The sequence below is a fragment of the Strongylocentrotus purpuratus genome, unplaced genomic scaffold, assembly GCF_000002235.5.
Source record: "Strongylocentrotus purpuratus isolate Spur 01 unplaced genomic scaffold, Spur_5.0 spur5_scaffold_6, whole genome shotgun sequence".
NCBI lineage: Eukaryota > Metazoa > Echinodermata > Echinoidea > Camarodonta > Strongylocentrotidae > Strongylocentrotus > Strongylocentrotus purpuratus.
The window spans coordinates 50,226,863-50,287,810 of NW_022145612.1; the positions used below are offsets into that span (position 1 = coordinate 50,226,863).

At 37.3% G+C, this 60,948-nt stretch overlaps 2 protein-coding genes across 3 annotated transcripts; both read left to right on the forward strand.

Annotated features, from left to right (window-relative positions):
• The first annotated feature begins 731 nt into the window (after positions 1-731).
• On the forward strand, positions 732-42,854 carry LOC581503 (dystroglycan). 2 transcript variants are annotated; one of them, XM_781496.5, is made up of 3 exons: positions 732-1,253; positions 27,075-27,943; positions 35,985-42,854. In XM_781496.5, the coding sequence occupies exons 2-3, from the start codon at positions 27,644-27,646 to the stop codon at positions 38,358-38,360; spliced, it is 2,676 nt and encodes an 891-aa protein (XP_786589.3). In that variant the 5' UTR covers positions 732-1,253; positions 27,075-27,643; the 3' UTR covers positions 38,361-42,854. The 2 variants fall into 2 exon arrangements, with proteins under 2 accessions (XP_786589.3, XP_003725845.2); XM_003725797.3 differs by lacking the exon at positions 732-1,253 and adding an exon at positions 26,696-26,917.
• A 2,226-nt stretch (positions 42,855-45,080) lies between these two features.
• Positions 45,081-59,897, forward strand: LOC581609 (inner nuclear membrane protein Man1). The gene is made up of 14 exons (XM_011675522.2): positions 45,081-46,639; positions 47,729-47,757; positions 48,316-48,385; positions 49,073-49,155; positions 49,475-49,569; positions 50,272-50,423; positions 51,247-51,348; positions 51,544-51,646; positions 52,316-52,484; positions 52,957-52,996; positions 53,468-53,555; positions 54,665-54,770; positions 55,609-55,687; positions 56,307-59,897. The coding sequence occupies exons 1-14, from the start codon at positions 45,124-45,126 to the stop codon at positions 56,456-56,458; spliced, it is 2,784 nt and encodes a 927-aa protein (XP_011673824.2). The 5' UTR covers positions 45,081-45,123; the 3' UTR covers positions 56,459-59,897.
• Positions 59,898-60,948: the final 1,051 nt, after the last annotated feature.

Below are 60,948 nucleotides of genomic sequence, written 5' to 3' on the forward strand. Positions count from 1 at the left end.
CATTATTATCAGCCTAACCTTTCTAACCAGCATGCATTGAAAGTGCGGAAGGAGGCACTTTCCATTAACATTTCAGCTTGATTTAAAGTGGATATTGATTAACTGGTGATGTTTTTCATAGAATGTTGTCTGTCTAAATGCCACCCTCTCTGAAACTTTTACATGACATCGATTTAACAACATGTAGGCCTATAGTGTGGGCAACTTCAATATTTATGGCTTGACTGTTTGGGTATCTGTTGGTTTTGATGACAATAAGGTATCGAGTTATCACGTTAGTCTCCACAAGATGTTTTATAAACCCTGGTAACACCTTGATATACCAGGAGATGTTGGCTACAAGCTCTTGTTGCACTCAAATGTGAAAACTTATATTACTCATCCGTGTTACACTTGATTATTACTTGAAGAGCTAATGTTGTAAACACTTCATTTGTATGCCACCAAAATCAAGGACATTTGCCCTAAATGTAAATGCAGGTACTGGTAGTCTGAAAAAAGAAAAAGTAAAGATCGAAAGATAAAGGCCTAATAATGCATTGATTTCTATTTTCTTTGTAGGTTACTACTGCTCTACTTCTGCCATACAGGTGCTTTTATCCCACATATATACCAAGCCCCACCCCTCCTACTCTCCCCTGCCCCCATAATACCACTCATGCAATCCATCAGCCAATACCCCTCCAGATAAGAGAGAGAGATAGAGCGAGAGAGAGCAGGGTCACACATACCTGCCATGCAGTAAAGCATAGAGGGGTTTGTGTGTGTCGAGTCGATCAAGCCAGCCGTGTGCATGCATTCCCATTCATTTGTGGTTTAGAGACGGGGGACGAGTGTGTAGGTACCAAGCTAGGCTCTCTCTCATAACCCAATGTAAACTCACATCTTTCTCCTCACTCATTCTCATTCGGAGTGGAGTGGAGTCGAGTTGATTTGCGCTTGTTATTTGCGGGATTTGCAATTGTACATTCCCATTCACGCTCATTTTCGGAGGATACTTGTATGTCAGGAATATCATCAGGAACCTGAAGGTTGTCCGAGGCTATCTCTGCAGTGGCAGATTTGGTTGAGGGAAGGTTCATCCATCTAGAAAATGAGAATAGCATTATCACCACTGTACTGCAGCATCTGATGTGACAGCAACAAGCATAGACTGATTCCTGAGCGGAGGTTGACTTGCAATCAAAGGATAGTTACATGTGGATTACGTTTTACCTGATTTCAGGTTGGTGCTGAATGAAGCAGAGTGCAACGTGAGTATTGCTGGTATTCCTCAGTTTCAGATGGAGAATGTTATCAATCATTATGATTTATGAATAGATGATCAATTAATCAGTGGAATGAATCTGCCATTGCCATGGAAGCATGGCATGTACCATCATCTCTGATATCTTCCATTATTCATGGTCTTCCTGGAGGTCTCACAGCCCGGTACTGTAACTTGAATCCTGGCTTTCGTTTCCTCTTTTCAACCCTCATTCCCAACATGGTACCGGTCTTCATAATTTATTAATGGAAGCCACTGGTATCATCCGGTCTATTGAGACTCAGAAGGGCTTTAACTGCATGTAAGACGATATGAGTTCATGCCCTTTTGGCCCTCACTGTCCCAGCAGATGATAAGATATGATTGATGTGTGTCTATTGCATGTGGCCATCTGGTATTACATGAGTTAACACGGTCCTTCAGAGTTCAGTGGTTTTTATATAGAAAGCTGGTAATATATAGATCTGTATTTTTTATAATGCAGGTATGCACAGCCACAAATGCTAGTCAATGGGGATGGGCAGAAAGCCAGAAAGAAAAAAATATAAATAGCGTGGGTTGGGTTGGAAGGGGTTGGAAAAAGAGAGGTATTGTATTCTCAGTGTCCATTTCAGCATATCAAGTGTGTAGAATATGATTATGAATTGCCAGAGGTGTTGGTGAGAACAGAAGAGAGAAGATCAATCAGAGAGTGATGTGTTGTTCCTTGAAGTTGGCTTTGCATGAAAATTGAAGGAATATTTCAAATGTTTAATCATTGCATGCACCTAAAACTAATTGATGTGTCACTGATTTGTATATAATATTTTTTTTAAATAGCAAGATTTATAGGCATGATAAAACTAGAAAAATTAATGTATATTGGAAATTGCTTATTATGTACATTTACATGTTAGCTTTTGAACATGAATTAGAATTTCATATGTTCAAATCATCAAACTTCTGTTTGATCTGGGAGTTTTAAAGAGATGTAAATCCTGGACAAATCAATACTGCTCCTTCCTGTCTGGACTGCAGGTAGTAGTATAATTACTTTTTTCAAACCTTAATCTCTTAAATGATTGTCATGTTCTTGTTAACTTCATCCAAGGCAACCCTTAACTCAAGTGTCATTGTTAAGAGAATACTCTTAAAATGGGAAGCTTCTGCTTCTACCATGGTTGTGTGGGTCACTAAAGAATGCCAGTAGTCAATGTGGATTAGGATGACAATAAACTTAGTCCCATTTAATCATGCTTAATCAAGCATACAATCGGAACAATATATCAAAAAGGGGGAGGGGGCTGTCATGGTTTATAGACCATGAACCTACATGGTTAGACAGTTTTTTTTTAATTCAATGATCCTTCCTTGGCTTGGGAGCCGACACTTTGTGATGTGGAAGAGTCTAGAGGCTGGTACAGCTGGGTTTTCTCACCAATTCCTGGGGCAGCATCTTGACCAATTAATTCCAAGCTGTGAAACTAATGCATGATAATGACTTTAAACAAAATAATTCATTTTGATAAGAGACCTACTTTTTTGCATCATGTTATTAAAGAGGCTGATGGGTAATTAATGGCATTTTAAGTTCATTGTGTTCTAGCAATCTAAGGATTACAGATAGGAGGCCTGTAGCAAAGGAAAAAAAGAGATTAAAATGATACAGAAGAGGATCTGAACTGTTTAGGTAAATTTGTGTTTTTTAATCAGAATTAATTGGATTATTGAAGCTTTTCTGATTATAAGTAACCCAGTTCAAGTACAGTCAGTGTTCTATAAGCACTGAATAATCAATTCAAGCCAAAATTATTTCTGTTCACTTTTTCAATGTAGGGTAAATTTTTACTCTTGATTTTGTGATAACAATGACCATCAGTATTGTGAAGACTCAAAAGTGAAACTCCATGCTCTTGTGGGCATTTTTTTTATAGGTGAATCTGTCATTGATTTCATCAATAATTTGGGTTACCCAATTTCCTTAACCCTCTTTGGATTCTCGTTGAAATTCAACATTTAATGTGATTTCAGTTTGGCTTTGTTTCATCTGCATTGTCCCGTTTCAATCAACAATCATCGTTATTCATCTGCATTCTCATCCCAACAGTATAAGAATTCAATGACTAACGGTTGATAAAGTGAAACCTAACACTCTCTCCACTGCTGTTATTCACCCATTTCTATACGCAATAATGAGTCATGGCACATAACACTTGATACTACACCGTCCGCTCGTCAGAACCCATGCTGGGACATGGCTACCACAACCTTTAACACCGAACGAAATGAGATAATTCCTCAGAAATAACTTCAACTTGCCGTGGGCTTTTCCACCAAATATCACTCGTTAGTCATTACCCTCCCCCTGCCTTCATGATACAACATCCTCATACATCTTCTTGGTGACAGTGTCGGGTGCTATCAGGAAAGAAAGAATTGAGAACTAGGAATTATTTGAGAAAACAGTAGATAAGGTGCAGTGTACTATGTTGAAATCTACCAGAATTTTGAAATTGACTTTGGTTTGACCTCTGAAGAAACCATAAAATGACCTCAGAAGGCAAGCAGCATTCCACAGCTTTGGTGCAGACATGTCTTGTGGTTTTTTTCAAGCATTTACATTATGGATTTAGGGTCATGGAGGTTTCATGCACCTCCCCCACACACACACACCTCTTTCTCCTCTTGAGTCCATTCTCGCTCACAGTGCTCCTTTGAAGCTGCGTTAAATCTCATGCTAGGGCATAATCAAGAAAGGATGACATTCACATGTCAATGTTGCTTCATCCTCTCATCCTTCTCCTCATCTTCCAGTGATGCAGTCCCTCCCAGTTGACCTCCCATCATTTCCCTCCATAATGGAGGGATGGATGATTCATACTGGAGTCCATGGAGAGTAAATTGTTTTCTTCTAAACCTCAGCTGGGTTTATACAGTATGCCTGTATATAACTCGGGTCACTAGCCCAGTAGCTGCAATTATTTACGACGTCTTTCATTCTGGTTGACTTTCATTTTCATATTTTCCAACCTCAAGGTTAGGTTAAAGCTAAAGACCAGTTGTGGTCATGTGATTGCATTGTGAAAGAAACGTTGTGAAATCGATCAGAAAAGGTTGATCATCTAGCATAGATGTACTGCAAGGTTCTGGAATCATCAAAATGATCGGAAATTTGGCCAAGTCTTCATAAAGTTAGAAGCACTGTACACAGAAAGATGTATATGGGACTACACACACGTGCGCGACACGTGCATTTGATATCTCTCAACAGGCAAGAGATACACTAATTTACCAAATATATCAATTAGTAGGCGGTTTCCCGTCAAAATTTGTATCATCATGTAATATTCAAAACATATTCTTTCACATGATTGGTAGTAAGAGCTTCCATTTCATTTTTTGAAATTATGGCGTTTCCAATACTGGTCTTTACCTTTAATACACAGTAAATGGATTTTGATTATGATATTTTATAAGGGCTGGTTTTGTTGACTATGGCAATACAGAATTTACAACAATGCAGTAACCTTGCTGTGGAGCTGGCCAGTTTCGCAGTTATGGACTATATATAAAATTGTCAAGGTTATAAGTTTTCTTTCTTGGGACGTTATCACACTCATGTACATGTACTTCATTCCTTACTGTAGAATCATGACATCATAGTAATTTTAAGTGGTATAGAATAATTTCTGTAGATACACATACCAATAATAGTGCATAAAATATACATGTACTCTATACTCTTATCACATCAGAGAGAATGATACATAGGGCATGGTCTCAACGCTAGCATTTCATGTACACTAAACAAAGTGGTGTTTCACATTTTAGTTAATAAGCTCCGCCATTGTAATTGTCCTCCAGCTAATCACTGAAGCTTAAGTGATAGGCAAGGAAAGCTCTCACCAATATTTCCCTGTGTCACAATATGAGCTCATTGAGGCTAATTGGAAAACTACTTGCTAACAAGGTTACCATAAACCCTCAAGAACAACGAGTGACTCATCAAAGATTGTTTGTGTTGTTGTATGGCTTTGGGAGAAATTTGCATCTCATTTGCATACATGTGTACTGTTATGTCATATGACGTGAGATGACAAGTCTCCTTTCTGTCTGTATCTCAAGATGTTAGGTTTATGATAATGGGAAGAGTTTGCTACTGTATGGCAGTCATTACCAGAAGAGTTATTCAAGTCAACATTAGTATCTGAATGTTTCATCTTGGTAGAGTCTTCAAAACCCAAGGTTTGACTGGGATAGATCCAGTACAGCCGTTGCTGAGAATGAATGATATATTTAGGCGAAGATGAAAATGATGATATTTTAAATACTATGATGAATGAAATAATGACACAAGCTGATTTCTTTTCGACCGAGGCAAAATCCACAGAAAATATTTAGTTTTAAAAGGTTATTTACAGATCTCTGGAAGAGAATATATCATGGCAGGTCATAGTCAAGTATGGTCTTAGAGGGTCATATATTTCAAATTAGGCCTGAGTCATGTCGGGATTTTCATAAACCGGGTCCCGACGGCCTTGCACCGGTCGGGACCCGGTGTCCCGAAATCAGTTCGCAGGATTTGTCTCTTGCCTCTATAAAAAGCGCATATCATCAGTATGTCCCTTAAAAGTGACATTTTTATCAGTCAAATAAATCAACACATGCATACCTCGGCACAGATTGGTATATTCTTCCATTTGACATTATATTCATCCATGATTGGCGATGTTTAGTGCCATTATCGTGCCTCTAAAAGTAAAAAAACTCGAGCAAAAATATAAAGACTACAATCGAGCCGCCATTTTGATTTATGCAGGTTGAATAAATCTGGTCAAAAAATATGAATGTTAGAATAATAAAACGGCTTTCTAAAAAATTCTTCTGTACAATATACCGATCATATAATATTTTAAAGACAAAAATAAATATTTATCTCTTATTTTAAACATCGCATGCTTTTTTTAAAAAGCTGAAAATTACTTGGTAATCACAAGAAGTTTCGATACGAATAGCTGTTGCAAGGCAAGTTCAGACTAGTCTCGGAAAAATGCGCAGTGCTCCTCGTTATCTGTAATGCGTGCCAGAACGAACCCAAACAAAGACGTGATTGTAACGAGAAAAAAAATCATTAAAAACTACGAGAGTACAATTGGAAAGATATACTGCTCAAAATTACCATAATCAGATACATAACTTGGACAAAGAATTCAATAATCGCCCAAGAAATGCCACAGAAATTGTGATAATCGAGGAGTAACTGGGTACATTTTTATCGCAAGGGGCCTGCTGCGAATCCTTTGTTATACTGCTTTTTACCGTAGAGGGCGGTATTCGCCTCGTGTTCAATTTAAACACGTTAGATATATTGCAGCAGGCCCTTCCGATAATGATTGTACCTATAGTAACTCATTAAATATCACTATTTATGTGGCTTTTCTTGGACAACTATTGTATTCTTCCTCCAAGTTATGTATCTGCTTACGATAATTTTGAGTAGTTGTCTTTCCAATTGTGCTCTCGTAGTTTTTAATGATTTTTTTCTCGTTACGATCACGTCTTTGTTTGGGTTCGTTCTGGCACGCATTATAGCTAACAAGGAGCACTGCGCATATTTCCGAGACTAGTCTGAACTTGCATTGCAACAGCTATCCGTATCGAAACTTCTTGTGATTACCAAGTCATTTTCAGCTTTTAAAAGAAGCATGCGGTGTTCAAAATCAAAGAAAAAAATATATATTTTGTCTTTTAAAAATTATTCGATCGGTATGTTGTAAAGAAGTACTTTTTAGAAAGTCGTTTTATTATTCAAACATTAATGTTTCTTTCAACCTGATTTATTAATTCTGCCGAGAGACCCGGCCAGTACAGTAGCTAGCTAGCAGCTGGCAACAACAACCCCATGGGGCGAACTGCTTTGCAACCCATATTTATATCAGCAGTTCGGATTGATTCTGGATGAGCTAGAATACGATTGGTAACAATTAAATACTTAAGTTTTAGGGTGGATTGATTTTTAGTGGTGTGCAAAACTGCAATTTCTTACATATTTCATTATTTTTTTCGGAGCGCCGGTTCTCAAAAAACGAAACCGGGACCCGACGGCAACGGTCGGGTCCCGGTGTGATCGACCGTACCGACTCAAGCCTATTTCAAATCAGTGTGTTTCTTTTCGGTTCAATACTATCTTGACTCGAGAGTGACATTCCATGAAACTAACTTTTGTCATGCCATATTAGGGGTGTCGCGTTGATTAGCTTAGCCATTTTATGCACGGCTCAACTCTGAGCTACCCACGTCGGCGGTAGAAAGATGGAGAGCATTAGCTATGTTGATTGTGCATGTGATGCATGACCCGCATCCATTATAAGAGGTTGCTTATTGCCTCGCCAATTCATAATTTGGTGGGGCTCCCTCTCTCTATCTCTCTCTCTCTTTCCCTCTCGTCGATATATTTGTTAATCAGGTCCTTTTGTTTGTGTTACTAGCTGCAGCTTAGCTTGATGAATATGAAGCTGGGTAGGAAATGAAATCAATTATGTGTGGAGAAAAGAGACGTTCTGTTTTTCTTAGTTGTTTATTTTTCGAATACTCTGCTGCTATAGAAATACATCCTTTTGTCCTTTGTTGCCGTGTTGACTGGTGCATTTTGCAATTAATATGCAATTACATTGCTTTTGTGAATCATCTTGGATTAAATATATTCTTGAATAAAATATGATTGATCCAATTTCCAAGATAATTGCAAAAATTTCTGTGCTGTACAAATAATTGTTTGAGGCAAAACAGAAAGTGGCAGTGCTTGGTAATTTGAATTGTGAGAATTTTGCAAGAAGTCTGACAAGAATTGCTAATTTCACAGTAATTTGGATTTAAAAAGCAATTAATGTAGAGTCTACTGTTTCATCGTAAACATGAAATTAGTACTGTACTCTTCTGAAGTTCTGAAACATGGATATCTTTTCTGTATTTAAAAAAAGGGAAATTATTTGATGGAACTTTGTGCTCCTGGAAGCGATATTGATAATTAGAAATCCTGTTTTCCTCCTTCTGCACCTGCACAATTACAAGGTATTCTTGAACCTAATGATAACCGTGATCTTGCAACTACATCATGCTTTTCCCCAGCTAAAAGGGTAAAGTAATATTGAATAGTCCCAGGCTTGCATTATTGTGTAGCCTTGACTCAGAAATGGATTGATTTTTGTTAGTGTTGTAACAGTGCTGCGGGCTGAGCGTTCGTATTTCCATCGACCTGTTCCCGCATGCGGCCAACACGTAGCTAGGGGGCACACCTTACAATGAAGTGGAGTTACTGTTTCCTTTGCTTTTGAAACTTAAAAATGCACTTCTTTCTTTCATTTTCTCTCCTTTCTTCGCCTGTCTTGGCAGATTTGAAATAAGTGTGCTTCAAAAATTCCATTTCTGAAAGCATTGCTGATTCACTTGTCAAATGTGGGAACCACCCTTTAGAAGACTGACATGGTTCTAATCCTATCGATTCATATTGCAAAACACTTTGGTTTGCTAAATTGTAGACATTAAAGCATCTTGGAAATCCAATTCCTGGTAAATTTTATATAATTGTAACAAAATTATGATTTAAAAAAAAAAGAAGTCATAACTTGAGGCTTGAGGCAAATACCAAATAAGTGTTAATTTCCTTGAAGTATATTGTACCGGTATATGACAAGAACTGGATATTGTAAAATGGGTTAAAACCTTTAAGTATTCTGAGAAAGTATTAACCATCAGTCGTAGGATCACTTTGCTGGACCTCTTGTTGCTATGGTCTTCTCTTCTCTTCAAAGAGTCTTCTTGTCGCTGGTAATGATTATCTTAGGAGATACCTTGAGTATTCTGAGAAAGTATTAACCATCAGTCGTAGGATCATTTCTTGCATGTCTTCACATTTCGATATCTTTCCATAGAACAGGATTTCATTCTCATTGATCACTTTGCTGGGCCTCTCGTTGCTATGGTCTTCTCTTCTCTTTATAAAGTCTTCTCGTCTCCGGTAATGATTATCTTAGGAGATACCTTGAGTGAGTGAGTGAGGCCATGGTCCCATCCTAGGTAACCTCTTGACTCTCATCCCTTCCATTAGACGAAAGAGATGGGTAAGATATGTAGTCTAGGGACTCCAGACCTTTCTTTAATAATATTTATCTTGCTCTGTTTGTTCATTTAAGCCTCGATCACAAATGTCATTACGAACGCCGTACAAATGATTTTCAGACAATGGAAATTCGGGAAGACAATGGAAATTCGGGAAGACAATGGAAAAACAGATTCGTACGAAGATATCGTTTGTACGAACTACGAACCATTGTGACTGTAGCATTAGGTGAAAGAGATGTGTAAGGTGTAGTCTCTTGATTACAGACTTTTTGTTTTGTTACTTGCTGTCTCATGAGAAAAAAAAACCCAGAATAATCAAGCACTGATGGTTTCTTATGGGTTTTCTTAGTAGTGTAATTGGCAGCCCCCAAAATGATTGTTTTGTTTGGCTGTGTTAATGGGAGAGATAGAGAGAGAGAGGGAGCACTTCCGAATCGCTTGTTTGCATGCTTCATTGTAGTAAAATAATTGACTTTGATTGCTACCCTATTAGTATTACATGAACAAATAGATTGTGCCATGAGGAGGATAAAATTTAGCAATTAACTGTTAAAAAGGTGACGCTGGTAACAAATTCCATCCATGAAATATAAACATTGGGGAAAAAAGTGTCAAATACAGGAGCAGCATGTGGAAACAACTCAAGTGTAAAACAGAAACTATTTTCCAGCTCATTAAAATGATTCAAGGATGAAATAATTGACTTTGATTGCTACTATATTACATGAGCAAATAGATTGTGACATGACCTAGTTTACTCTCACATGACATTGACAATGAGCGTATGTTGAAAACAACCTTTTTCTGAACATTAAAACTGAGAAATCTGGTTTAGGTATTCTCTCGTTTGGAGAAGCATTTTTAAACATTATTTCTAGTGCCTTTCTCTATGTCAACATCAGCCAAAGTTCAAATTTCATTGATGTAATGTTTTTGTACGAAAAAGAGCATTTTTTTTCAATTCATAAAAGTTCACGAATTGCAAAATTGGATGTAATAGAAGTATAGAACACACTGCTTTAATAATAATAATAATAATGAACATTTGTATAGCGCCTTTTAAAGTCAACTTACAATTTTGTTTTCTTTATATTTTTGGGGGAAACTTTTAGCATAGAACCAAATTGTTGCTGACAAAATTCAAGTTTTCTTCCTCTCTGGAAGTGATTAAATTCATCATTAAAAAAAAATAAAGATGAGGAAAGACAGGGAGCTTGTAGTTTTATTACTTGAAGAAAAGGAAAATGATGTAATTTTTAAAGCTTGCACACATGAAATAAGTACAGTAGCAGGTTGTTGTCTGCTTTAAACATTTTGGACAAAGAGTCTTGAGAGGAAACTATGATTGGCCTGAGGTCGTAGGATGTGGGGAGCCAGACATACATCATTGGCATAAATATTTCAAAACGATGATGGATTCTAGCATGAATAAAACTAGAAATCACAAGTAACTGAGAGATGACGAGGTTTATAAACCTCCCAGTGGAACAGTCCAATTCATATCTCGTCTCTCTATGGCAGTGAAAAATAGAGGAATGGAAATGAATTAAATTAGAATAATTGGAGGATGAGTGCAGACAAAGGGTGACGATTATTGCATTGGTTTTAGGTCCCATGCCGGGATGGGGAACGAGGTTAGAAAATGAATAATGACAGGCCGAAAGCATGCAGACAAAGCAAGAATATTTTCACAATTTTTTTAAAAATCATAAGGAGATGAGGTTGGCGAGATTCCTGAAATTCATGAAGCTAGACATTGAATAGCACAATTTTTTAATTCATGAGTTGTATGATGTAAACCCAAGGGTATGCTGCTTGATATAGCTGCTTGATATTGATTTATACAAAAAATAACAGGTACCATCTGTATTTCCTCATCAAGAACCTTTATCACGTTCTTTTTCACCTAGACACTTAAATTACATAAATCTGAACCAAGAATATTAAAAAACTTTCTACACCCCCAGATTGGCAGTCTTCCATCTTTACTTGATAAAAGTGTTCCAATCGCCAGTATCACCTTTTTATGAAAGTTTATAGAAAAGCAGTGTGCATTCTTTTTTGGCTCGGTTCCAAAGATGAAAATGAGGCATGAAAGCCCTGGATTATGGACATGCTCATATTTCACTATTGACATTCATGTCATATATTCCAGTGTTGACCTTGCCTGTACACTTGTTTTGATTTTGCAGGCATTTTGATCAATCCATGATAGGAATAGGACAATGCACTATCGAATGTTCCCCCGGAACTAATTTTGGCTGGATAGTGGCAAGTTTATGATTGGAAATTGTAAGTGGGTGGTCAATAGTTCAGGTTCATATTTGTGTTTTGTGACTGTCAAGTGATACTTCGGAAAGAAAATGCGATTAGGACCATCATATATTGAAAATCCCTCTTCAGGGTTATTGCTGGCTGACCCTCTCTGTACCTCTTACCCTTAGGACGGTCCATTTCGGTCCATTTCGTAAACATCTCAAGTTGGTTGATGTGATGCCTGATGGGCCTTGGTGCCATGGATGTGGATCGTGAGTGGGATGATACTGATGATCATGATGATATAGAGATGGGTTATTAGGCCAAGATGAAGAAAGATTAGTATGGACTAATGGAGGTGAGGGGAGCGGGGAGGGGGAGTATGGAAATAGAGAAGGAGGGAGGGAGAGAGAAAGAGAGAGAAAGATAAGGGATCAATATTGATTTTTATATAAAGAGAGGAAGAAAAGAAGAGTATCAAAAGTCGGGAGAGAATGGAGTAGGAGGACGGATGATTGGGATAGAGAGAGAAAGTGGCAATAAAGACAGAAAGGGAACTGAGAGACCAGAGAGGGAAAGTGAGAGGAAAGTATTTTTATAAAAGGGAATGAAGAAGAAGAAGAGATTCAGTGAGATGGAGAGAGGAAATTTATAAGCACTAATTGGTCCAGGTGAGCCCATACATGAGATGATGAAGTATGTATTCAGAGAAAAAGGAATTTCATGGGAAACTGATAAGAGATGGTTAATTTTGCACCAGAATGGCTTGAAGATTGATTTCATGGAAAGCGAGGATGAACCTCATGAATATCATTCCCTAATCACGGATAAAGTCCTGTTCAGCATGCATATCCATTTTCCATGGACGGAAAATGCGAACTTATAGGAATACCTAAATTAAAGATATGCTGTGATGAAGGCATCAAACAGTATACTTAGTGGCTAAGAGCATGCCATGTATTTTAACCTGAAGATATTAACTTTCTATCAGTACGTGCACATTCAAGCGAGAATCCAAAACAAAATCGAAGTGAGATAAATCGCCGTCTCAGTTACCCCCAATTTGTCTCTTCGAATCTAGTTGATGATCAACCTTATATGCACACTCACTCCATCTCTTGATGTCTGACCAAAGAGCTGTAGTTGTGGCTAATGATTGCCTTTTTAGAAGATTTGGTTTCCTTGCCCAGAGAAGCATCCCATCTCGCCTCCTCTCGTTACGTCAGCAAGATGGCTGCGGTTTGGCCTTTCAAGTTGCTCGAGTGTTCCTTCGGCTTTCACATGATGATAAACGATAAAGGATATGCAATATTATTGGAAGCGAATCCAGTGAGCATCTAATGGGTATACTGACCTGTTCGCTTGGCTCTAATGGCGGCCATCTTCACACTCTCACTTGCTGGAGGCTTCACATTTTCCTTCTATTTTTGGAATTCATAAACCCATTCTTTGAGATCTTGAAAACTTTAATGCAAAGTCCTTTGATGACCACATGCTTTCTTCTCCCTCACAGAAACTTCTCCCTTACAGAAACTTACTTCTCCCTTTCAGAAACTTCCGGAGAAAAAAAAGATATGCCTAGTCAATCTGCATTTTAGCTTGATAGTATGTCACATGATATTTGATTCACATCATTATTGTTACCATCCTTACATGCACTCCATCAGCATTGCATGTAACCCGAGGGAATGTTTTTCGGATGCACATCAGGGGAGTGTTTGATCGGAGAAATGTTGATCTGTATTCAGGCCCACTCGTTTCCCTGGGTAACGGTGCTACTGCATCATCAACATCCTCCTACCCATCTTTCTTTTCTTTTTGGTGGTCTGGGGCCGCTGTTGCTGAAGAGGAGGATGATGATGAGTGAGTTGGGAAGATGGAGGAGGGGGACTTTATAATTTTATGCACACAAGCTATTTCCAAACATGTTGTTTGTCCAGTTTGCACTTACGTAGATGTTGTGCAGTGTGAAAAATATATGTGGGGGCCCCGTGAGTGATTTCGCTCTGGAAAGTTCCAAAGGGGCTCTCATATTAAAGATACTATGTCCCTTTTGCAGCCAACCTCAAATTCTGTAGAACTTTGCAGGAATCATGAATATGTCATGTATGTCCCATCTGTGAAATTTAAACGTTAGCAGTGTCCTTATATTCAAATTATGCAAGGTAACCCGTTTACTTGCTAGACTTCGCTGTCAGACACTATAGTCAGTATTGAGTGACTGACTGGCTTTTTCTTCTTCTTTGGTAATAACATACATAAAATGAGCCGTAAAGGATTTGTCTACATCAATAACCCATCGCCAAAATTAAACTGATTGAATCTTTGCGCAGCATAAAACGTACGACCATGCGGTACAATGGTCTGAAAATCAAGACTATTACTTATTGGCTCCATAGCTCCTAAGTCGATTTGACAACTAATAGTCGTTATTTTCCCACATTTTCAAGCCCCCCTTTTTTAAGGGGACTTCTAAATTAGTATTATCTTTCAAATGCCATTGGAATTTAACCTTTTAGTTTTTTGGGCTTGCAAAAGGGACATAGTACCTTTAAGGAAGAGCTCTGGTAAAATATTAAAATAATAAAGAAATATGTTATTAATCATTTAATCACTTCGAGAAATTCACACTTTGATATCTTGTTTTTATACCTGATGATGCGTTTCAATGACTAATTCATAGAAAGGATTACTATTGCATAGTTCTAGGAATCCGTAAGCCTGCGGAACAAGTTACTTGTAATCAGAGCCCATCTCATTTGATGAGGAGATACATCCTAATGTAAAATATCTTCATAAACTTGACAGGGCAAATATTGATTGATGAGAAGCTCATGATGACTTTTATCTCCCATTTCTCTTCATTCACAACTACCGGTAGTGATGGCCCATGAGAGTATATTCACAGAGATGATCAGGGGCACCAGTTCCAGTTAGAGGGTATAGAAAACAGTAAACACTAAGCGCAAATGCACTAAAGAAAAACAACACATTGTCTGTTTGATACCAGAAGCGTGTAAACTCATGAACATAAACACAGAGTTAACACAATTCTGGCTCTCAACAGACAATAAACGAATGAATGGTATGTTTCTCCTTGTAGGCCTTTGTTCTTTCAGTCTTCATTTGGACATCGATGTGCAAACATAAACAAAAAATAACGGAAAGTCATCACTTGTGAGACTTTGATAAGTATGTCCAGTCCACTTGCTCAAAGCAATTTTTAAATCTGCATCTTGACATTAAATGAACGCATAGAATCTGTCATTTAATTGCTTCCTATCAGGTTTGTTGAAGTTAAATTAGTGTTCAGATAACCAAATTAAAAACTAAATTCCCCTGCACCCTGCGGGGCAAGTGAAGATAAGTGCAGCTTAATTCTTCCCTTTGACAAGTTAATCATTTCAAATTTGCTGTGTAATGAGATACTACTAATTCAGTTAAATCCGTTGCTGGGACTAAAACGTTTAACAAAGGGAAAACTTACACATCTTGATCTTAGACCTTCCTTTGGTAAACTCGTCTTTAGATTAAGCTTTAATCTACCATCAGGTTTAAATCTTAGAAGAATACAGGCATTAGAGTTTTAGTTTCTTTTCTATATTTGAATATGGGTCTACTTATTCAAGTTGTAAATGAGATATAGCCAATGGGCACTGCCTTCATGTAAATCATGATTGTACGAAAGAGTATCTCTAGAGGGCCTCGATCTTTTCATCGTCGCTTCTTATCAACATTTCGCTCCCAACTGGGACCATTACCCTTCTCCCATCATCCATTCTGTATCTATCTTGAAGATGCTCCTTCCAAGAACGAGATGATTGAGGAAAGAATTGAAAGAGAGAGTAAGCCAGTGAATGAGACTCGCTCTCGATCAATAATTCATCATCATATTGAAGGAGCCAGGCCAGGCTCCATCCATATGGGATATGCATCATATCACTGGCAGGTCAGCCAGTTATATCACTCACCTCCTCAGATCATTCTCAATACTGCCGCTAATTTTTCACTGCCAAAACAAATTTGCTTGGTAGAATATTTTGATTATAATTCAGTGGTCACCTAAGTAAGCTATATGTCAGTTGTAGTTGCCGAGAACCTAAATCATATGAAATGGTGGTGATCTTTTATTTGTTTAGGTATCTTAATAATTATGAACGGCACATCTCTGGAGTGACAAGGTATTTTTTTTTTTTAAATTGAAAGAAAAAAAAAATGGGTGGCCATTAAGAAGAAGAGGAATTGGAATGAGACATTTACAGTATGAAATTTTATATCGTCTTTTAGCGCAGATGATAAAAGTCATCAAATGATTATTGCTTTCTTGGGACAATTGACTATAAAAGTTATTCTTGGAAATAATGTTATGAAGATATTCCATAGAGACATTTACAAAGTGACTCCAGAATTGACAACTCTCGTCGTCGTTTAATCTCTCTTCGTTTAATCTTAACATTTGTTGAAGGCCATCTTAGCATCGCAAATTGTGAACCCAACCTGCATTGTTTTGAGCTGATATGAATATGATGAATGGGTATTACATGCCCTTTGTGCTTCAGATATTGGTTCATTTTGACGTTGTCGATAACCGATTTGGAATTTGAAATATTTGAAGAGCATTTGTATTAAAGGTCAGTCTTATCGATGGGTCTGGCAATGTTTACTGACTCTATGTACTCAATCTACCACTTCTCATGCAGTAGTCAAAAACTTCTCTCTTTATTTCCTTTATTTTTCTGCATTTGGATGCGATAAGAAATGCAAATTGTCCTGTGGTGACGAAAAGTCAATGTTTAAAGTTGCCTTGACGCCACTGAACGTACTTATCCCTCTGAATGATAATGATTCTGTGAGTCATTTGCCAAATCTGACTAGATTAAATTATAAACATTTCTAGTGATTTCTAGTGATTAATTGCCCCTTTGTTTTAGAGGTTGCGAGGCATTTACAATATCAAATCCTCAGGAAACTGGCAGAAGAGATACCAGGAGATTAAAATAACATACACCCAAATCTCTGTGCTCTACAAATGAAAAAAAATAACATTGATTAATCGGATCATGCCTATGTGTTGTTTGATGGGAGAATTTTAAAATGAAGTGGTATGAGACTCTTATCCTTACTTCCATAGGCTTTCTTAATTGCATTTTTAAATTTGTGATTCAGTTGATTGTAATTTGAATCCATCTTTGTAACCCTTTATCTTGTACTTTTCTCAAATATTCTCTACCACCTGGTCCCTGATTAATCACTATCCCTGATACACATTTACATAGCTCTAAACTGTCCCTTAGTTTTCGAGGAATGATTTACTTTTGGCCTTCAAACTAATATGAACCTTACTGAGGACTCCTGTGTAAAAAAGAATAAAAAAGAAACAAGAAAGACACAAAGTGCACTGTATTGATAACTTCTTTTTAAGACATTTCATTACAAGCATAAATAAGTAGACATTTCACCTTGAGATATTCCTCGTTTTGGCGAGATTTCTCTTTCCCTTCATCCTTGCTTCACCCTGGCTGTAAAACAGATCACTTTCAGGTCTAAGGTCTTCTTCAAAGATGATGTTTATGACATCTATAATAAAGTGCAAACCTGTGACAAGAGACATGTTTATTGCCAAGATTCATCTTTGTTTATTGTTCTGATAAAGGCCTTTGCCAAACGAGAGTGACCTGTATGTAACAATAACGATGGTTGTGGATATCAGAATCCATACATCCAGTCTCTCTCTACCAGCATCCAGTTCTCCATGAGGGCCTCTGGAAGAGGGAAATAGATTTTAAGGAAAATTACACCTTATTTATGCTTGAACTACAATTCAGAAAGATATATATTTGCTGGAGAAAGTAGGTCAAATAATTGAAACAGTGATGAATTTAACTACAAAAAGTTCTCAAGTGATGTGGAAAAATTATCAAATTAAAAATTGTGTACAAGCAGTAAACAAAATGAGATGACCAATGGAGATTTGCTTATACTATAGCCACTTTTGAAACAGCTATAGTGTAGAAAAACAATTGTATTTGCATTGATTGTACCAGTTGACTGGGCAGATTGTGATAACTTTGTGTTTACTTTAGTTTAGAATAATTATCTCTGTATAGTGGGGGCTGGTCCTACCTTGCGTTGCAGGGGAGTGCACAGTGTTCCAAATGTCAACATCCCTGCCCCCTCACAAACACACCCACAAACACAAAGACCTGCATAAGTCTAAGAGGTTATTTTAAACCTCAAAGCAAAGGAAATCATCATGTAGGCTTACTCTCCATGTCTCTTTGCTTTTTTACAAAGAGGATTTGTGAGAGGTGACATTTCTAAGTTGGAAAGATTATGCAGAGAGATCTCCCCTTAGCTGGGGTAGAAAAGAAAGCAGCTTTGGGTTGGTAAACAGACATCATGACTCAATGGATGAGAAAACATAGGATTGGATTGCGCAAGGGATTAAGTGAGGTGAAGTACTTCAGATTTAGGTGAGCACACCAAAGGCAAGATATACACAACTCTATTAGACAAAATTAGAATTGGTTTAAAACTCACACCAATGGCAAACATGTAGACCTACAGCCTACAGGTAGTACTGTATTTGAGATAAGTTCATTATATATCAGCCGGAACAACCTTTGAAATCAGGGGTACAATATGAAGCATATATTTTTTAAGACATTTTTTCAGAAAACATGACATGCTGTAGCTGTTGGTTGAGAATTATTATCGCCAGACAGTGGTCGGTGACTATAAACTCCTTGGTTCTGACTGCAAGGATCATATCAATCATTTTCTGAGACAGCCTGAGAGCCAGCCTGAGAGCCAGAAGGGCATTAGCTCCCATCATCCAACATGGAGTTAACATCCCTCTAGCTCTCAACGGACGATACCCTGCCCTTTCATTCCTCCCCTGATCTCTCTCTTGATCGGCTTCTCCATTTTCCTCCAAATCATATCACTTTCCGATAATATGCAGAGTAAACATCGTGGTACCTTGACATGTACATGGTAGGCATAGAATCTGGTAAACCATTCTATTACGTCTGACAGCCTTTTCACACACAGCTAAAATTCATCGTATCTAGTGATGATTAGAATCATCGTAAAATTTTAAACATGTTTATAGACAAAATTTCCCAGTGTGAACATCGTTTATACGATGTTGGGATAGATACGAAGTCGCGATCCATACGCCCCTAAAAGCAGGCTGCAGATACGAAGTTCGTATCTAGAGAGCTTGACATTTTGTGTGTGAAAGGAAATTCTTGTTTAAACGTGTTTAAACTGGATGGAGCGTGCGCTTTGATTGACATGACATGACCTTCAATGCGCAATGGCACTACTGCGCATTTTACGAGCAGTAGTTAATCACGAAACAATTAACGATCGCACCGAAATTTCTGTGTGTGAAAGGCTCGTGATTAGTTTAAACACGTTCGAAACACGTTTATACTAGTCATGTTTATAGAATTTTAGCTGTGTGTGAAAAGGCTGTATGGGTAAACCAAGGAGTGCATGCACTATCCTAATGATTGGTTGAGGCCGCCTGTATCAGGGGTAGGGCCTGTATATGTCCATTCTGTAAGCCATGCTGTAAGTCATCTCAGGTGTATTGTGCAGCTGTAATGGATTTATGAATAATATATAAACCATGCAACAGAGAGAGAGAGATCATGTTCAGAGAGCAAAATTTGTATTTTGTAAAAAGTTTGGCTTTAACCCTTTGGCTACTCAGTGTCTCATTCCCATTGTGTTAACCCATAGGAGGATGCCAGGATCCAATAGACTGCAGGGTTCTCATATTATTTCCATAGCTGACAGACCTGTAGCAGAGCTGTTCATCAAGTATTATGATTCGGTTACACTAAAATTAAGAGAATATGGTTACTGAGCTTGAAGATTTTTCAGAGTAATGGAGAAGAACTGGTCTGCTGGTGGCATATTGGGCATTTTAACATTTATATTAGAATCATCACCCTTCTGTTTCCCAGTAGACAAGATTTGATTTTGATCATGATCCCAGACTAGACAAACTTGAAAGTGATCTTCTTCATGACTTTGAGCATTTTCCCTGTATTTTGTTTTTAGAAGAAAATATTCCAATCCTTTAGAGGTCATAGTGTTCAGAGCGAAGCAGCTACAATGTCTGAATTTGTGGCTATCAGTTTACCCATCCATCCTATTTACTGCACTATTTCCATTTTAGGAAGTTGATATGAATGTGATGATTACCAAGATCTTTCAAAATGGTTCTTTTTTCCTCAAGAATGTACTTCACAGCTTGTGTTTGTTGAAGTGATGATAGAATAGTCTACCAGGCCTTGTGTATCTGATGGTGGACTTGGGACAGCTAGGTACTACCGTAGTCTTTATTTCAAGTTGAGTCAAACAGCAGAACGTAATATGTTGAAGACCTTTAGGTGGTATTCTAGACACTGTCTCTGTGGCAGCAGACACTGGGATTGGTTATTTCAGATGAGATTTTTTTCTGGATCAAAATATTCCTAAACACTGTATTTTATCCAGTTCCTTTCTGTAGGAGAAAGAGTCTATAGAAGACTGATTATAATATTCATACACAACTGAGTAGATGTTAGGGCATACATTACACACACTTCTGGTGTGAGGAGGGGGAAAGTTAGTGGAAGTCATTGAACTCGGTGGGCCTGTTATGTTTTCATTGCTCATGCATTTCTTCTGAGATTATAACTGTAAGCTATTCTCTTGATATATTTTTGAAAGGGATTAAATGGCTAAGAAGCAGGGGTGGATTGTGGAGGGTCGTTGCTCGCTTACAGGCATAACTTTATGAAGTCTTTGTTTGCCATGAAATTTGAGAGGTTTAGCTGGTGAATTTAATTCTCCAAAAGCTGAATCAGTGAAATCATAAACCTCTTGAATTATGCACAAAGCTAAAAAGTCATCTGTTCTAAATTTATGAGGGATTTGGGCAAAAAATTTTCAATTAAAAATTAAATTCCTGTATCAGTCCAGAATTTCAGGGATAAGGTTTGCAGAGGAGTTATTTGAAGAAAGTTTGAAATATCTTTAGAATAAATATATTATGATAATATTAACTAAAGATGTTCAAAGAGTTGGAAAGAGAGATTTGTTTGGATATTACAAAAACTATGAGAATAAAGTATGAATTGAGAGTGCGGTCAACTAGTATGTGATTAAAGCATAAAATCATTACATTACCATAGATTACTTGACCTAAACCAATGATTCATTGATGCGTGTCTTCATAGTAGATCATAGAGTGTTTCTAATGAATTCTGATCACTGGTCTCTGCAATGCTCACTCATCTCAGTGATGCCCACTCAGGTATCAGATCAGGGGGTGTTTCAGCCAAGGTGGTGTTTCTGTCAAGGTATTCTTAAAGGGCCACATCAAGTTCATTGGGGTGTTTCAGTCAAGGTGGTGTTTCTGTCAAGGTATTCTTAAAGGGACACATCAAGTTCATCCACAAAAGTAGGTCACTTATATGACCTATGATTAAGACCAGTGTTATTATTGCCCTTAACCCGGTCAAACTCTACGGTTTTATGTGTGTATTTAGTGTTGCCCTATAATATTTTTCTTCCTAAGAGTAGTTGTTCCTTTTTAGTTAACATAAATGAATAGATGCAAGCAACAAGGTACATATTTCATTGATTATTTCGCAAACGATGTAAACCTAGTATACAATGAAGGCCATGGACAGGTGCAACAGTTACAGGATCTTGTTTCTAACCAAGCAGAAATAGTTAATATTTAACACCACTTCATAAAATTGTAATTAAGCAGAAAGAATTTAACACCACTTCGTAAAATTGTAATTAAGCAGAAACAATAAGAATTAAACACCAATAAAATTTATTGTGCACTTGCCTAAGCAAATACCCAATCGCAATATTGCATATATATAGAGTAGTGCTCTATAGTTGCTGGTATACACTATTATTATAATTACTAGTGCTTGTAACTCCTTGATCATACTCATTACTTTCTGATAGTCGAGTGAGTTCATATTTCAAGCATCTATAGGTATGTATGCCTTGAAGTTGAACCCTCGCTGTCACTTCCAATACTGCCTCCGCGTGACATTTCTAACTCCACCATTGCCAGTGGCGAGCAAAGTTTGCTCATCGCGGCCGTCGGGATCTGAGCATCTGTCATTCAAATCTAAGGACTCCATTTCGGTGTTGTGCAATGCTTAGCTCAGAATGCAGGAGAATTCCGATCTCAGCTAGACTTGGCTACCAGGAGTTCCTGGGAGGCTACTGAACTTTGTTGCCTTTGACTAGCCCTCAAAGGAGGAATTGGCCGCACTGCGAATCTCCGCAGCACATGCAGTTTGTCAATCACAACAGATTGTCAACAACAACATTGACTATGATCAGACTTGTGGCAAGTTGGGTAGGCTAATGTCCACTGTCATTGTGAGATATGCCGTCTGCCAATTGAGATCAAGGGAAATTGTGTCATGTCTCCATTATTTTCCCCTAAGATCTTGCAATATATTTGGTCTTTGGAATATATTTCAAAAGAATAAATATATCATCATATCTTGCATGATTAATAGATATTTTAATGCAGTGCTTTGTATGATTTTAAGTGAATTCAAATGTTTTTTTCTTTAACTGTTCACATTGTTTTCTTAAAATAATTTTGTGTACCGTATCTTGGTATTCCAATTAATCTTTTGACTTTGTAACTTGTTGTCTTACCTTTGTTTTGATCAATTTTGAGTTAAACTTCTTGAACAAAGAAAAACATTGTGTCTTGTGAAGAGAATATGTGGGAAGAGAAATTTTCCTGTATTTTCTTTTCATATAGAAGCAAACAAACTTATATACCAGGTTGTTTCAATTTGATATGATTGGTTAAATGAATTCCCACCATTATAGGTCATCACACCGTCTGTAGATCTTACCAGGCTGCAATCACTTTACAGGATCTAGATCAAGAAAATTGGTTGTACAGGGAAGTGTGAGAAACCTGGAAGGAAGGCCCGTAGAAATGATCCAATTTCCTCAACCATATCATCTTTTAAAGTTGATACTCTAAGACAATCCCAAATACTGAGATAATTACATAAATAGAAAGCTTTTAACCCCCATAATAACACCAAATGGTGTCCACCCGACAAAACAAGTTTAGAATAATGAATTTATTCGAGTAAACTCTACCAACATATCTAAGTCTGAAACCCGGAAGTGCACGTAGAGTCGGGCCTTTATCCGTGACGTCACGAACGGGAGTCATGGGCTCAGTGAGAGTGAATGGCAGTGATATCCCTACGTAAATGCTATCCTGTCAGAGCTTAGATTTGTTGTTGTTAAGGAGTATATTTGATGGATTTTCTGTTTTCATTTGAATGAAGAATAACGAAGCAACATTTTCCAGTCGCTGATTTCTTTTTATATCCTCATATTCACCTATTTGGTAGAGATTTAAGACGAGTTTACTGCTTAGGAATTAAAGTTAAATCGTGCACTTATGAATAGGCGGATGCATTATATTGTCATCAGATGAACATGAGCAGTTTTGTAAAAAGAATAGGTCTAGAACTATGATAGTACTTATCATAGATGTGTGTGACTGCCTCAAAAAAGGATACAGTACCAGTTAAACATTTTATGTTGTAAAATATCAAACTTGAACGAGATCATGCAAGCGCGCTTCCTCTATAATATTTTGGCGAGTGATGCGGCTCTTGCACGAACGTTCGTGGAGCGAGCGGAAACGGGAGGTAAGACCAAGCCGCTGCTCTAGGCGCTGCTTGCTTGTGATGGAACGTACGTGCGCTAGTTATATGTTTATCGGCAATTGCAAGAGAATGAAAGCGACGTTGCCAGCTAAGAAAAACAACTAACAAAGACTTGCTCCTGACTACCGGTGTCATAATTGGTAGATGAAGGATGTTCAGGGCCAAGGAAGGCGAAAGACATGGGAAAAAGGAAGAAGAAACCATCGGGAGATCGCTGTAGTGTATGGTAATGAACTGTGCATGGGTATAGACAGCTACTGTTCACTCCGTGCCTGGGCCGATTTCAACACCAAAACAAAAATTACGTGGTGAAAATATCGACTAATAGCACATCGTTGGCATGTATATGTCATAATTTTTAAAAGGGGAATTGATATTAATACTATGAAGTACTAGGGGAAGGTAAAGAATTGTACATAGAATTATGATTTATTAGACTTTTCAGCCTTTGAAACAAAAATATGCAGAAAATCGTATCACTCTGCACATGTTTGCTATGGAACATCCGGGTACGTGAATATACTCTCTCCCGGACGTGAGGTCATAAATAGTAGACCAGCGTCGTGACTGATTTTCTATGCAAAGAGAGGCGGATATTTTAGACATTTCAATTGAGGATTTCGAGTAGACGGAATTTTTTTGTGATATACTAAGTAATTGAAAAACTTAAAAATAACATATACTTGCCGTAGGTAACAAATTAAGGGACATTTATTTGCTTAGAGTATCAACTTTAAAAGCTCTAATGCTATTAAGGTAGATTGGAATAGTTCAGAGAGGGTGTGTTTGTGTGTGTGTGTTCGACTATTCATAGTTCAAATCAAGTTCATTCCTTACAATTTTCATTTTCTTTTATAATGGGGACTGTTTGTAGGGTCTAGTGAACATTGAGTAGGGATATTTCATCCCTGAGTTACTGCATCAATAACATCATGGAGAGATTCCAATTTAAGATATTTTATTTTACTAGCTGTTTATGATATGGATATTCACAGACTGTCTGTTCTAGATTTATCCAAATTTCCTTGTTCCCTTGTTAGTTACCGGTAGTGTTAGTTCGGCATGCTGGTATCTGCTTTGTGAGTCACGTTTCAATTAAGTACTTTGTTAAGCAAAAAAAATCAATGGGCCAAAACATGTTTTCATGTTGATGGAAATCAATTCATCTAAATAACATTCCGAGGAAATGCAAAGTGATTCATGAATATGTTTCTTTTGTGTAGGAGTCTCTCCGGTCCATATCTGTGTTGTACTAGGGTCACTATGTATAATATCAGGCTGCCCCCACAATGGCACACAATCGATTCCACCACAATGTGTATTTAGACGACACTAGAACAAGAATCAATATGGTAGTGGTCACACGATTGAAGTAGTTTATTGGCTGGCTTTTATTCTTTAAAGTGAGAGAGAGAGAGAGAGAGAGAGCTATATTGGGAGGCAATAAATAGTCATGTTGTCATTTGGTGGAGAGGTGTAATATCAAGAAATGGAAGTGGACTGAGGAATTGCGGTCGGTTGGTCGTGGCGTGGGAGCTGAAGATGAGCTGAAAAGCGAGGTGACAGAAAGGAGTCGAGAGTCAGGTGTGAGATGCGGCCGACGAAGTGTTTGTCAAGAAATGAAACACTGGGAAGTGATACCGGTCTGTGTTTGTGTGTGTTGTGGCTTCTACAAGAGAAAAACAATCTGTGCTAGTTTCGGAAGTCTGCTTCAAGAATTTGAACCAACTTGCACCCCATGGACCTACTCTATGTGCAGATGTAGGATGGATTTGTGGGAAAGGAAGAAAGACATGCAGGCAAATAGTACCGGTAGTGATATATTTCTAGGGTATATTTTTTTGGAAAGATAGCCGTACAAGATTCTTGATAAAATCTGAGGAGTGTTAGTCGGCTAGTCACGTTCCCTCATTCATACATACATACTTGGTTCAGAAGAGTGCGTGTAAAGGTCATGGTATTCACTCGTAATCTTCTCATTAGTGCGACATTTGTCTTTAATAGCCTTGTCAGGAAGCCAACGGGGCAATTAATCTTCACATTTATCACACACTGCAGCAATTGATTTACGTTGTTCCAATCAATCACCCTTTCTGAATTAATATTGACTTTTTTTCATTTTTTTTTTCTTTTCTTGTTAACCATCATTAATGGAAAATGTAATTGACCCGTTCTGAAGCATATTTACCTGTTAATTACATGGTTAAGTCTGTGGCCATTGCATCTTTCTACGGTATCCTTAAAGATGGTTGGGTCATTCGTGGTAAGGGCAGGAATGTACCTAGATGTCACGGGACTATTCTGGTTGATTGATAAATGAGGTAACAATTATCTTGTCATTAGTGAGATACCTCCGATGACTTTTTATTGCTGTTCGCCTGAGTAAGGCTGAATTTATTGTATTGCATCGCCATGAGTATGATACACTTTGAGGTGTTGCATGGTCTCCAAGGCATAGATGTTGTGATGTTCTCAATGGTTTGGTTAGATGGTCTTAGGTTCTTCTGGTCAACTGCATTATACATTGTAGTAAAACTTTGTCTTACAATGGTGTGCATTTAACTATTCTCAACTTAGAACCATTTCCCCACTCTCTTCATTTCCTTGCTTCATTCATTCATGTGAGCCCACAATAGCACTACCTGAACTGGATTATCTCATAGAGAGGTGGGAAATTCCTTAGGACAAAAGAGGCCCTTGAGTGCATGCAAAGGGAACAATGTGTTGATACAACAATGGATGTATTCATTCATACCCCTCCCCCTACCTCTCTGTTCACATTCTGGTTGTCTGCATAGACCACCCCCAACATGGAGAAGAAGTGTAACAATGTACCTCTTTCAAAGATGCTCCTATTTTCCATCTGGAAATAGGGTTTTCATCTTGCTGTCACTACATAGCAGCACTACAAGTTCCACCCCCTCACAACAGAATACTGAATTCCCCCCTCCCATTTGTCCTGTATGCACAGTCTTTGATGTGTGAGTCTCTGGTAATAGACCCCTTCTTAATTCCATCTTTAGCGTTACCAGCACTGAAGTAAACTGAACCAGTTTATCCACAGCCCTCCATTGTAGATTGTTACTGTTAAATTAGTCCACCAATGACTTTAATTGGTGTTTGTAGACAAGAAGAAAAGAAAACACAAAATAGGCAGACATGCATGTTTGACTGGGGGATCATGAGTGCCCCCATTTGTGATTCCATGGCTCAAGAATAGTAGGCGTATTGATTGCCAACAAGACATTGGTTGTTCAGCAGAGCGTATCCGTCTACGCAGGGTCTTTCCACTTTCCTTTCAGAAGCTTTGAAGTCTTGTTCAGCTGTATTGTTCATGGTCATTAGCTGAGCTGTGAGTCAGTGGACGAAGATCTATTTTAGAGCTACTGGGGTAGAATTCATTTGATCATGGTTCGTCCGTATTAGCAATATGAAGATCAATGCTTTCGTGGAAATACTGAGCAGTGTGACATCATTTTTCCCAGATATTGATCTGTTTTTATCATAAACTCTGTTTCAGGCTTCATAATGAATGGATACAGCTTTCAAGGTATAACTATTTATTCCCTGAATTATTTTTTTTTCCCTCTTAAAAGGGATACTTCTGAGCAGATAGTATTTCTGTGTACATTTTTTGTTTTATTCATATATGAATTTAAAAAACAGATTTAAACATATTTGTTTATCTTTCTTTGATCTTGTTACAGGTGAGGAACATCAGAGTCCTGCAACCTGACCAGTACTGACCAGCAGCACAACAATGCCCAGCAGACACCAAGGTGACCAGTGACAGAGGTCTGATCAAGACAAGAACTATTTCCCAAGAACTTCACAGCAAGGACTACCCCTCATCCATCTCCATCTTCCCTCTGTAAATGAGGTGACATAAACAGTGTTCCGACAGCTGGGAAAACAGTCCCCCAGATATTCTCCTACAACTTCTCTCTTCGCTTCTGTTCACTTTGGAGGGTACTTGGGAACAAGAAAGCTTTGTTGTATTTCCGTGCTCCATCGGAGAAGGAAATAATTGGAAGAAGAAGAGGAGGGGGAAAAGAGGATTAGCATTGACTTGTTAAAGTTGTTTTGCAGCTCACTGAATCCAGAGCTTTTTTGGGGTACTTCTTAACATTGGGCATAAGAAGGAAGGCAAACACAGAACTTTTTATTGTTTGCTCGCTGATCTCTCCGTAAGAGGTGTTATAGAAGGAATTATTACAACTCAAGCTGGAATTATTGTTGTTCGAGAGGAGGAGGTGAACAGAGAAAATCAGACAAGATGGAGTCTCACTCAGGACCACACACATGTTTAACAGTACTAGTGATGTTTACCGTACTAGCAGTAATGCTTGTATCCCTTGGACAAGCCCAAGAAATTAACGGCGTGTATAGGGATTGGTATGAACCCCAAAGCAGAGACAATCTTGGAGACGAATCCGATGCGCTGGAGCCCAGCTTTGGAGTCTGGAAACCAGTATCACCGGGGTGGGGTATACCCGATACCACGGCAACGGTGGGAGTGGCGTTCAGTCATAAGATACCCAAAGAGGCTTTCAGGGGAGACGTAGATAAGTACATGGTGAGTATTGTGAAGAACAGTTGAGATGCTTGATATCAATCATAACTCTGTACTTGAAATTGAATAAAGATATTATAAGATTTGCGGTCAATCTAAAACAATTACACCTTTGTATAAGACGGGAGTCAGGTCTGGAGAGTTGCCAATTTGGGGGTCTTCTGATTTATCTTTGCTGATAAACCGTAGGCCTATAGATACATATAATGTTTGAAATTTAGAATGCAATATTTTAAAGAAGGTGAAGCCTGATACCATAAGAAATGTACCAAGGAGATTTACTTGGCTCTTAAATATTACAGTGCTCCATTTGGATAATGTGTTATTGATGCCAATGTTTCAAAAAACAAATATTTCTGTATGTAAAACAACAGGAAATGCACCAGCATCCGTCAGTGTATACAACAGCCAAACTTATTTCAGTTTCGATTGTATGATAGTTGGACCCTGCCAATACAGACTGGTGAATTGATCTCAATGCATCTTTGATTGGGCAATATGTTTTCACCATCTCAATTCCAATAGTTCCTTTGCTTGGTTGTATATAGTGGTACTTCCATTTGTATTTGCTGACTTGATGCAGCAGTTTGGCAATCATTCTATTACCGATAACGATGCACCTGTGATATTGCAGAACCAGAGATGAGATGCTAGTTGTGGAGGATTGATGTGGTATGCCTAAGGGAAGGGGGTTAAAGGGATCCGGTAACTTTGTCTCAGATTCTGAAAAAAAATCTTGGACGTAGCTAATGCTGCAATGATAATTATAAACCTAGTTAAGGTCAGTCAGGAACCCCATGACTTTTAAAAGCAGATTGACTGTCTGATTATCAAGATATTTATGATTTGAAATCAAAATAAAATTTTGCGTTTTCCTAACAGTTTTCATAACACTACAGTTTACAAGGGAAAATGGGAATAGTAAAACCAGTCACTCAAAGATTTTTTGGAAGCACTTCTTGATCATTTTGAAGCGCAATTTTGTTAGGGCTTCAATATTACACCATATCACAGGCACTGATAACACGTAGGGCTGTGTGTCTCAGATTTAACATTGTTAAACGATGCCTTTAAGATAGTGCTATGGTAGAGTTTAATGGTTTGGCTTCTGGAAGGGTTTGCTGCTTGAATGCTTTCTCTTCATGGGATTGGGACTGACATGATCAATGTCGCTCGGGGACACCCTCGTCGGAAATGCAATCTTACCATTCCCTTGAAAGTTGAGTTGACTATCAAATGAATATGAGAGTGGATATGTTTACTTCTTCCTCTTCCTTGAATTTTAGCTCCTACATTTTATTTTATATTTGGACTTTTACATGTAGCTTTGAACTAGTGAAAGGCATAGCCTAAATCTAAAATTGCACATTGTTACAATATGGTGTGTTTCCTTCCTTTTTAAGAAATTTAAAATGGAGTGGTGAAGGTTTAGGTGAGGTTGTTGTCACTGGAAATATTTCCCCCTTCAGTCCAAGGAAGTCTTCTTGAGTATTTATATAGGCCTATTGCTATATATTTCTCATGGTAAAGAGTTGGTAAAGCAAGTATATTTGATGCTTTATTTTTCTTCTTGGTGATCTTATTGAAGATTGGGTGATATACATGTAAGTAGTAGTACTCCTGCTTCCATTCTGCATTCCTATGAGGTTACGCACCTGGTCATCTCATTCATACAATCCCCTAATGCCTGTTATCCCTTGCCCATGGTCTATAATGAAACAATAGCCTACCATCAAACGGATCTTTCTTAATCCAGAGCCCAATTGATTACGACCCATTGATTCCTGGTTGTCCTCCCTGATAAACCTTGCCTTTTATTCAATCATGCTATCCTGTGTCACAAGGAGAAAGAAAGGGAAAGTGAAAGGAAGAAGTGTTAACAAGACCAGGTCTAGGCTCTGAATGAATGGGGTGTGTTGTTATTGCTCTCTCACCCTGTTAGCCCAAACAGTGTTTAGGCAATGAATGGGAGGATTGGGGTCCTGTAGCCCAGTTGACTCCATTCATGCTGTGATCCACTTGGACCAGTTCCAATACATCCATAGACAACCATTCTTATTACTGCATTTTGAGTTGACATCCCCAGAACTACATGTAGTATGCATCCGTATGAATCACACAGACATTGTCCAAACTATAATACCGGTAAGACTAAATATAGATAAAGCTACATTTGTAGATGATGGTTGTAGACTTGTAGTTACCACAGTTTCAAATTTTATTACCGTCACTACAAAACACATTTGGAATCGGATTTAAATAGCAATTCATTTGTTGATGGAGAGATACGGATGAAAAGACTGGTAACAAATCCTGTCTGAGCACCAGAGGAAATATTAGTGAATGGGGTGCAAATACAGTACTAATAATAACACCCCTCTGCATCCTACAGAGTCTTAATCTGAAGAGGATTTTGCTCATAAATGTAAATGTCACGCCTTTCTTGTTAAGAATGTAGGTAGACATCGAGGAGTCAGCATTCGTAATCCTTTAGTCATGAAATGTATCACTTCTCCTTTTCTTTTCTGTTTCCTATAAACTTCCATTTAGGGAGTAAAAGAGATTACAATTACTCTGTATTACTGAGCGGTATTCATTGAAGGTGCAAGAGAATGTAGAAAGGCAGTCAGCTCAGGTATTTTAGTTTGTAGACGAGGTTAGTTTCATGGTTATTGAAAAGGATTAACATTTTTTCCAGTAAATCAACCAAACATATACCGGTATACAATGATTGACTGTAGGGTTAGATGATCGAGGGGGGGGGGGGGTGCTTTTTTATTTTATTTTTTATATTGCAGTTTGTTTGTGAATGTTAAATTCAATGTGTGCATTATCCATAGAGGTTCAACAGTTTTTAAAGAAAGTAAGGGGTGGTTACAAACTCATTTCACATTTTATGATTAGTAAGATTGTCACTGAAATAAATCAATGCAAGACATTAATTTATTCATTTGATCAAAGTCCAGCTAAGACCCTACTTAGCATGTCCACTTCTCATTCCTCATTACTGACCCATTCAATATATCATTATGCACAACTCCTGTTCATTATTTAAACAAGCTCGTTATGTACACAAAGCGAGCAGTCCAGTTATGAGGCTATCGTTCGTTCTCTCCTTCATGCACCATAGCCATCCTCGCTTTATGCCATCTACATGAAACAGCCATGCCAGGTTTCATTTACGTTCGACCTTCGGAAATGAAACAAAAGGATGTCATATTTGGCCTGTCGTAGTGTTTCTCTTTTCAAGAATATTGCCATTGGAAAGGGATGGTGGTCTTACAGCCAATCAGTTGAGATGGGGGAGGGGGGGGGGGTGTTATGATAGACGGGACGCTTGTGTGTTTTTCTCCTGGGAATGGATCTTCTCTTGTTACAACGAAAATTGGGTTGTATATAATTCATGGTTAGGCTTTTATTTTTTCTTTGAATGTTAAGTGGGCAGCCATGTTTTTTTATAATGTGATGTTTAAGTAACCATGGGGGACTTTAATAGCAAAAACTGTGTGGTATGTGATTTAAATTATTAGATGAATTTTTCATATATGTTTGGTTGATACTTTAGATGAGAAAACTGAAAGGAGGCACACACTTTCTGGATATGGAAAAATAAAAGTCACTTACCATTTTATTTATAGATAATAGTAAGAAAAAGGAAAGCAAACGTTGAGTTCAAGTTCATATAGGGAACATTAAATTGAATTTTTAGCGACCACAATTTACAGTAACTAAATACTGAATCATATTTCAATGACAAAAGAAAAGAATAGTAATCAAATGGAAAATGATGAATTGAGTCTGCATGGGAGGGGGTAGTTTGAACCATGGATGTACTAGTAATTTGGGAGTGAAGCATGTTTAAATTTGTTTTCAATTTCATAGAGAAAATATGTTATTAAAAAAAACATGAATTTTCTCATGCGAACAACTCTCATTATCTGTTAAATACAAACAAATTTACCGCAAAATAGACTATTATTAATACAAATAGCAGAGAACCCATGTCGCCTAAGGGGATTTTATTTTCCCTTCTCAGTGGATTTTATTTTCCCTTCTCAGTGTCAAGCCTCAGGCAGGCGTATGAAAACATATTTTTCCCTTCAGCAGTTAAACCAATTATTTAATTACTATTTCTGTTATTGAGGTTTTGCCCATTCCCAGTGCTATGAGTCATGCGAAAGTGGATAAGGTGGAAGATACTGGTAGTCAGTGTGTTTGTAGTAGATCCATGGTTTGACTCACGCTGAGTTGGTGGGACGACTGCAGGACAAATCTTAGAGATCAATACTACATCATAGTGTCTTCCTTGTACCCAAAGCAGACTGGAGAGCGCAGGGTTACGTTGAGGGTGCAGTTCTTTAACCCTTTCTTTGCCATAAGCAGCTGGTCCTGTTTTAAATTTGGAGCTGGTTTTCCATATATGTTTGTGCAAAATAAACCATAAATAGCCGGGTATTCCATTGAAAGTATACTGTGCTATGATTTTCAGTGAAATAGAGAATTGATTTTCAAAAGTTGATTATGAAAGGAGGAAGGAAAGGGACAATTTGTTTAAACGTGCAGGGCCTTAGTAGGCATATTTTTTTGCAATACCATAGGCTATTTTCTATGTAAAATACGAATAGTTCGGTTATTTTTGCAACCATTGGATGGGCATACACATACCCTACATAATTATCTAGTAATTATCTAGTGAATCAAAAAAATTAAAAATCCTATTGCTCCTTCCACCTTCAAGTAATTTTAAACTATTATAATGGATGAAAATGAAATTCCCTTTCAAAAAAAAATTAAAAAAAATCACTTTTCTTTTATTTTTATCTACTACACTTTGTCTTTGGATACATTTAATTTTATTTATTCATTCCTGCTCTCCGGAAATGAAGAAAATCTTTCTAATGACACTGGGAAAGTCTGCTTCCGACATTTATACACAAAGTAATATGGACATGGGAAAGAACGCTCTTTCTACAAACTGAATACAGATGTGCCACACATGTGGAAATAAAGTTCAGTCAAAATTCAGGAATCAAGAGTCTACACAGATTTATCCAGTATAGGCATCCAACATCTAATGTTATTCACAGATGTTCAGATTGAATTACAAAACCGTACTTAAAGACTGACAAACAAGGACTGATTTTGTTGCGAATATAACAAAATCTTGTAACTACACATGTTAGTGTACTTGTCAAAGGCACTATCTTGTCACTTTTCACTAACAGGACGAGGGGGGGGGGGGGATTGGAATACGCAATTTAATTTGGTTGAGGGTCGTTAGGTGTTGACAAAGTGGTTGTCATCCCGCGGAAGCGTAACTCAACTACCAGATTGTGGAGAAAATATCAGTCTCCAATGGCGGCCATTGTTTGCGGCAGATCGTGGATGTATGCTGGGCACTTGAAATGAAATGAAGGGAAAGTTAGTGAGCAGGATGATGAGAATGATTGTACATCTTCAGCCTTGAAAACTTGAAGGTTAATATCGTGAGAATATTTTGATTTTATTGGAGAGACTCTCTTCTCTGCAGTGTTTTTTCCTGCCAGTTATCCTGCTATTGTCAATGAATTTTCATTGAAGGCCATGCCTTGTAATTGTAGTTGTGGCAAATTAACAGAATCAAATATTGTCCAGAATTATACAGGGAAAGGTTTTTCTAGTTCAACTGTACATGTAGGTCTGTATCTCAAACATGATTTTTTTTTCTTTTCTTTCTCACTATAGAGTTGGGAGTAGAATTTATATTTTCTTCAAAGGTACATCCAGATATGATACCTGATCCAATCAAATCCAGTCTTCCATATGCTAAACCTTCCCCTGAGGCACTGTGAGGCAGGTTGTGATAGATAAATGAAATAATCAGCTTTTGCTTTCTGCATTATGCATAATGTTTCAGGGAAGATAGTGCTTTTCAATCCTTACCTATTTTGGAGCATCGGTGCTCAACCATTACGTGCTTGTGTTCTGGATTTTCAGATGTTTTTGTCTTCGATATGGCTTGTTCATAGAATTTCCTCCAGGTTTTGGAGAAAATAGCATTTAAAGCTTGTTTTGCAAATTTGATGTACCGGTAGTTAAGGTAGTTGTGTTATTGTTTAGTAATATGTTGGATGTGCTTACCCTAGCAGTATTGGAATTATTATATGAGTGTATGATGGACCAGTGTATTTCATTTGGAAATATTACCCAAATGTCAAATGCATTTTTTTTTTGTGGTTATGAAGGTATATCATACTCTTTTCACACTGGTTTTGCTTAACCCCGTACTTTGCTTAGCCCCGTACTATCCTTAACCCCGGACTATTTTTTTTGGCTTTTCACACACGCTTTTGTTAGTCCCGTACTAGCGCCTATTCCGGAAAAAGAAAATTCCCGCTGTTCTCACTGCATTTCGTTAACCCCGGATATCGTGTATGTTATGATTGGACATACTTCGCATCTGGCCAGCTGCGATACGCTCCATTGCGTAGTACCGGACTATTTTTCGTTTCTGTTCTCATTCATTTGCTTAGCACCGCAATTGCGGGGTTAGCAGGAGTTAGCACCACAATTGCGGAGTTAGCCCTGCTATTTTGCAGGGTTAGTTAACCCCGTACTATAGGTGGGGTTAGCCAACTTTAGCCCACTTTGGTAAAAACCAGTCTGAACAGAAAGTGGAATAGGCTTAACCCCGTACTATAGGTGGGGCTAAGACCCCCCCCCCCCTTAACCCCACCTATAGTACGGGGTTAAGCAAAATATTGCCAGTGTGAAAACAGTATCATAGTTAGTACAGTTCCTATTACACCTTGGAGGTTTGAGTATCTAAATTTGATTTCAGTCAAGCAAGACTATAAGGAAAATGCCCTCGAGGATGTGATGTAACAGTCATTTCTCTTCTCTTTTGCACATCTTTGAATGTTTCCCCACATGGGGAGTTGAAGTAGGGATGTAGACTTGCTGTTTTGTTTAGAAGCAATATTTTTCTTCCAAAAAGTGTCCTTTGAATGTTGAATCCCACACAAGATGCATTTCAACCAGTAGCCAAATGCTTCATCACAATTTGGATGCATTTTTTTAATAACTTTTGCCAACTCTTTGTATTTCTTACACATGGTCAAAGGTCATTTATATAAAGTCTTGGGAAGAAGCATTACAAAATATCAGCATTCTGGAAGAAGGCCAGCTTGTTTTTCATGAGGAATGTGACGTTTTGAGTAGTTTTGCATTCTGCGCCAATGAATCATGTCTGTCTAAACTTATGGAGTGGCCCTGGCGTGACCTTACAGAAAGCTGATGGACTTTATGAATTCCACCTGTGCTCCCTCTCTCTCCTCTCCAAGGAGTTGTAGAGTTGTTTCATTCTTTTTTTGTTTTACCCTGCCATGGAGTTGTAACTGCATGCTGAACCCTCTGTACGTTCAAGCTCTCTAGCTCTCCTTCTCTCTTTTCCACCTCCTGTGTTTTCCCTACTTGCCACACCCCACCCCACCCCCCCCCTCCCCCTCTCTCTCTCTCTCTCTCTCTCTCTCCCTCTCTCTCTCCCCCTCTCCCTCTCTCTGTTCTCTCTTCTTGTTGTTCACGCTATGTTTCTGACTATGTTCATTTCTCTCTGTCTCTCTCTCCCTAAATCTTTGTCTCTTGCTCTCCCTCCTCTGTTTTATCTTTATTCCAAAGAGCATATAGCCTTCCTAATCATAGAAGTGTTTGTTTTCTCTCAAATTGAAGAAATGATTATCATGGCCGCATTATGTTACTTTTCACAATAGACACAGAAGATGCCAAAAATAATCCCATTTCCTTGGGTTGCATACCGGTACATCTCCCAGCAGGTGCATTGAAATTTGGTATATAGATTACCTGGGATATGTGGCATATGAGAGGATTGGGTATTGATAGGACTCCAGAGGGCAGCATACCACTTCTAGTTGTGGTACACTTGCACTTTTGCCAGGGTTGTATTATTTAGGGTTGTTAAAACCATAGCATTTTGATTTAAAAATAACATGTTTTTAATATCAATTTTCTGTTCTATTTTTTCTTCTTCTTCTTCTTCTTGTTACAGTTGAAAGAAGTTGGAGCCCAGTCGCTTCCATCATGGCTGAACTTCAGCAACAAGACAAATACACTTCAGGGAATCCCAGGAAAGGAAGACCAGCGTCAGTACTACATCTCAGTAACTGCATTAGGAAAGGTGTCCAACCTCACCAAGGACAGTTCTAACACAAAGGATGTCTTCAGCATCAATGTACTCCCTCAAGACACACCACATACAAAGAGCACAGATGAATCCACTTCCAAGCACAAAGATGGAGTGGTGGTTTGTCCACCAGAGAAGCCGGCTGTTCGAGCAACTATCATCCTAGATGCTGACTGGTCACTATTAACACCACAAGAAAGAATCAATATGGTATCCAAGTTGTCCAAGTATTCCAGAATACCCATGACTGCCTTCAAGCTTCTCCCAGAGAAGGATGACAACAAGGGTTACCAGGCCTTAGCTGCAGGCAGCGGGAATATTGCCACTGCCAAACATGAAGGGTTGTCACTGAGTTGGGTGGTTGGCTGTGGACGGAATATTGACCAGCTTCCAGTTGTTACCATCTTAGAGGGCGCTTCTAAGGATGGCTCCATGGCTGAAAAACTGAACTATGACATTAAGGGCTGGTATGTCAGCAGTAATACCCCAATCATCAAGAATAGAGTCAGAAGACAGGCCCCTTTGATGGGAACCGTTGTTCCCACTGCCCTTCCAACAGGTGCACCTAAACCTACAGAAGTTCTTTCCACTGTATACCCTTCTACTCACATCATCCCCACAGAGAGCTCACCAGTTTTAAGCAGTATGATCAGAACAGCAGGTACCCAAGACCCAATGACCATGACTGCCAAAGAAACTTCAACCAAAACTGGGAAGGTGTCTATCTCCCCAACAGTGAAAGCATCAAAGACATCTTTCTACAAAACATCTGTAATAACTCCTACACCAACACCTGTTGCAACAACTGAAGTACCTACTGAAGCACCTACTCGCGCATTCAGTCCACCAGTTCCTTCAATGACAGCTACAGAGAGCCTAGTGGTTATGCCTACAATGACATCAACACCTGTTGCAAGCATTCCTGTTGACACAATGGCACCTACAACAGTTGTAATCATGCCTACTCCAACTAAACCTGTCACAACTCCATCAGACACTATACCAGAACCAACAACACCAAAACCAGCAACCCCATATGTCAACAAAGGACCTGAGATAGTCCACCCTATTGAAAGAATAGATGTCATAGTAGGAGTTCCTTTTGTGTTTGTAGTCCCTGCAGACACCTACATGGATCCCGAAGATGGTAATACCCGTGAGCTGTCACTGATGCTGGTGGATGCAGATGGTACGCTCCTGAGCTCTGACTTCTGGCTTAAGTTTGACAAGCAAAAGCAGACAATGTTTGCTTACACCGAGAAGGTTTTCGATGTGGAAACATACGTCATGATAGCTCAAGATAAAGAAGGTGTTGAATTACGAGATGCCTTTGAGGTTCATGTCTTGGATTCCAATGCAGTACAAGAGGACCCACCTCCAGTTGCCATGGGAGCTACTATTAATATTGACTTTGATGAGTTTATCAACAATCCTGAGCTGCAACTTGATATCCTGAATAGAATAGCCAGTATCTTTGGCGATCCTGATGCTAGTGCCCTGACTATAACCGGCATACGGCGCGGTTCAGTCATTCTCTCTTTCACCAATAATACCATTCCAAAGGATACCTGTCCTGTCGAGTTGATAGAAGAACTCATGAAGAAGCTAGTGACACCTGATGGCAAGCCAACTCAAGCCCTTATTGATGCTTTCTCTCCTAATTACACCATTTCTGGTGTTGAGGCAGCTCCTCAAGGCACATGTGATGCTACCACTCCAGCACCTACAACTCCTTCCACCAAGGCTTACGTACCTCCTTTAGATGGCAATACAAAAGCTAATGATGCATGGATTACCAATGTCCTTCCTGGTGTAATAGTAGCATTCATCATCATCCTGGCTGGTATTGTGGTGTTCATACTCTACCGCAGGAACCGAAAGGGGAAACTGTCAGACGAGGACCAGAATACGTTCATCAACAAAGGAATCCCTATCATATTCACAGAAGAGTTGGACGAGGCTGACAAGCACCCTTCATCGACACCACTGATCATGAAGAATGAGAAGCCACCTTTACCACCACCAGAATACTCTGCAGAAGACGGGACGAGACAACCTCTGATGAGTGATCACAGATCTCAAGATGATCCAAACAAGCCATCAATGCCCATGGTGGATCTAGGGGGATCCCCTCCCTATGAGCCTCCACCACCAATAACACCATCACCACCAGAAAGTAGGAATCCTCATGCCCCAAGCACGACGCGATTTCAATCACCACCTGCCTATGTTCCCCCTTAACATCCTGTGCGTGCTGTAAATCTGTTGATCATCGGATCCCGGTACCACTTTCTATCTAACCAATGCCTTGATGATGTACCCTGATATCGTCAGTCTCGTCATGCAGTCTGAAGAGTCCACTTAGATAAGGGAAAAAGAGACGATAATGACTTAAGAAAAGCCTCCTTTCTCTAATTTTGTACAGGACCTGAATGGTTCACATCAAAGAAAGACACTATTGATCTTGATATATTTGTCAAACTGTCAAACAAAATAAAAATTAGTAGGTCTGGCTCGGGCTTCACAGGCCATGTGTATAGTATACCAAGACCATCCCTTGAGATATGTACTATAGTGAGTTTTATATTTAACTTGTTTATTTAATGATCATTAAATAAGTAATGTGTTCCTTCAAATGTAAAAGCCATATACATGTGCGATTGTGCTATGAAAACTAAAGCTTGATGACATTGGGTGACTCAAGTAGTCACAATGTTCGTAGTTGTGCTTGCTTTCATTGCTAGAGGGCAGTCTTTACTTGAAAGTCCAATTCAAATACAAGAGTTTCTAAGCTGTAAAATATTCTTCCAGTGGTTTGACATGAAATAAAGGTGTTGTATTCAATCAAATATGATGCAATTTTTCTTCAAAGCCTTTGCTTATAAGAAGAAGGGGGAAAAGGCAAGTTTTGGTTTTCCTGCATTTAGTTAGCATTTACCTGTACTTCCTTGGCATAAATGATATGTCATTTGCAATATTGACTTTCTGATTTTTGATATGTATATACCTGTACAGGTGTAAGAAAGATGTGATAGAATACAAAAACTTGGACGTGTCGACGTGATGGAACAATGTTGTCTACAAGCTGTTCATGTTTCTGATACCTTTAGTTCTTTCATTAATTATCACCCATGAAAACAAATAGCATCATGATTGCATCAGCAAATTCTCTCATCTTATTTTGTACACTATGCATTATGTATTTATGTATAATTGACATGAAGTCATATATTATATTTTTGTCTCATCTCTCCGTTACTTTACAGTTAGATAGGTGAAGTGTTCAGGCATGCTTAGTACAGAGGTCTTGTGGTAGTGTATTTTCTGAACATGGGGATCAGAAAATAAGTGTTTTTGCTGTAAGTAAGGAAGCAAACTAGTATGATGCACAACTCATTCCTGCATTATCGTTTGTATGCAAATGAGATGGAATAGTCCTTTCTATTTGTATATTATGTTGTCAACTTTACAACTAAATGACATTGTTTTTATTTCTTTTTTATTTGGCAACGACTGAAGTTAACATGTCGAAACGGATGCTATTGCTATCGTTCAGGAATTTCTTTTTTAAGTCACAATTTTTTTTTTAACGTTTCAGGTTTAAAGGCTCTCCAAGACAACTGTGAATGCTGTTTGTCATACGAGGGCATTTGAAATATTGTACATAGTAGGAATTGAAAATATGATATGTATGAATTATCCAACATCATGTACAATATTAGAGACAGCTGTGTAGCCATATCTTTCATCTATAATTTCTTCTGCGTGATCTCGATAGAATGTTTTAGCGCTTTGCATGGTCTTGCAAGCCAACTCCTGGTCCTGAATTTCAACAGTACTCCTTAGTCTGTGGCAAGTCTCGCCAGTTAACCTAGTATCACTAGCAGTACTGATACATGATTCTTGTACTAAACTTTTTCAATATTGAGAACTGTACTATGTCACGGCATTTATTTCATCTCTAGTTAAATAGAAATGAATTCATGAAGAATGACAAGTACTATATTGAATAGCCTGAACATCATTTTAGCTGATGTTACCTCACAGTATAGGGATTTGGTATTAATATGACACAAAATACTGACAGTGGCTGCTTTGAATTGTAATTGTAATGGTCATCCAATTTTGCTTATAGCATGTACAGTTAACACAAAGCATGTCACAGAAGATGCTCAGAAGATGTTAAAATCATTTCAACTGATTCATTGACTTCAAGAACTGAATGTCAAATGTCATATTTTTAAAAGCTCTCATACGAGGAATCAGGCAGTTGGAAACGTAGTGTGATTGAACGCTGCTGCATTTGTTCTAAAAAAAAATAAAAAAATTTGAGACTTCTATTTTATATACATTAAAGAAAAGATAGAAAATGATGAAAGTTAATCACACAATCTAGAATAAATAGCTTGAGCTTATGTTCGTAATCAAGATTTATCATACATTATTGATCTATGAAAAATGAGCATGGATTTGAAATATTTCTATGTGAGAGCATTATAAAGTTGGTTATGGGTGCTCGGACTGCTTGACAAATCATGGAATAGTATTCCCGTAAAAAATAAGATTATCTAACCTAGTACTGACTATCTAACAAAGAATGATTGAAGCACTGTAGTGTCTGACTGTTGATTGATGTTGCATTTAAAAGAAAAGAAGAAAAAATATTGATTATGTAAAAGTCCAAATTAAGCATCAGTCATGTGAAATCTTTTGAACAAATCGTAATCAGATTTCAAAATTGGAAGTTAAATATTCAGGCCTTTTATATTTTAATTATGGTGTTGCGTTTAATCCAGGAATTCAAGTTATATTTTAGCAGAGGAAATATTCTGCTGTTCCTGATGCCAAAAGAAGCAAAAGGTCATGTGTTTACTTAAAAATTAGAATGCTATTGACTTGATTCAATCAAAGCTACTTTTTATAGTACTTTGTTTACTAATCATAGAGTTTTTTTACACAAAAATGTTTTAATAGCCTTGATTTTTATCCACAAAAAGAAAGCAGTGCTATTTTCTTCATGGAGAGCTTTAAGCTCACTTATCTTTGACTGATAATGATGGTCACTGTGGGCTTCAAGTCTGTTTGTATTTGTGTGATTTAAGATGATAACTTATGAGGATTAATAGCATGAATACTTCTTGTGGTTTTTCTAGAGTTATAGCACTTTTGCACTTCCACTTTCTGTTATTTGGATAAGAACTAGAGAATGTTTAAAATACTTCTTGTTTGGTTTTGACACGCCCTTTTATCTTGTAGTTACTCTTGTTTTGACAGAGATAATGTATTATTCTATGTCACTTTTTGTACATAAGATTTCTCTTGTTGTAATCTGTTTGATAATGATAGCAAGTTGGATATTTGATCGAATTATGTGTGTTTTTAAACATAATGCAAAAAGACAACACATGATTATGTGTTTGATGACATTTGAAGTATTTATCGAGACATGGTTCTTGTTTATATGTCCCCATCACTATTTTGTCTTTTTATTTCAAAGAATTATGTATAAGAATCACAAGGTGCTTAGATAAAACAACTTGTACATATATTTAAAACCAAGTTTTGTTTTAGCCAACTGTTACGCAGATCTTTGATTTTCTATGATTTTGTTTCTTTTTTTATAAATTCATTATGAGTGCCCAAACTCAGAGAAAATAGATTTCTGAGCGATACTTGCAAGATATATTCAATTCCTGCATTTTTTGGTCCATGAGAAAGAAAAAGAGCATGAGCTATGGATCCATGAAGATGGTCATTTTGTTCAAGTGCATAGTGCAAAGGACCTAAAGATAAAAGTAAGAGATTTATGTTGTGATAACTAGTATCATGACGATTCAGACGATACAAACAAATATCTGTGATTATCTCACAAAGTAGAAAGTGGTATGAGAGAAGTACAAGAAGATCACAGGTTTAAGCTGCTGATCTTTTGATTATGGAGAATATCATTAGCATTTCTTTAAGTATTCTTACTAGTTATTAGATACATCAGCTTTTGATAAGATTTCAGCAAAATGTCTCCTTTAAATAGTACCCTGGCAATGAACATGAGGGAAACTTGGATGAAAATATTACTCGAGTAGCTGGCAGACTGGCCGAATTGCACTTTGATCATTCAAAATTATTAAAAATAGCTATTGGGCAGTGGGTGTTGCCCTCAGATACTCTTTAGGGCACTTCATGCCAGTTTGTGGAATGGTTTGAAAGACACTTGGATGCATTTCTGACTGGGTAATATATGTAAAAGAGAGATAGTAACAGATAAGATGTTGCTTGATTGGTGTGCTCATACAGTATAAGACATCATGCCTATTATAGAAGTAGAACCATATAGTATTCGTCAGAAATAAAATATGTGACTTGTATTCAAAATAAAAACAGATATTATCTTTAGCGTGTACATCTTGTAAAAGAAGACTTGTAAGATATAACATTTTCAGTTAAATTACATAGTTATGATCATTATGTATAGTTTTCATCTTTTTTATGGAAAGACCTGCTGCTTCGTTTTTTTTTTCTTCACATATTTTTTTTCTTCATAGATGCAGCCAAAAGTAATAGTTTTTGTGTATATTATTTTTTGTACTCCAAACTTGCCGATCATAGGTAACCTACATTGTGCGGCCCATTTAGTATTTATCAACCTCTATAATTATGTACATGTATGTATGTATGTTTGTTTCTATTGTAATGTTCATCAATAATAATAAAAAAAAGTACTGTTGTGATTATACACTTGTTGGATATTGAAAAATGTTATTTTGTCAAGGTATTTTGAGAGAGAGAGAGAGAGTGAGAGGAAGAGAGGGGAGGGGTGTCAGGAGGGCTGACCAAGGTAAAGGAGAGGGACAAGGAGGAACATCACGAAGGGATGATTAATACAAAAGAGAGAGAAAAATAAGATCGGAAGGGAATATGACTAATGAAATAGAGAAAGGGGAAGATTGGAAGGGGGGGGGGGACTAATACAAGAGAGATAGAATGAAGAAGAAAAAAAAAGGGGGGGGGGTAACTAAAATGAGAGGCAGGGTAAGATTAAAAGGGAATGACCAGTACTGAGAGGATGGTCAAGAAGGGATGACCCATGACAAAAGCAAAAGGGGAAAAGAAAATGTGTAGAAGGGATTTATGCAAGAGAAAGTAAGCGTGAGGAGGAAACACAAAAGGGGCGACAACTGAGAAATGGCAAGAGAAAGATGGAAAAGGAGAAGGGCGAGGAGGAGGTGAACAAATTACAAGAGAGCTAGAGAAATAGAAATGTGGGGAATGGGTAGACCAACATGACCAATATCAGAAAGACAGAAAGAAGATGTATGGCAGACCCGTAACTAAAGCCGTAACTAAAGGGGCGCGCGTCCCTGCCCCCTAGAGATCTGCATGGAAAACAGAATAAGAAGGGAAAAAAATGAGTGGTGCGTCGATTGCATTGAAATTGCTGATGGGCCATTCAAGTCAGCTCCCCAGAAGTGCCCATTTTCACCTCTAATAACTAAGTTCCCCTACTCAAATCTGATCACTGTCCCTTTCTTTTATAATGAGTGCTCTTTTCCATACCGATATGTACCCCTTTTTGCATTTGGTAAATGCAATCGTTGCTTTCTAATTAATGCCCTTTTCACCTCTAAAACAAGGTGGGTTTTTCCAAACCTGGGAAGTGCACTTTTTTATTTCGGATAAGTTCCCCTTTCTTACTAGTGAGCTTTTTTCCACCTACAATAAGTGGCCCTTTACGCCTTTAATAACTTGACAGTTCTACCTCTTATATGTGCCCATTTATACTTGTGAAAAGTGCTCCTTTTTTGTGATGAGTGCCATCTTTCTTTCTAATGAGAACCCTTGGCCTTTTCAATTGTTATAAGTACCCCTTTACAAATCTGGTAAGAGTTTCAAAATTCAAAGCAGATGCAAAAACATTACAAAAACAAACACGATCATGTTGAAGAAAAAAGAAATCATTGCTACATGTGCTATGACGAGACATATTGCTACCCTTTCCTTCTCCAGAGGAACATGTTCCCCTCTAATTTAAAGCAACTGAGAGCAATATTTTGTAAAATTTCACCAAAGCTCACTTTCTGTTAGTGCCCCCTCCCACTTCGAAAGACGTTTTGTCGCCCCTGCAACTAAAACTTGATTTTCCGGTATAAAAATGGAAAAATAAAACGTACCTTGGGAGGAGGACAACCCCTTCCACAGCCTGAGGGGGTGATGTGAAGGGGTTATCAAAACATAGGGAGGTGAACTTGGTGGAGAAGGGATAAAATTATTGATGATGACAAAATGAATAGAGGGGATATTGAGAGGATGACCAAAGCAAGAAAAAAGCAAGATGGAGAGCATGCTTATGATTGTCAATTATATGTTGTTCCTGTGAAATTAGAGAGAGATGGGAGAGAGAGAGAGAGAGAGAGAGAGAGAGAGAGAGAGAGAGAGAGAGAGAGAGAGAGAGAGAGAGAGAGAGAGAATAATGTGTGTCTGCAAATGGAAGGAGGTGAAGTGGGGGACATCTTCCCCTACCGCCCAAGGTTAAATCAGACCAATCCAATCCATTTGAAGTGTGAATAAAAATAACAATGATGGACAATGAGCAAAAAATAACAAGCGAAATAAAAATGATACTTGAGAATAAACATGTATTTGGTTTATTATGGCAGCTGCAGACAGTGACAAACTATGATGCACTTCAACTCGCCTGGCCTGTCTGGCCTTGCATCACGTAGTCTGAATCTACATACCCAATAGACTTTACCAGATTATATTATCGTATGAAAGCTAATCATTAACAACAATTATAACATCATCACTCCATTTTACAATGAAAGTGATGAATAAGGATGAAACTATTTCAATGGAAATCATGGAAATCATAATTTTTTTATTTTATCGCTAAAGAAAACTAATAATAACTACGAGTTTAGTTACTAGACTACTTCCACAATAGCAGACGCCGAGTTCCGTGACGCGCGACCCCAAATGACTTTTTCTCTGTGACCTGACGCTCAAAATGGCGGCAAGGGGATCTCCGTTGACCGACAGTCAGCTCAGAGATGAGCTGGTATTGTATGGATACAAGCCTGGTCCGATAACAGGAACCACTCGATCTTTGCTTCTAAAGAAGCTCGACAAACTGAGAAGTGAGAAAAAGAACATTTCTGGAAAATCAGCTCCCCACAAGATTTCAACGCCTAAGATATTTGCATTGAGCTCGGATGAAAGCGAAGGAGAGGCTGTGGGAAATTCCAGGGGAACTGCCCCGGTCAGTGCGACCAGACGCCGTAGTGGTGCACGGGCTCCGCGGCCAGCGCCCAAAGCAACAAAGCGGTTGTCATTGCCAGCTAATAATTCGAAATCTGCACGGAAGACGAGCTCGAGGAAATCATTGGCAGTAGCCACAAACAACGATGACGGCGAGGATGACATCAATGATGATGGGAGTGAGAAAAGTGACTCTGTCAGGGGACATGATTATCGGAATGAGAAATATTTGCTTGGTGTGCATCCAACCGACACTGTTCCAAAGTCAAGAACTGTAAAGAGTGGGAGAAGATCAATCAAGGAAGACAGAGGAGAAGGGGACAGCAATGCAAACAGAGTTAATGGAAGAGGGGAGTTCACAGACTCTGATGAGGAAGTGTTGCATCGAAGAGTTGTAAAAACAAGAACAAAGTCAAAGAAACATCCAATTGTTGCAAGAACTTCTGATCCTTTTAAGGTTTCCAAAGATAAACCGAAACCTAGTGCGTCTGCTAATGATGAGGAGGATGAGGAGGATGATGATGAGAATGCTGAAGAAGATGAAGATGACTCTGCAAGTGATAATTCAGGGAAAAGGAACACTTATGTTGTTGATTCTTCAAAAGATAGATCAGGAAAGGAAGACAGCAGGAGAGGAAGATGGAATTTCCTTGCACCTCGGAATACGTCAAGGAGTGATCGTGATTCTCCATCTCAAGTTGCATCAAATGCTTCAAGTTCAAGATCCAAGGACAATGATGAAAATACATCATCGAACTGGACGTTCTTCACTTCTCCCTTCAATTCATCTCGCACATCGACTCCCAGGAAATCTAGCACCAGCAGAGATAACACCACCTTAACCTACTACTCTGTCAACCCTGGGAACTCATCACGACAGGATGCCCGAGCAAGTGCTGCAGCAACCCCTATCAGTGGTAGACCTTCTTTGAGAGGTTCCGCATTGGATGCGTCATCTAGCAACCACACATCGTTTCATGGGCAAACACCAACACCCCCCACCAGTAGCAGCTCCAGACGAGAATACTCTACACCGGCACCCAATGAAAATTTGTCAGAGAGCTATGCTCAAACTCCACTCAGAGAACCGCCGGTAGATGAGGCTCAGATATTTGCTACGGAAGAGAATCTTGTTTCGAGCTGGAGAACTAAGTATTGCCATTTTGTTTCCAAAGTGCTTGTTGGGAGTGTCTGCTTTTTCTTCATCCTACTTGGGCTCATGTACCTGAATGTCAACAGTACTGTGAAGTCCAGACATTTGCAAAGTAAGCAAGGACTAGAAGTAAATGGTATTATTTGAAAATGAAACGAGTTGAGCCTGCTAATAGATCACGCAGTTCAATTATTTTACAAGCTGCATATATATGTGTCATTTCATTTCATTTATTTCATTCTCCGTAAAAAAAACATTTACATACATGTACAAACATGATTAATATACAGATAAAAGATCGATTACAAGAAATATACAAAGGGAGGAGCGAACAAGAATTTTTGGGAATGTGGGGTTAACAAAAATGTCAATTAGCCTTATGAACGTCAACCCCTTTTGTTGAGAAAAGAAAAAGAAGGAAAAGAAAACCTGAACACCAATACAAAAGTTGAATTCATGCAATTGTCGTGGCATTGGTCTCGCCCACTTTTCTTGTTCTCACAAGTTGAGTATAGCTTGATCTCTGAAGCTTACATTGTGCAGATGGGGCAAGTTTTAGGAGATTGACTTGTAGTGTTACAACAAAAAACAATTTTTAAATTTTTGTTTATAAGAGCGTTTTTTGCCTGAAAAACAGGACCAAGAAGTTGAAACATGTAGCAATAGGTCCCAGTAGTTATCTCTATTTATGGCCCAAATTCCCAAATACATGAATTTAATTGATACTTGACAAGAAATAGGTGTTCAGCAAGACAGATTTCTACAAGATTCTTCCTGATCAGGCCAGTGTACGTTATGAGAAAAGAACTACTTTTTAATCATAGAGGCACTAGTAAGTCAAGTATAGTCTTACTGGCTTGCTTCTGATAAAAAACTACATGTACATTCACAACTAAAGTCATTAGTCATCATTATTACCAGGGATGATAAGATAGTTTACTTCATAGTTTTTATCTCCCTAATCTGCACTTCACCCATTTCCATGTAAATACAATACATGTACTGAAAGATAACATTTCTTGACACGCATACATGTTCATAGGTTCAAATTCTCCATTTTGTAATCACTGTTAGAATTTGAATATGCATGAGTGTATCCAGGGGTAGTACCATAGAGAATCAATTTAATCTTCCCAGGTAAAGCTGTAAAAGTCAGTATATTTTACAATGTTTTTTTTTTCTTCTTCTTTTTCATATGCAGTTGCTGACATTACAGGTCAAGATGATGTGGTGAGTACACATATTTAAATTGGATAAAATAACATTTGAAAATTTCATTGAAACTTACGGCTCACTTAAATACATTTCAGGGAATTACGCGAAGTAGATTTCAGTAATGTCACATGGGTCAATGTTCAAACTTTATATTTTTCTTACAAAATTGATTCATATATGAAAGTAAAGAAATCATCCTCTATAAATGATGCATCACTTCAATATTTACATTCATTAATTATTTCATTAGACATCTACTGTTTTCACAAAAAGTATTAGACGACTTCTTTGACAGCAATTATGTAGCCCTCCGAATAAAGGCACAGGTCTCAATTTCTCTTTATTAATATCTTAATTGAAATTAATGTTTAGTGTCTAATTTTGAAAATAAGGATAGGATAGCTCATGGGTTTTAGAAGTCTTGTATCTTGGTCAGAATTCAACCTTGGTCAGAACTCAACTCTTGTTTGTTATGGATTCATTTCATATTACATGTACAGGTATATTATTCATCCTTCTCATGCTGTCTACTTTGGGGATGTAAATTAAGATTGTTTGTTTTCTTGATTTCAGAATTTCTCTGGTGATGAGCTACCATTGTTGATGGGACAGGCCTTGCATGAAAGACTAAGTGAAATGACAGGTAAGCTACCAAAATATAATCAGTACCATAAAGTACTAGACTCGATAGGCAACACTCAATGTTAAAATTTTGATGATTGGACTTGTGCTCGTGCAACATTTATTATTTATGTGTTTAGTAGTTTCAGAATCTGTGTGTCTACTTTTGAGTTCTAGTCGCATACTGTACATCAAATTGGAATGAAAGTAGTTGTAATGAGTTTTTTTTTAATTACATGTTTTGTTTTCCGATTGTCATGAGGGTTGTAAAATATGTGTCACTGCACACAACAAAAGTATTGGTTAGCTAAATATAATAACACATGTCGTACTGTCACATTGCTGTCTTGTGGTAGCAGATCACAAGACAATTTTCAAATCTTAATCTTCAATTCCATAAGATACAAAGAATAGTAATCAATATCACAGTTTTAGTTTGCCTTACTTTGTTATATTTGCCATATGATATTCAACTTCACTTGTGAGAGTGTTACAGAAGAACGAAAATGATACCAGTAGTTAATATTGGAACTGGACTTTGTACAGACTGTCATGTTAGGTGATAAAGAGTATTAATAGGCTTTTGTCTTTACTTATTAATATTACAAATAATTACAATTGTATTTGATATTCAATTGATAGTTGTGTTTCTATTTCATATTGATTTTTAATGTTCTTCCTTATTTTCTTTTCCTTTTTATAAAATTAGGTGACTATCTGTGTGGTAAATCCCCTGTGAAGAATATGACGATGGAGGAAGCCAAGATATATCTGAATGAAAATCCTGAACTTGTGAGTATTGTGCAATATGAGTTACTATTCATACTGATTATATCTATTATTCTTATGTCATTGCAGTTGACGATTAGCCAGATGAATATACAAATGAATAAATTCACAAAAGGATTGGTTATAATCTTTAATTCCACAAATAAATACATTACTTCTAGTCATGGATATTTCAGTTGTGCAAGACAGTCACAAACTAGATGATTCCATTAATGATGGGGTGCACTAAAATAAATTTTGTAATTGTTTATTAAAGACATGATTAAAAATAAATGTTGATACAAGTGTAAGAAATATTCTTTTCTCTTTTCCTTCTCTGTAGCAAAAACAGAAACCAAGAAATAATCCATACTGGGTTGCAAAGAACATGCCTAGAACACTCCAGCTGATCATCTCTAATCCACAGTGGGGAATAAGGTCAGTAGGTTATGTTAAATATTACAGACAAGAGGAATGTTGGTAGTTTCCAAGGATTTGAAGTTATGATAAATTGCATAGTAGTGTACATGTGTATGAATATAGATCTTGATGCGAGATAGCAGTTAAATATCTTTAAATATTAAATTAAATGTCTTACTGGAGGTGCCCCTGTTCATTGGTAGAGAAGTGGTCTCTTAACCAGGAGGTTGGGTTTGAAACCAAGTAGTTTCACTAGTGCCCAATTAATAGTAAGTTACCAAGTCCCTTGTAGAGGAATTAAGCCTCGGTTCCCCCTGGCTATTTACTTATAAACATACACATGCCTTCTTAGCAGTCAGATAAAAACATAGCATTAAACTTTAGTAAACCAAACATGATGGACAACCACCCAGACAGACTAGTGTGCCCCCTTGATTGGGGAAGTTGGTGAGAAACAACACAAATAAGTTTATTATTTAGTTCTTAGTTTTATATTATCCGGTAGTTGATATGTAATTATACAATAATATTTGTTTGGATAAATGTGGCAAGGGAGCTTGAAAGTGTTATTTCCTAGTTTTCTATTTTTTACCCATTATCTACAAAACATCACAATCAATTTTTTTTATTAATGATGTTCATAGACAAGTGCATAAAATAAAAGCATGAACACCAATAATAATCCTATCATATGTCACAATAATACTTGTGTTCCTGCAGGCTGTTCAATGCGAACAAAGAACACCTGACCGAGTACAAGTATGAGGACAATGTGAAATGGCTGGAATCCTCTCATGACTACATGACTGTATTCTGTCAGGTCAAGACCACAGCACTGAGACTTCTCTTCTGGGCTACCATCCTTGTTATCTGTAAGTACATGTCAATCCTTCATAGTCAGCAGGCACAAACTCTAAGTTGACACTAATGCACAAGTCGATGAAGTCGTGAGCATAGCCCAACTGTGTCCGGCTCTGTCAGTCTGTAAATGTGTCTAATGAGCTATAATAATTATATTCCGCTTTTGTGTAGCGCCCAATACATTTAAACAACGATATGTCTAAGCGCTTTACAGATATATTATTTCCCCGGTCATCGGATTCAGGCTTTCCCGCACACAATGTATGCACATTCTCCACTCCCTGGGGAGTACAGAGCCTATGGGATGCTGTAGACTGTATAGTCTGCATAGACTCACAGTCCAGACAATTCATAAAACATTTACAAGGATCTTTTCCTGCAAACTAAATTCTTTAAGGGGTCATGCTTAATTAGGGTGTTCCAACATTTGCTACAAAATAATTTTGCAACAAAGATTTCAGGTAATATGGCTGTGATTGGCTTCTATGTCAATTTGAGATAGGTTAGGGTTTGGACTTTGGTTATCAGTGCAGGATATTTTACTCTGGAGCAACTGATGCTAGAGCATGCGTCATAGAACCTTTGTAAGTACATGTCAATTCTACAAGGTCTCATGGTAGTTACCAGATGATAAATAGGGGGAAATAAATTTGAGTCTACACAGTGTAAGATTTGGAAGGGTTAGTTTAAACAAATTGCTGGAAAAGCAATCACAATTATTACATAATGTATCATTGTGCTTTGGAAAGTCTGTGGTGGTAGATAAGTCACATTGAAATTTAACAAATGTTTGTATTACTTGAATTAATTTCTTGATTTTTTTTTCCTGTACAGCTCTCTTGGTACTCTGGCCAGGATTTTACCTTTTCAGGTACCAGATGCACAGGAAAGAACAGGAGCGGCTAGAAGTCACTCAGCTTGTAGAAAAGATTATTGGTAGGTTCTCCTTTGCATTCATTCTTTTTTATGCATCAGCCCACCAAAAGGTGGTACCAGGGTGCCAGAAGCATTATTTTTCCATTTTCTCTCTCTCTCTCTTACAACACCTCATTTCCTAGTTTAGAAGAAATTATTACTACATGTATTTTGTAATTTCATTTCAAGCCTGTTTGAATGTTTTGTACATTGCAGAGGTCCTCGCTAACCACCAGCAAGCCTGTTACCAAGACAAGAGTTTGACACCATACCTGGCCATCCCTCATGTCAGAGATACGCTTATACCCCCGGCTGATAGGTAAGCTTCTCTCACTTTCAATGAGTCAGAGAGACGTGCTCATAGAGACATGCAGTGAAAAATCTTGTTCCCCTTTGTTTTGTTTTGTTCTCTGTTCAAATTTGATTACAAAGACAAAGATCACATCTTGATAACAAAAATCAAAGCTCAAATTTCTTGTCTATTGTTTGCATGACTAATAGATTTTGAATACCCATAATTCGACACTGCGACACTGCGACATTGGAATAACATTCTGAACAACATTATAAATATTCTTGACTTTCGAATCTCCAAGTTTACTTTGAAATTTTTGATTTTTTTTTGGAGAGATGTAGTAATGTTATATTGACATTGATTTTAAGTAGTAATTATAAATAAAGGCTTGTTCCAAATGTTGAATCTCTCAAACTGCAATAATAAACTTCAAATCACTTGCAGCCCGTGGGCAAAATAACATATTCTTCATGTGATTGTCATGTTTATGTTTGTAGACATAAGAACAGCATCTATAGCAGAAGGCAGTGCAGTTCCAGAAAATAAATGAGAGTAGAGATACAGCTTCTTGCACTTTTAAAATATTTCCTTTGTAAATGTGTTAATCAATTCAATTTATTGAATTGATTTAGGAAATTGAGTAAAGATTTTAGTCCCAAGTACTGATTTTCTTGTTGCGTTTACACGCTACAGACACAAGAAGCAGCACTTGTGGCAGAAAGCAGTGCAGTTCCTCAACGTCAATGAATCTCGTGTGAGAGTAGAGACCCAGCAGGTTGCAGGTGAAGAGTTTGCTGTATGGAGATGGGTTCAGCCGTCTCCCGCTGTAGCTGTCACATCGTTTGTACCCATTACTGACAGAGTAAGTAGACCAAGTACTCTCAATGCAATTTTTCTTTGGCTTTAGAGTGTTGCCAATTTGAGGGGTACATTGAAGAAGTGATTGGTGTACTTGACTGGTAGTTGTGGAGTTGAGGAATTGAATCTTGAAGCAGCAATCATCTCTTGATCAAATTTTAACAGATTGGTACCTTGTTGGAAGAATTCCTTAAATGATTTGGGTAGTCATCTCCTCCTCCCCCCCCCCCCCCCCTCCTTTCCCCTTCTTCCCTTCCCACCCCAAGTTAGACATTAATTGTAGATTTTATCAAGCTTGATACCTACAATCCCAAAGTTTATCACAAGTCTTTGTGTTATATAGCTTTTCGCCCTTCAATATTATTGGGAGATAAGTTCAAGTTTAAAAGTCAATTTGTGTCAATTTACCGAAAATCACCAACAGGATACGATTTGTTCCATATTTAATAGTTAACCCATCCTTAATTTTCTTCCAGGATATGAATCCCAAGAGAGCAAAGGTGTGGCAAGGAACAGGTTAGTATTTTATGCCAGAAACTATTATGATATAGATGGTTTTAGATAAATTGGTTATGATAATAATTTTGATGACATTGATGATGATTGTAGATAGAGTTTGTAATGATGATGGCATCAGTGCTTATGATGGTGATGATTATGAATCGGATAGTGATCGTGATGTTATAAATTGTAATGGTGATGAATAGTTATTGCTGTATCTGTCAAGTAGTGTTAAGACAAATTCCTCTGGAAATTTCAGTTTAAGAAGTGTTACTTTCATGCTAGTCAGAACTAATGTCATATGTGCCATGTATTTAGGACATGATGCATGGGCTTGTGTTAGCACAATATAAAACGATTATACAAACAAAAGATTTAAACGTGTTGTCTAACACATGTATTAGGTCTCTTGCTTTATGTATGTTTGTTGGCTGACAAGTTATTCAGTCATTGCCAACTTTAACGTGACTTTTTTTTCACTTTCAGCTTTTGCGAACCTGGATAGTGCAGTGAAAGCGAGTGCCTATAACTACACCCCGTGCCTCAAAGTCAGAAACATGTTTGATCCTACATTGTAAGTAGCACTCTTCTTTCAGTAGGTCTAGAAATTGAAACAGTTAAGTTAACTGCCTGTACAGAAAGACTGCCTAAGAGACGAAAAAGACAAAAAGTGTTCTTTGTAGCAAGTTTGTCATTATTGTCGGGTTTACCTTAACTTATTCCAATGAGAAACATTGTTTGGGAGACAGAAAATATAGTCTTTATAGAGAGGAGGTCTTTCAATACATGTGGTCTCAAAAGCATATTTAATTGTACAAGATTTTCCAGGCTCTTTGCAAATGAAATATACTCAAATTGAGATCACTGATATCTAAACGAGCATAATATTTGTGTAAAATTTGAAAGGCTAAAGCATTTAGCAAGCAGGAAAAACATAATTGGAGGTCAATCGTGTTATTAGTACCAGACGCAAAAATAAAGTATAGTTCCTGAGGTCAATATCACACATGCAGTATTTATTTTGCATTGACTTTAGAAAATTGCAGATATTGTATAATAAAATAAGCATACTGGTACAAATAAATACAAGCTGTTACCAGTAAATGGAGTTTTTAAACATCTGAAGTTATTTAAAGAAATAATCTATAAATCGTCCTAAATTCTTTGAATATTTCTAGAAATTCAGTATTACCAATTGCAGAACTCATTGAACAAGGCATTTTGGACAAATTATATTACTGCATCAGCTAAAAGTTGGAGTCATTTTCATGCATGTCATCTTCTTGTGTTTCTATGTTCCATAAATTTACTCTCTTAAAGCCTATCTGCACTAGTTTGGCCAGGAGGGATTAGACCTCCCTGCATGGTCACTGACAGGTGGTTATCTCATCAAATCAGCTCTCAATTAATATAAGAAAAAGTGAAACATGGGGGACCAACAGTCACCAATTAGGCATTGTTTGCTATGTAGAGGGCGCAAGTAGCTATATGTTATGCAGTGGGGCTTTAAATATGTCTCACCAAAATCTTTGAACCTTTCATTGTCATGTTTTGTTTTCTGAACTTGCGTTGATTGGTCAGTGTATAAGTTTCATTTGCATTTTCAAATATATATTTATGAGTTACTAGCAGTATTATTGAATCATGACAACCCTGTCAATTCTAATGTTTCCTTTGTCACAGGGAGTCTGGAATCAACTGGCATATGACCATACAGGATGCCATCTTAGAGAGATGTGGGGAGGACAGTGGTATCATGCACATTGTTGTCGACAAGAACTCTAGAGAGGTAACTATGGTTACTTCTTTTCACTTTTTTTTTATCAATTCAAGGAGATGATTTATACAATCATCTGTGGAAACAGGGGGGTGTTTCACAAAGATCCTAAGTCGAATTGAACTCTAAGTTGAAATTAAACATTATGGAGAGCCATTTGTAGCCTTAAAAGAAAATATACGGTATTCAAAAGCGAAAATTCAAGTATTTTAGACTTTTTATAAGTTCCAAATCAAGAACATCAAATCTCCTTGGTAATAGAAAATATGATTGATTTGAATCAACATTTTATGCCTTTTGAAATAAATTTTACACATTATTTTTATAATTTTTAAGTCCAACTTAGAGATAAGTTGAACCTTGTCTCTTTGTGAAACACCCCTCTGAACTGTTAGAGGGCAGGATGTATAGGTTCTAATCCTCATCAATCAGTCCAGTTTCTGGTGGTCATATAAATGAGATTGTCAGTCTCAGATATTCTGCCAGTTTCTTGTCTTAAATTTCCTATGGTTTGCCTTATGGTTGTGAGCATGCTACTTTTAAATTTATCACTGTCTTCGGCATGTAACATTCTCTTAACACTAAATGGCCATGCCATCTTAATCTGCCTCATTTCATGTCTGATACTGTATTCAGACCCTTGGACAGACAACCAAAGGCCCTGAAACGGTTTAACATTGATTAGTACTTATCTCAGTCGTGATCTCAAAGTCATGAATTAATATGTAATGGTTATTTCTCAACTGTGTGAAATTTTGTATTTTTATATCTTTCGTTTTGAAAGTACTTCAGTCAACCATCCTGGTATTTAGTGGTGTATATATTACATGCTCATTGTTTCTCTTTACAGGGATGTGTCTATGTGAAGTGTTTATCAGCGGAGAAGGCAGGCATGGCATTCAGGTGCCTTCAAGGAAGCTGGTTTGATGGTAAGAACATGTCACAAATATGTCAGTACAAAGTGGAAAAAGTCTGTCAATTTGTTTAATGACTATTTTTATGATGGTTTCGTTGTGAACATCAGGGATGGCATGGATTTCTATTTGCCTCTCTTTTGTATATCAGCGAATTCATTTAAATTAGAAAAATTGTTGGAATGATGTATTGGGTGTCATGTAATTTGATTAGAAGTGGACGGTGTTTTTTTTTTTTTCTTTGTCTCTAAATATGGACATTCTATAATAAAGCAAAACAATTTATTTTACGCCTTTGCCAATTTGATAACTTGAATTTATAGCCTAAATCCGATGACCGGGGTATTAATATGTGCTGGCCTTGATACAAAATATCAGGCGCATTATAAAAGTGAGCTATTATTTTTATTTTTATAGATGACACCAAATCAAAACTAGAGTTAAGTGATCTTCTTTTATACCACTCAGTTTCGAAAGTCACTTTTTTGTCAAAATTAGCATATTTATGTTATTGCTAGTATTTCTTAGTTTTTCAATTTGAAAACAAAAAATTATTGGTAGAATATGTTTACATGAACCAGTTGGTCAAATGTAAAGTTTACTTAAACATATTTGTTATCATTTCTCCTAATAGGCAAGCTTGTGACAGTCAAATACATTAAACTTGATCGATACCATCAGCGTTTCCCATCGGCTCTCGGTGTCACATCACTGCTGAAACCTTCCAACAACCTTCGCATGTCACTCCAGTCACCTCCCAGCACATCAGCTGATCTGCCCCTTTAAACGTATATCCAATGGTGTATAAAGCTAGGATGAACTTTGCGTAAGCAGCCAGTGTGTTGCCTCTCTAAGTTGATATTATCGTTATGGGGAAAAATAGTGAGTTGCTTTTAATATCATTGGCTGCTTGCTCTGAATACCCAAGTCACGTGTGGTACGAGCAACTTGCCCAGGGCAACCAACATATTTTATGCAGGTGATCGAAGAACATCATACTTTCTCTATTGGTGAGTTGAAAAGATGATAGCGCACATAGGTAGAGGCTCATTTATTCTGTCTGAACTTTCCAAATCCACATGCTTCTGTGTATAAACCAGTATGTCACAACAAACCATGAAATTCTACTTTTACATATTTATCTGATTAGGCAAGTGAGGTTGTTGCATCAAGTGTAGAATTCAGAAGGCTCAGTTGATCTGTAACGCAATGTTCTTAACTTGAAATTTTTACAGCACCATGTAGTCTGACATTAGCATGTAGATAAACTTTTGACTTGATTAATTTGTTTCTTGTAATGCATTGAGCACGAGTTGGAAAGCTCCAGAAAGTTGAAGAGATAGATGGATAGGATGGTTTGTTTTGTTTTAAGAGAAATTTTGTTTTTCTTTTATTAAAAGGTCATCAAAGGAACAGTTGACAAATGTATTCCACCTCTTTATTATATTTATCCATTACTTTTGGAAGACATTCCACCGAATTGGAACCTAATTGATCATTAGGCACAACAAAATGTTAGTAGGTACATAATTCTTTACAAAATATATTGTGCTTCAAAAAGTATACCAATAACTTCTGAAAGATTCTACTGTGAATTATATTTTACAGGTAATTACAATGAGGGTGAAAATTACAAATGTGGGGCCATTTCCTAATTGATCAGATTTGAAAATGTAACCCTATTGAGGAAGAAAGCTGAGATATTATTTGATTATCTACCTCTTGGAGATGGGTTAGTATGTGAAAGCTAAACTTGTAAAGATTGTAAAGATTGTACATTGATGGTTACTGTAGGTGAAAGGTAATTGATTGAGATGTGTTTGAAATGAAGATCACACAGAATTCATAATCATACTGATGGCTGGTTTCTTTTTTAAATTAAAAGCTCAGAATCTTTGGAGAAAAAAAAGTGTTAGAAATGTATCTTTCAAGGAATGAATGAAATGCGGATAATGCTATAATTTCATGAATTAATAAATGAATAAAATTATTGAAATTGAAACTGTAAGGGGATGAATGTTTTTTTGAAAACATGGTTATTTCCATTTTTGTTTTATTTAGTTTGTTTCCTCTCTAATTTATTTATAACCTAGTCATTAGTGATTATGCAATTCTGTGTGATCAATGTAGATGGTTCTGTGTGGTAAGTTTATATTGTGTCTTGCATTTGAAAAGAGTTAGAATAGCATTGTAATCATTTTATTGTTGAGTACAGTTTTCTAATGAAGGATCAAAGGTTGTATATTTCATCTTGAGCAAGGCATTTTATCCACATTGCTCCTCACTACCCAGTGTTAATCGGCTACCCAGTAGGATGCGAATGTCATTGTGGTTGGATTAGCATGTGCGTGCCCATGAAAAGGCGACTAGCTGGAATGCTCCTCAGAGAGTGGAGAATGTGCACTATAATCTTAATTTAATCCAGTGACCGGGGTAATACTAATACTGTAAACGCATTGATAATTATTGGTTGATGTTAAAGCACTACATGAGAATTAAGAAACCAATATTATTTTAACATGTAGTTTTAAGCTTCTACCAACCTTAAATTTTTTATGCAAGCTTTCGTCCACTCCTGTGGACTTTCTCAAGCTAAGTGATCAGTCTGAGTCGCACGTTTGCTTCGCTGCACTGCCTGGTGTCCTGTGATCACTGGACCAAAGATCTGTGACAATAGGTACCCAGAGTCATAGTTTATCATTATTATTATTAATGTTTCAGTTTAGAGATTCATTCACGCCTTTCTGTTTATTACTTATTTGGATGGTTTCAAGAAAAGGGAAAAAAAATACAAGTACATGAAACCATTTATAGTAAATTAGAACAAGTAAGATAATCCCGGATTTTATGAAGTTTTGATAGGACTTTGTTTTAATAGCAGGTGAATTAAATCAATCTATCAATTTCATGAATATATTAACAAAATTGGTTTATTGATGTAAAGCAAGTCCATTATGCATTCATACATTCAATCATACTTATATTCAGAATGCTCCTAAGCTTAGTTAACGAGTTGATGTAAAAATATAGCTACATGGAGAAGAAAGTATAGGATTTTTCACTTTTTGTTGATCATTGTACAAGTTTTTCCCAAATTGTTTCTATGCTCTTGCAATGTGCACTGGTGGTGAACTGTTGAGGTTTTTGTGTATTTATCAGTATTATTCATTGTCATGTTTACTTGTTGATTGTTTATGTAGTGTACATTTCAGATATTTCCTCTTTTTAAAATTAAATGTGCTAAGTAGATATCTTGTTACTCCTGATTTTAACAATATATTCATTATACATTGTACCATTAAGTCATGATCACATCTTGACGCATGTATTTCATTGATGCTATGGAGTATTTATATTACTCCCAAGTAGTGTAACAAGTGCGTTCTTGTCTCGGCAATGAACCATTTTTAAGCCTATATAAAGAAGGCATGCCATTGATGCAGTAAGTCTGTTATTTAACTATTTCCAAACTAATTTGTATTATTTGTCATGTAAGATGATAGCCACTAATATTTTTTTAAGATGTCATCCAAATTCCTATTTTTCTTCTTTTGATTTGATGTATTTATATTGCTATTAATAAGCCAAACAAATTCTAACTACCGGTACAACACATTGGTTATTGCATCGTAATAGTAACATATATCCTCATCCGAACATGGGCGTCACAATATCAACCATTTTATATTGACAGAAATCCAAATGCAATGATTCGGTGCTATTTTTAGAATTAATTATAATATAATTCTTTTCCTATTGTTCATATTGTGTTAGTATACAGTTGCTACTCTCTTACAAGAGTCAACATTTAATGTTAACTGAAAAGTAAATAAAAATAATTTGGTCAATAAGTGCTCCTTTTTTCTTACTATTATGTCCAAATGCCTTTTGTTAAATAGCGTCATGCAAAACTTGTTAACAAATTTGTAAATTTTTCCATATTGCCTGTACTCTGATTAATGTACTCACAAATGTATCCAAGAATTATTACAATATTTATCCATGCTTTGAGGCAGTAAAATGCTCATAATTCTTACCTAGTCTTAGTACATGTATGACACAGAAATGATGTAATCAGTAGGAAAATATTGCCATTATAATTCCATCTATAATCAGTTTCATAACCAGCTGGCCAGGCAAGATATTGAAAGTGTACACTTTGTGTGCTCCTAGCATGAGTGTTATGTATGAAAAGAATTGTGAAATAAATTGTAAATATAAATAATGTGTGTTTGTTTTTTCGTTTTTAGTCGATCATTGATAAGAGATCTGAAAAATGCATATGTAAACATTATAATGGGGCATTGCAAGAAAGTTGCGATTGATTGAAAAATGATATTTGCAATCGATTACAACTCAACTTTCTTGCAACGCCCCACTAATCTCCTATTTTCTAGGCTTTTGTTGGGATTAAATTTTTAACAATTAAATTAAATTACAGCTTTTAATCTCCCCCTACCCCCCCCCCCCAATCTCTCTCTCTCTCTCTCTCTCTCTTACTCCCTCTTTCTCTCTCTCTGTCTTACTGATGGGGCATTGCAAGAAAGTTGAGTTGCGAACATTTGCAATTAATTGCAAGACTTGCGCTTGATTTGGGGGATTTGCAATTGATTGCAACTTTCTTGCGATTGATTTTGAATAGAAAAATACTATTATATCAAGCATCTTGAATTGAACCCTTGCATTATCTACATGGATGTGTTTGGGCTCATACACCTCACCATTATTAGTTTATGATGTATGATTATTGTAAAACACTTGACAAATATGTTTGATGTATGAAAAACATTTCTTACAGTGACTTGATGTTAGCCTGCCCATTGAGGGGAAACGAGGAATATGTTGAGAGGATGGGGGGGGGGGGGGGGGGGGGGGGGAGGAGGGCCGGGTGGCACCTATGTTAGATAATACCAAGGATTAAGACCTCTCTCCCTGCTGAATCATCAGGACAATGACAATACTTCTTTTCCCTTCTTGGGGGGTACTCAGAATTGGTTTAGACGAGGGTGAGCCGCGGAAGCCTCGAAACCTCTACCCATTTTTAAGGTCATTAGGAGGGAATTTTTCACGAAGTATAGCCCATTTTTCCAACTTTTAAAAAAAAACGGACTTAGATGTTTAGGGATTTTTTGAGAAAAAGTGACCCATTAAATTCTCAAACCACAAAGATATCTATGGTTTTCTTTGAAAGGGTGTCCCCTCTAACAGTGATTAACAGTAAATTTTCCCAACCGTTTTCCATGAAAAAAAAAGACATAAAACAGGCTATAAAAAAA

Excerpts from the sequence above, each read along its gene's own strand:
- LOC581503 (XM_781496.5), top strand. The coding sequence starts at position 27,644 with ATGGAGTCTCACTCAGGACCACACACATGTTTAACAGTACTAGTGATG. Across the intron at positions 27,944-35,984 it reads GAGACGTAGATAAGTACATG|TTGAAAGAAGTTGGAGCCCA; the intron begins GTGAGTATTGTG and ends TTCTTGTTACAG.
- LOC581609 (XM_011675522.2), top strand. The coding sequence starts at position 45,124 with ATGGCGGCAAGGGGATCTCCGTTGACCGACAGTCAGCTCAGAGATGAG. Across the intron at positions 53,556-54,664 it reads AACATGTTTGATCCTACATT|GGAGTCTGGAATCAACTGGC; the intron begins GTAAGTAGCACT and ends CCTTTGTCACAG. Across the intron at positions 55,688-56,306 it reads TCAAGGAAGCTGGTTTGATG|GCAAGCTTGTGACAGTCAAA; the intron begins GTAAGAACATGT and ends TTCTCCTAATAG.